This window comes from Uloborus diversus, chromosome 10, assembly GCF_026930045.1.
Source record: "Uloborus diversus isolate 005 chromosome 10, Udiv.v.3.1, whole genome shotgun sequence".
Taxonomy (NCBI): Eukaryota; Metazoa; Arthropoda; class Arachnida; order Araneae; family Uloboridae; genus Uloborus; species Uloborus diversus.
The window spans coordinates 41,594,293-41,666,381 of NC_072740.1; the positions used below are offsets into that span (position 1 = coordinate 41,594,293).

The 72,089-nt window shown below is 33.7% G+C and overlaps 1 protein-coding gene across 1 annotated transcript; it reads right to left on the bottom strand.

The window, feature by feature from the left end:
- Positions 1-40,169: 40,169 nt before the first annotated feature.
- LOC129231727 (uncharacterized) lies at positions 40,170-41,669 on the bottom strand. Its single transcript, XM_054866090.1, has 5 exons — positions 41,625-41,669; positions 41,509-41,541; positions 41,145-41,225; positions 40,987-41,052; positions 40,170-40,913 (listed from the first exon to the last, which is right to left on the bottom strand). Exons 1-5 carry the CDS (start codon positions 41,667-41,669, stop codon positions 40,170-40,172), a joined length of 969 nt encoding a protein of 322 aa, XP_054722065.1.
- Positions 41,670-72,089: the final 30,420 nt, after the last annotated feature.

Below are 72,089 nucleotides of genomic sequence, written 5' to 3' on the forward strand. Positions count from 1 at the left end.
GAAGTAAAAAAAAAAAGAAAATTGGCAAACTAAATATTGCACCATATATTAGTAGGCCTCAAAAAATATGTTTATTAAAAAAAAAAAGTAATCATTTTATAATAACAAAAATATTGCAGCAAAAACAAAATATTGCAGCATGAGTTTTGAAAATTTGCTTGTCTTATCATATGATTTTACACTCAGGGATAACATTTTTTCTGACTGGAACAGACAAAATGTGTTATAAAGTCGTTAAAAATTGCCAGGTAGTTGGCACTAAAACCAGAGTAAACATTTCGCCATATCTCTTTTTGCCCCGCTATTTCACTACATTATTTCTGTATCCCGAAACTTTGAATAGTAATTTTCTTCCCGCATAATCCTTCCTGTTTTTTCCTTAAAGAAGTGTTCACAAATGTAACGTAATTTCATAAAGAAGTTCATTCAAGAAAACGGTAGGCTCAAAGGGTTTCGTGCAAAAGGTCAAATACCCTTGGTCAAAGCTTTGCGGTTTCGTTTAAAAAACTACAGTATTTTTAAACTTTAATGTTTCTTTAATTATCTCCGTACATTTCCTTGCGTTATTTTTCTTGTGATCAAGTTCCTAGAAAGTTCAACGTTTCTTCATGGAGTGTACATCAATTTGATAAAGGACGTTAACTTGTTTTTATGATCAGTGATTCTACATAGATCATAAGATTTTAATTTTAACAACTAAACATTTATTTTTTTATGAAGGTTTTCTTAACCTTTTTCCCCTTCATTGACCATCCAACAGGCCTTCTTTTACTTATGTATGCAGGGCCGTCCAAAGAGCTGACGGCGCCCGGGGCGAAAGTTTCCTGCCTTCCCCCTATACACACAGAAAAATCAAGTTACAACATCAATGCATAATACATGCTTATTCTTTTACATATTAATGAACAACACTAATCAGAGGGTTATGCATAATACAAATTAAAACACAAACAATGAAAATGCTTCGAATATTTGCGAAACATTAATGCACTAAAAACTTTTCGAAAAATGGGAATGTTGAAAATCCAATTTTTTATCTAGTAAAATGTTATCCCACCAGGGAAAAAAAAGAAAACAATTAAAACTGAGTTGGTTATTCATATTGATAAAACTAAGAACTCGAAAAAATAGTTTGCTGATTATAAATAGAAAATGTATGTAACGAAGTAAATTACATTAAAATTTAATTTCGATCTGGACTCGTCCAATGACTCTTTTCAAGAGTTTTTTTGTTTTCCTTGTACCAACTTAATACCAGATTTCATATATGTTATAAACAAAGATGTTATTCCTTTGCATCAAATATTTGTAAGTTTTAGGTAGAAGCCTACAAATACTCAACAACATCGGAAATCGCTCAGAATGGCGTTTTTGGAGCTCCAATTTCGAAAAATCACTGGCCCTAAAATTACAAAATATGGCCTTACAAATTCCATTTTAAGACTTGAGTTTAAGAAAATATTTGTGCAAGGGTCCCCATGCCACCTTTGTTTAATATCACAAGCAACTGGTTTTTTAAACGAAACATTTAAGTTGAATAGCCCCTGAATGTAAAACATCGCTTAAATTTTTTGTACCATAATTTTGAACAATTATCCTGGAAGATCTTCCTATCCATAAAATCTTCAAAATTTTTCTGAAGTTGCGTTTTTGAAACTACAATTTTGAAAACTTGCAGGGTGCGAAGGATTTGATGTCAATCTATTAAAAAAAAAATGGATCGAAATCGGTCTCCGAGCTGCCTTCCTTACCGTAACGTCAACAAACAGGGCCTATAATCGCGCTAATTTAAGGCTAAAATTGCGTTTTTAAAACAAAAAGTTACAAAATTTTGCCTGGACAGCTTTTGACCTTTTTCCCTATCCGATCAAAAGGATTTTTTTTCTTTTTTTTTGAATGTGCTCCATTAAAACTTTTTTATGGTTACATCACTACACGGGCAGAATTCAAGCAAATTTGGTGAGAACTAGACAAAGGAGAAGTTCTTTTTGTTTGTTTTTAAACAGTTATATTCTCAGAAATTGTATCTGCTTCAATGAGGGGGCGCCGCAAGGTGCCCCTAATTTTATACAATCGAAGCGTTTTATACAATGAGGGGCGCCGCGGTGCCCCCTTTCAGGGGTGCCCATCCCCCCCTAAGCTCAATGGCGCAAATCCCCCCCCCCCCAAATTTTCTCGCTTTCGAATCAGGTTAAACATAATAGTTTTTAGAGTGTTAAATTTCTAGTCAAATTCACGGGAAGGGGGGGGGGAGCTCTAACAAATACCATTTGAACTGAAATATTGTCGGATTGTTGATCCGCTTTGTCTTCCCAAATTTTACAGCGTGGACCTTGAGTAAACAAGTTTTGAGTACCCCTGTATTTTGCTACACTTTTTTTTCCTTCGAACGTATGAATAATTACAGGGAGAGTGGATTCAACATGCTGGCTTAGAAGGAGTCATTACCAGATGTATGCAATATGAATCTTGAAAAGGAAATTTATCGTCTTTAGATAGGGGGTCCGGGGGTTTCTCCCCTGTAAAATTTTAGAAATTGTAATTTTAAAACCAGTTTTACACGAGCTCTGATGTTAGGGGATAAAAGGTTTGGTAGCCCCTTCCCGGTAATTTTTCAATATTGAAACTTTAAAAGCGCAATTGTAGATATTCTTACGTTGTGTTAAGGAGGGCTCTCCTTTGTTTTCAAAACTGTAGTTCTAAAAACGCAGTCTTAGACTATCTACAGTAATGTTAGAGAAAGAAGAGATCCTAGGGCACGCACCAGGAAAATTTTCTAAAAAGAATTAAAAAGAAGTTAAATTCTTAACTTCGGAATTGAAGTCTTAAAAATGCTATCTTTGGATGGGGGAAAAGCAGTTTTCTGAAACTGAAGCTCTAAAATCGCAACTGTAGCCGACCTTTGTGACGTTAAGAAAAAGGGTTTTCGGCAGCTCTCCTGAAATTTTCTCGAAATTGAAGCCCTGAAAATCAAATGTAAGACGATTTTTTAATAATATTGACAAGAGGGGTGGGGTCTCCACTTAAATTTTTCAAATTTTAGCTTTAAAAACGCAGTTTTGATAGATCTTTATACTGTTAGTGGAAGGTGAATTTCGGTGCCTTTAACCCGGCAGTTTTTTGAAATTGATACTCCAAAAACACAATTCTAGGCTTGTCTTTGATCATGTGAAGGAAAGAAGGGGGAATCAGGGGCTCTCTCCTATAAATTTTTCAAAATTGCAGTACTACAAACGCAGTTTTAGATGACTCTCATCACTGCCACACGTATTCATGCAGAATTGTGCTACTTCCAGAAAATGCATAAAAAACTGAAAAGAAGTCAAACCGTCTGTTCCAGCTTTGAAACGGACACCAACTCCATGTCGTCTGTGATGTGTTCCCTTCATTGAAAAAGAGACATGGTCATTAAATTTTGGAAAGGGAGTACCAGGGTCGTCGCTAGGTCAAACAACTTCTGGGTGGGGGTACGCTTTGGCAGGCCCTTAATTGTTTCAAACGCATATTTTAATGTGCAGAGAGAGAGAAGATTTGGCTTCTGGTTTAGCAGGGATAGTCATATTACTAGACCTTAGTACTAGCAATATAAGTTTAATCGTAAGGATAATATTCAGTCAGAATTAGGGGGTGTGGGAGGGCTACTTTCCTGCATTATTTCGAAATTGAAGACATAAAAATACAGTTTTAGACTTTATTTTAAGTTTGGGAGGAAAGGGAGATGACGTCCAGCATAGCATCTCCCGATATTTTTTCCAAATTTAAGTTTCCAACACAATCGTACGTTATATTTAATTATGTTCAGAAGAGGGGATCTGGGGCATCTCCCCCGAATATTTTCAAGATTGTTATCTGAAAAACACAGTTTTAGACGATCTGTGGTGATGTTAAGGGAGGAAGAGACTCGGAGGTCATCGTTCTATAGTTTTTCAAAATGCAAACTCCAAGCACGCATTCCCAATTGTGAATTATTTCTTATTGTGACATGTGTAAGGGGGGGGAGGGGGGTCCGGGGGACTATTGTCCCCCGGGAAAAATTTGAAAATTGTAGTTCGAAAAATGCAGTTTTAGATGATCTATGGAGATATTAAGAAAAAGAGATGCGCCCTCACCCCCCAAATATTTTAAAATTTTGAAGCCTTAAAAACGCGATTGTAGACTTTTTTTTTGTTGAAAATTTAGTGCACCGGCAGTTTCTTGAAATTAAAGTTCCGAAAACGTAATTTAATCCAACCTTCGATGAAAAGGGGAAGGGGGGAGTTTTTAAGGTGCTCGTGACCAGAAATGTTTCATAATTGAAGCACTAAAAGCGAGATTTAAGACATTTTTCGATGATGTTGGCGAGAGAGAGAAAGGAAGGGGGGGGGGAGCATTCTCTCGAAAAAATTTCGATCTGTTGAAACCGCAGTTTTAGAAGAGTTTTGGTAATGAGATTGGGAGTCTTCCCCTGGCAAATTTTTAAAATTGAAATTCAGTTAACGCAAACATAGACGATTTTAAGTAATGTTAGAGGAGTAGAAGGTTTTGGATATCTCCCCCGAAACATTTTATGAACATGTTTCGGACATGTTATGAACATGTATATTCATGCCTTTTACAATGAAATTTTGGAAGATCTTCGGTAATATTTGGAGAACGACAGTTTCGGGAAACGGGACAAATGGACAGTGAGTTTGTTTTTTTTTAAATTAAAGTAGAAAAGACGAAATTTATTTCACCTTGAATGATGATGAATGATTAATTTAGAGGGCGTTTCTCGGAGGTTACGTTTGGAGCACTCTCACTGTTTTTCGGAATTGCAGTCCTAAGTTCTCAGGTGTATTCCATCTTTAATGACGTTAAAGTAAGGGATGGGGTTTGAGAACGTTTTCCCGGGAGTTTTACAAAACCTAAGTTTTAAAAAGTCACTCACAGGCCAGCTTTAGGGACGTAAAAAGAAGGGCTTGGAGTTCCCCGCTCTTCTTTTCAGTTTGGCTACATCTCTCCTATCTTCATTGTAAATTTTAATTATTGGTAAACATATTGTGTTAATATTTTCTTCCAATTTTCCTTTGCCAAACACGATTATCTGGTAGGATTTTCCATAGTAAAGTTTTAAATTTCTCGCTTAATATTTTTGTTTTCTTGCAATACAAGCGTTTGTGGCCTTAGGAAAAGGACTTTTAACATTTTGAACGGATGTGGTAATTTTCTGAGATACCTTAGGTCTCTATTCCACTTCATTTTACTTTAAATATGCCACCTGCATCTCTTGATCAAGCTTTGATTTACTTACGATTTTTACATTCAAACATTTAGAACTTTTGTTTGAGTATTCACTATACAATACTTTGAATCTCTCTTTGCATTGGACTGTTTCTCTCTCTCTCTATTTCAAACTTATTTCGGCGACCCATACATTTTTCTCCACTTAGTAATGATTTTCAGGACAACATTTTTCATCAAAAAAAAAGAGAAATGTTTCGGCTACCCCTATCCTATGGGATATCCTAATGAAGCTGTTCTATTTATTTATGTATTTTTTTTAAACTGAAGAACCATGAAACATGGTTTTGTATAACCAGGGCCGCCGAGAGACAAGGCGTGCACCGTGTTAGTTTTGTCGCCGGTCCTCCCTCCCATTATGCTAATTTTACTCTATGCGCAATATTTTAATTTGAGCCGAGCCTATAGTTTTCGACTAGACAGACATACCCACTCTGCGGCCTAGTGAAAGAGTGCATTGTACTGAATACTTCTTTTTTCGTTGATAAAAATGTTTGAAGCGTACATTTCCGCGGCCCTTAGTTAGATATTTTTAATAAAAGAGAATCATGGATATTCCTAAATTGTATTTTAAAATTACATTTTCTATTCAAATTTCACAAAAAAAAAAAAAAAAAAAAAAAACACTTTTTGGCACTATTATTTCAATTGCTCATTTATGGTTACTGTTTTCATTTTTTAAAACAACGAAGTTTCCCTTTTTCTTTGTTAGTTGCATCTCTAAAATAAAATTGGCGGCTCCACTTCTGAAAAACTGCGGGGGGGGGGGGGGGGGAGACTGCTCCTAAGAGTACGTGAAAAAAACATTATTAATGCATCTATTTCTTGTTGAATGAGTTTAAATATTTTTATCTTTCCAAAATTGAAAAATTTCATGTTCGAAAGAAAAAACTTTCCAGAAAAAAAAATCCCCCCCCCCCCCAAAAAAAAATTTTTGATGGCGCAACTTGCGCCATAATCCTCCCAGTGGGCACCCCTGCCCCCTTTTGAAAATGTCGTTTTCGTGTGAATGTCATCGGGTTCCGTCAATCGCCCCGAGCTCGTCGAAATGAGGGGGCCTCATTTCGTCGAGATCGGGGCGATTGCCCCGCTCGCCTCCCCCCCCTCCCTGGAACGACCCTGATGTATGACAAACGATATTGATACCAAACAACACTCAATGTACCGTATTGTTGTAGTACAATAATTTTGTCTCATTATATATTTTGTGTAATTTTTCACAGGAAGTCATAGTTAAACATTGACTGATTTTACGTACACTCATCAAAAAAATGTAGCATAAGTAGAGTCGATGTTGACAAACTTCTTTAAAGCATGCTTCGTTCTAGAATTTTAGTATTCTTTTATTCAAAACGCTCCAACTATAGCGAGGTATTCAGTTACGGTTCCTTGCTTAGACATTGATTTTTTTTCAAAATTTATTTTCACTTTTTTGTTCATACGAATTAATTAAAACAGTTTTATGTATCACCATTCTGCATGTTTTCTGTTAGTTTTTTTTTTTTTTTTCATTTAAAAAAGCCCTTGATCAATTCTGCCTTCCGAAAAACACAAATTTCATTTCAAAGCGAACACAACCAAAAGTCACTAGAGCTAACAACAACCACGTGGACACAGGAATTTAAACCAAAGAGGGCCAACCAATAGGAATTCAGAACACAAGATCATAATTGTAGCACAAAGCTTATATGATAATTTTTCATTTAAATCTGATATGTTCATTTCTATATATTAAGTCTAGAAAATCATTTTGAAATAAAAAAAATTGCAAAAAAAAGGGAAAAATAAAACTCAACTTCTTTTTTTCCTTTTTTCCCCTTTTGCAATTTTCACCCTAATTTGCATTTGGGAAAATCACTTTAAAGGGAAAAATACCGAATCTTGACTAAGAGAAAGAATGAAAGTTTATTAAGTTACATTCAATTTAAGTAATAAGTGAATAATCATAACAGATTCAATAGGGATTTTTTTTTTCATTTTAGTTTCTGAAATGAGGGGTGACGGGAAAAAAAAACACAAATATAACCATACGATGTTAGGATAAGATTTTTCTTTCTTTTTCAGTTTTTAATGTTTAAAAAAAAAAAAAAATCTTTGCAGCTCAAATTTGAAAATTGCAGTCCATCTGAAATTCGATAAGACACAGATTTGGGGGAAATTATAAGACCGTTTGGACACTGAGGTGTTTCACATAGGAAGGTTCTAATAAAACAGATTCGACTAAATAAATAACTCGCGTTACATAAATTCTAGAACACTAGTGCTCTCCCCCCCCCCCTTTGAATCTTACCAAACAGCAGCTCGAAGCGAGTATGTGCACTTTTTCCCTATTTGTTCAAAACTAGGGGGTTTGAACGGAGAAGAATTTCCTCTATACAATTTCTTCTTTTTTTAAGTAGATTTATATATAAGATTATTTTAAAGGTGAGAGTTGCACCCTGCATCAAAGTATAATTATTTGATATTATTATTATTGCGATAAATTTTTAAAAAATGTTGAAAAGCTTTTTTATGAGAGTGGCGATATGGAGATACTTACGAGAGCACACCGGGATATGCCCCGGTGTCCTGGGGGGCCACTCCAAACCTGTGTTTTATATACAGGGAATTTCCGTTACAATGAGCTTCAAGAGACCCCAAAATTTCGTTCGCTGTAACGCTGAAACAGTTTGTTCGCTGAATTCAAGCAAAGCAATGGAAATTAAATCGGGACGAAAAACTTATTTCATTGAAACGGGTTTATCCTTGTATTGGTATTCGTTGTAACCGGTTTTTCACTGTATAGGCATATAAACTTCAAACAAGCAGATTTTGTCGGAATGCTAACCCTTAATTCATGGAACATCCCCAGTTTTTTAGGAGAAAGCAATGGGAGACAAAATAGACAGACATTCAATAAAGTCAAAACAGCCAAACGAGACCGCTGAAAATTTTCTAGACAGGATTAAAATATAAATAATACGTTGTCCCGACAGTAGCTTCCAACTTCTTTAAATAAACTTCAAGTCTTTGGTTTGAAAAAAAAAACATTCAGTTTATTTCATGTTAAGATTCTTGTTTCCTTGTAAGCATTTTTCTTTCCAGTAAACACAAAGTTTGGGCAGACAGATAGTTAAGTCAACAAGGAACTTTTTTCTGTGAAACTTGAAAGATTATTGACAGAACCTTAAGTCAAATCAAAATTTTTAGAATTATATTTTTCAGCAATTGCACATTCTGTCACAATAATTTTAACTCCGGTTTAATTTTCGCTAAATGCCAATCTCAGTACTTTACTTAGTAACGGAAAATTACGAATTACGGAAATTAATTTCGTTTCCCCTCCTTCACTCATTATAAATTTCCTAGACTTCTTATCTTCAAAAAAAGCATCCTTTTTTTTTGTTAATGTGTGTGTGTGTATGTGTATTTTGTTCTGTATGGCGCTGTCAAATATTTAAGTAGAGTATTAGTTCAAAAGCGAAGTTATGTTATTGGAAGCAGAAAATTGATTTTATTGGTATTGCTTATTATTTGAGGACAAATCTTGTACATGTTCAGCTTGAAGAAAACCATTTTTATACGAATTAATACGAAGATTTACAAAACAAAACGGATAATCAGGTATAAAAAATTTAATTTCAGAGAAATAATAGACATCTGATTGTCAAGAGAATGGTTATAGATCTTTTAGTAATAAAGTCAGATTCCAGCTTTCATCATCGTTCTGCAGGTATCTAAGAAGCATTTCTGCATTCCACGAAAACTTCAGAGAAAGAATGCCATGTGAGTTCGACCGTTAGTTTAGTCTGTTTAAGTTTAGTTTCTTGCTTGTGATAGCAAACACTGCAGTATTATTATTATTATTATTATTATTATTATTATTATTATTATTATTTGGCGTCGTATTCGTGTGACTATTATTTGCGTTCAATCCTTGGTAGAGCAATTTAACCGAGAAAGCACGTTGAAACTTCCCAGTCACCAATATTAGTTTTTCTATGATTGTAACTTGAAAATCGTGCTCATTTCTGTGAAGTTAGAATGCTAATAATCTCTTTGTAACGGAGGTATTTTGTACAACTTAAGCTAATATTGTTAAGCAAATGCAAAATGGTCACCAATGAATTATGGTGCCAAGGGGAAAAGATTTAAACAATTGTCTAATGCTTGCTTTTTAAAAATACATACATGATGTTCGCTGCAACTATAATACATGTAATGTACGAAAATTGTTGCCTAATTTTTCATTTGTAATCCCAATATTAGTTAATATAAACTTTTACCAGCAGCATCATGAAATTTTACTCTATACTGTAAAAAAACGAGCTGATGTGTGCATCACATGACTTCCTTTTACACCAATTTAATGCTATTTCCCTATTATTGCAATTTTAATGGGATTCTCTCTCTAACTCTTTAAATATCACTAGCAATGGCCACATTGAAAGCAGATTTAAAAAAAAAAAAAAAAAAAAAAAATCGCCAAATTTTTCGCCAAGTTGGCGACAAAACTTCGCAACCAAAAGACTGGCGATATATCGCCAAGTGACCGCCAAATTATAACACCACTTGAGTTTGCATCGAAATTAACAATGATTTCCCCCCAAAAAGGTGCAAAAGACCCCTTTAGAAACACCCGAATGCAACCAAAATAGGAGGTGCACAACTAGACCCCACTACGAGTCTATGTACCAAATTTCAACTTTCTAGGACATACCATTTTTGAGTTATGCGAGATACATACGCACATACGCACATACGCACATACGCACATACACACATACGCACATACATACAGACGTCACGAGAAAAGTCGTTGTAATTACCTCGGTGATGGTCAAAATGGATATTTCGCGTGTCTATACATTCTTAGGCACTTTTCCGCATGTGGTCGAATCGAAAAAAAAACTCAACATTCATTTGGGGGTGAGCAAAATGGAAATTAAGGGCGATTTTTGAGTGAAAATTTTTTCGCGAATACAATACTTCCTTTTTTGTAAAAGGAAGTAAAAATCGGCCCTACACTTTTTATTGCCAGTCAGCTGCAGCAAAGTTAATTAAATAGTCCGTCCGTCTAGGATCGCATAAGGCGCCTTCGGAGAATTATTAATCTGAGGATAGCAAATCAATAAAGTAGCGGTCTATTTATGATTTATCCATGACATATGCTTACAGCCCCGCAACCTACCGAGCATAAATTTCTTTAATTTGCTTTCGCAATTTTATCAATTGAAATTTAAAGGTGTTGGAAATATATCATCATCTTTCAAGAATTAGCTTGCGGTCATAAACTATTACTTTCTGCTTTATACCCAGATCCAGTGGTTGGAAAAACTACATTTTATTTGTAGCGAACTACAACTACAACTACTTTATTACAAATGTAGTTAACTACAACTACAACTACTTTTTCCAAAATGTAGCAACTACAAACTACTTTTGAAAAGTAGTCGCTACTTCGCTACTTTTTAGCTACTTTAAAAAAAATGAATAAATAAAAAGCATACACCGTTTGAGGATTGAACGAAAATTCAAAAAATGATTTAGAATAATAAACTGAATCATTTGAACATAGAATATTACCAAGAATTATTTATTCTTTCCGTCGTTTGTTGAGCCAATTTGTCATTCCAAATATTTTTAACGATTTTTACGAATATTTGCTGCAAGAAAGGATTTAAAAGTTGAAGGAAATCAACCTTAAAAATTTTAATCCTTTCCTGACAGTGAATATTTCATTCAAGACAAGAAGTGCAACTCGGCTACTTGAAAGTGTAAATAGATGCAGTCAGGGGCGTGCACGGGGAAGGAGAGGAGAAGGGACAACTTTTGTGTGTGGCCCGGGCCCGAGTCTGAAAGGGGCCCAATATTTTTAAAACTAGGGGTTTAAATAAATCTAGGGGTAAATATAGGGGTGAACAATATGGACGGACCCCAAAATTTCTGTGCACGCCCCTGGATGCAGTCCATAATTTGTTTTAAATTTTATATAGTCATACATATATATATATATATAAATGATTTAGATCATGAAAAACATATTTTAAACAAAAGAGAAAAACTTTAATTTTCATTATATCAGTTAATTTTATAGGAACTTTTTCTTTTTTTTTTTTTTTGAAGGAACTAATTAATTGATCTTGAGCTTCAAGCTAGAGGTCCGGACTAAAACAACATCTCCTTTTTTACGCCACTCATAAATGAAATAAGAGCATTTTTTCAATTTCACCGAATAACCTCAAAAACTTAAATATTTAATAATCGACTTTTATCATGTTAATATATCAACATTCAATCATTAAAAAAGAAAAAATAAAGAAATGGGAAAATATCCCAAACGGTACTCGTATTTATAATCAAATATTAATAAATATCTGAAACATGAAGCATAAATAAGAATGCTTACTTTACTTCAATGTGTAATTTTAAACTACAGTGAACTCTCGCAACAGCGGGATTCGATTTACACGAAATGCCTTTATAGCGATCTTTTCTCGAGTAATGAATTTAGAGCTAACGCGAATTCCTCACCCCGTAACACGAAAAATTTCGGATGGGAATCGCAGGGCCTAAGTATCACCTTCTTTACTGGCTACTGAATATTAGTTTCGTGAATGGACTTTTCCTTTAGCATCACTGAAAGCGGAAGTTCTCCAACCGTACTAGTCGGAACATCGCTTTGTTAATTTACAAATCGCCACTCTGCATGTTTTTCATTCTAAATATGAGTTTTATGAAACATAAGTTCACATAAGCAGCTGTTTATCTAAAGTTTGAAAATGGAAGGAAAAATACTAATCTTTGACAACTAAAGATTTTCGATATGCTTGAACAACTAAAAAGTGTGTAGAATATAATTACGGTATCTATTGTAGTACTATTGTAGTGTGGCATTTTTTTATTGCTACATACTATACGTACCGTTTCATTTTATGCCATTATCTCCCTCTGATTTTGTGCATCCTAACAGTATTTTTATTCAATAACACAGCTTTTTTAAAAAAACAGTGAAATTTCACTTCTCTATTCTCTATGTTTAAATTCGGTAATAGGAAGTTAAGAAATGGGTTAAAACAGTTTGAGGGACGTTTTTAAATGTCTCAAAATGATTGGTATACTCATAAAAAATCGTATAGATACCCTTTTCCACGACGCGAAATTTCAACCTACGCTAATAGGAGCCTTGGAACGCATCCCTCGCGTTGAAATTCGACAGTAATATGCAGGTGACATTGATACCGTAAGCTTTTTGAAAAAGGAGCAAATTTGCAAGAAACGAAAAATTCCCGTGACCATATATTTCTATAATACTGTAACATTTGTTAGCCGGCCAAGAAAAAGGCAGTTCAATATCATCGTCTTCCATAACATTTACAGTAGTTTCCATATTAGGTGGATATTTTGGCACAATAGTCTCATTGAAATCTAAAATGTTCATCCACGGGACATTCTCAGCTGCCAGAAAACACAAACGCGGCATGGGCGCCCATATACAAAGTTTTAATGGGGGGGGGGAGGGGGTCAGATATTTTTCTTATGGTTTAGTAAGATATTTTCACATGGAAACCGATTTCATTACAGATTAGAATTATCAAAAAAATTTACATTTTTAATAATTTATTCATTAATGGCTGGAGAAGAAATGTTTTTACATTTTTGCGAAGAAAAAAGTACTAAAAGAAAGAGGTAAATTCTAAAGCAGACGGGGGGGGGGGGCTTGAGCCAAAACGTGCCTTCCATATGGGCGCCCATGAAACGCGGTACTACATTAGCAGTTATCTCTTATTCTTTTCTTTCTAAGCCATAAGGTGAATATTGGGGAAATGTGAAAATTTCGATGCTAAACAAACTAATGGCGTCAAACAGATAGAACGTATGGCGTCAATCTGAGGTCAGCTCGTAATTTTCAGAGTCTTCCGAATCTGATTGGTGTAAATTTTACTCGCGTAAAATTTGCACAAGTCAGATTCGTTTAAAACCTCCGTTCCTTTCTTCTTCTCTTTTTTTTTTTTTTTTTTGAAACTATATTTAAAAGTAGTTTTCAGAAATCGCTACAAACTACTTTTTTTTGTATCGAACTACTCGCTACACTACTTTTTTTAAAAAGTAGTGCGCTACACTACAAACTACTAAAAAATGTAGCTACTACAGTAGCGTCGCTACTTGTAGCGCACTGCTTCCAACCACTGCCCAGATCTCGTTACGTTTAGCGCACTCACTATATATCTCAGGCATTATTCTTACTCTTACACAACGTTTAGGAATTTATTTTGTCAATAAAGATGACGGTGTGCTATTTAAGTCATATCACACAGTCTTAACATCTGCTAAAAGACTGTGAGAATAATATTTCACTTGAAATGAATCCAATGTCTTTGAAAAATGCTTCATTCCTCCCCCCTCCCCCCTTATTATACGAAAATTTCAGGCTAGAGTCATAAACTAAACTGTCCCATTTGGCCCCGGTTATTAGCTGCATGTTATGTGACAGAAATACAAACAGTGTGTCCTGAAAGGTCAACATTGTCTCTTGTGCAGCAGAGGGCTTAGCCACAGGGTGTAACAAAGACGAGAGAGTTTCAACTTTCTATTGCACACACTACCGGTTCAAGATAACAATACTTTGTAGTAACATAGAAGAGCTCTGGCGCATAACAATGTTTCGAGCTGAATAAACAATACTTCCACAAATTAAGATTAAAACTCTTCTCCGATATGTAAGTTGTACTAATTAAATATCCTTCCTCGCTACAAGGAAAATGAATAGCATGGTTCTTGACTACATGCTATGGTATCTTCATTTTGTTCCATTAAGTCGTCAAGGTTCTGTTTTGACTTAGCTTTTGACCTCTCCTTAAATACACAAATATATCACCACGAAGTTACATGATTTGACTACAAACTTCCTATTTTCTCTTCCGCTCATTATAAGTCTGGGTTTTTTTTTCTTCTTCTTAATGTTATTTTGTCATTGCAGTAATAAGAATTGCACGTCCATATTCGGGAAACTGGCCCGTATATTTATGCATGATAAAGTGTATTTTAACATAATGTTGATGACTCACTTTAGCTAATTAGAGCGAAAAAACACATTTAAATACGTGACGCATTTTACATACATTTTAGTTTTAAAAAAAAGAGAGAGATTTTTAACTTATTTTACTTTTTAATACAGGTATTTTTTGAATCCCGCAATGACTGATGCCAGCAGTCAGCAGTTAACTTCTAGCAATGTAGAAGATTTCCATATCCTTAAGTAATCTAAATTTAGTTTGTCTAAAAATTCATTGAAATATAGAAGGGAGTACAGGGGCTTAGATCCCGTGAGCTCCAACTCAAGTTGAGTCCCGCTTACAACGCATTTTCCATTTCATTTAATGTAATGGGGTATTTAGTTGTAATTCAAATCATTCAAACAATGTACCAAATTTCAGTAACATTTTTATCTCGAGGAATTCGTTAGTCAAACTGCTTTAGTTTGAACTACAACCGAAACAATTATATTATTATTAAGAAATTTTGTTTAATGTCAATATACATAAATAGTTAAAAGTAGAAAAAAAAGGGAAGGTTTTAATCAAACAAGCATATTCTATTCAGCCTTAACAAATTTCCTTAATTTCGGAAAGCAGGCGAAAAGTCTTTCAGAAATTACTACCTACTACTACCTGGGGGGGGGGGGCTTCCCCCTATTTACTACCTACTACTACCTGGGGGGGCTTCCACCCCATTTTCTAATTAGTTAGAAAAATGAATCTAATAAAAAAACAGTTATTATTCTATTTTGTTTTCATTTCCTTTAATCAATAGTCCATTCTTTCACATAATTCCAACGGACATCAAATTCTTTTTTAAAGAGAATTTCGCTGGTCAGATTGAACCTCTGGAAAGAAAAAATATTGTCTAAGAAGGAAAAAGGAGGGCAGAGTAAAATAGATGTATTTTTTTTTCAATGTGAACAAATTGTAAATGTATTTTGAAAATTACAGTTCATAAAAAAAAACACTGCACTGTGTGATAAAACTTGCATTAAAACATTATTTTTCATTTTTTGCTGTAAATTTGTACCTACAAAAGAGTTCACTTTTCTTTTCATAAGCCAAAGTAAAAATATTTTTGTTTATCAAAAATATTTTTTATCGAATGAATGAGTAAATAAAAGAATAAATGAATGAATAAATTAATAAATAAAAAAAGAGATAAATAAATAAATGTATGTAAAAATATTAATAAGCGAATAAAAGAGTGAATAAATAAGAATAGAAGTGAATGAATAAATATTCATTCACTTCTATTCCTTTTTATTCACTCTTTTATTCGCGTATTATTATTTTTACATTTTATTTATTTATCTCTTACAAATATGTGAATTAATAAAGTATGGAACATAAATGAATTAATTAATCAATGAAAACATATGTGATTTTGCAAATGAGTTTAAAAATAAGAAAATAAAATGAACTATTTCACATTGTTCCATTCAATCACTTTATCCCGCGTTTTCCTGATAAATTGTATAAAATATTTAAAATCAAAACAACCTAATGATACTCAAAATATTAGTTACCAAAACTGTATCATTTTACCGTAACGAAAATTATTTTAATATATATCTTGAACTTCAGAGCTATTTTATTTTTTTTACTTACATTATTTATCTGTTCAAATATTTTATCGTTTCGCTTGCCCCGCTATTTCACTTGGCTCCTCATCACCCAACTTTATTTGACAAATAGCATAAACCTACAAATACACTGAAATTGATAACCTAATATTGTATAAAGGTCCTCATTTTTTCAATCGCACTCGATGTGGCAATTCTAAAATTCACAATGAAAAGTAACGTATTCGGTTGGTTAATGTTAGAGTTATTCAAAATAAAAATACACCAGTACAGAATTTATCAACTCAAAAGTATATCTCAACCCTGAATTTAACACACTATTGCGAAATGGTAATCACCCCTTTTCCAAAACAACGCAATATAACTGTTTGACAGGAAAATTCCAATAATTTCAATTATGTTCCTCCAAACATTGCATCCCAATTTATTTAAACAGAAAAATACATGTAATCTTATCCATGTAACATAAAGTTTGTTAAGCATTATACCTGGGATAAATTCCCTGTGATAATGTGTAATGTGACACTGAGCAAAACATTGATGACAATTATATAAGTCAGGGAGTGAAAAGTAGCAAAATCTTAAACCAAAGAGGTTTTTTTCTCTGCAAGACCTACAGAAGACGAAAATGTCATGAATCAAACGAAGCAAAGCAAACAGAAACAGATGGGAAAATATGATTGTGTCTAAGCATTAGCTTTAATTGGGGACGTCTTCGGATTAAAGACGATGTTAGACCAATCTCATGTAGAGCAAAAAATCTTTTTGGGTAGAAGTGTTACAAATCTTAAGTAACGGAAATAATAACACAATTTATCACCTCGTGCGTGCGAGAGTTTAAAGGGGGGCGTTACGACTTCTCGTGGGGGGATGGGTAGGGCATCGACCTTGGGAAAACTCTTCAATCAGAAGTGGAGTGATGGAGTACAGGCGATCCACGGTACTCTCAGACCTACCAAAAAAGCCAACAGCAGCAACTCTTTTAACACTGCCCGCGGTGTGGATTTTGAAAAGGAAACCTGCTGCTTTTGGGAGGCGAAAAAGAAGACTTGAGAAAGCTTCCGTGACGGAGCAGGATCTGGATCTGTTCGAGAGCAGGGTGATGAATGGGTGATATGAGAACCAGGGAACCAGTTGAAGTCGTGGAATTGTTACTTTTTTCAGAGGCGGAGAGGTGTTGATTTTTTTTTTTTTTTTTTATTGTTACTTATTTTTTGGAGGCTTCTTCTAGACTCTTTAGCAAAAAATAGGTGTTCTTGTTTACACCTACGAGATGTCAATAAGAGGTCGAATATTGTTTTCCCGGAAATATATGTAGGCTTTACTATCGGTAATTTTTAAGTGTTAAGAAAAAGCTTTTGAAGATCATCTTTATTTTTTTAAATAACGATTTTTTTTTATCAGTTGGTTTAGTTGGTCGACGCCAAGTGCATAGAAGGAATGTTTTTTAGTTGGTTAACTAATGAGGGAAACTGAGTTATCTTAAAATAATGAGAACGACATTTTTAATTGGTTAGTTTTAAGAAATGAGAGAATATCATTTTTTTTTGGTTAACTTGAAGTGCTCTTCCGTTCTTTTTCTTTTCTTTTTTTTTTTTTTGAGTTGGTAAGTAGTTTTCTGATATTTTTGCATGATCTTCGACTATTAAATATTGCGAATAGAAAAGTTTTTTTGTATTAACATTTTCCGGGTGATACTTATCAAAAACCTTTCATTAAATTAAGGGGAAAAAGGGGGTTATTTATTTATTAAAGAACCCCTCCCCCTTCCTCTCCAAAAAATACTCATACTACATTACAGTTTATAAAATTTCAAGTTGATCTAGAAAAGCTGCTTAAAAGTTTATAAAGCTAATTTCAAAAAATGTCATTTATTACCTGTTTTGAATTTATTTTTGAATTAAAAAACTATTTGGTAAAAATTTGCTACTTTCAATGAAAAATAAAACCCATCTGATATTTGGGAAAATATGGTTAATGGTTAATTTTTTCCCTGCAGATATAAATTTTTCATTGACTACTAATTATTGGGTCAACTTCTAGTATTTTCTTCAAACTTGGTACATATAACGTTTTCTAACTTTTCATGCTTATTAATCCCAGTGTAACATTTTTCGTGGAAACTCTTTGCTCAAACATGAAGTTATCAGCATTTTTATTCTCATTTTTCGTCTTCTTTTCAATTTCAACACCATTTTGGCAGTGTAGTATAACTGATTAAGGATCTTGTGTCAATAAAACTCTATAAAACCAATTGAATTCAATCTAAAAAATTGTGCAATTCTTTTGTTGAATTTAGTACATTACTTGGCAAACACTTTTAGATTTATTGTGTTTTTCATTAATAATTTTGATCGATATGAGCATTATAAAATACTGATAAAAGCCATGGCTGTCTAATAATAGCTAAACTGGATGTAGCACTTTATGATAAATAGTTAAAGAAAAGCTCAAAATGTTGCTCCCCTGTGCTCGAGCACAAAACAGACTTTCTTGTGTATACTAAGACAAAAATTTTGAAATGTAAGGAGCCAGAAAACACTTTTAGGTGCTGGACAAATATATTTCTCAGAATATATTAGAAAATTCAGCATAACACGGCTATTGAAAAATCTTTGTTCTGAAAGAACTAGTGCCAAAGTATGTGTTTTCGCCTAGGTGGCCTGGCACCCGGAATTATCGGAACTGATGTATGTATTTATGCATATATATTGAAAAAAAGACAAATAATAGAAAATTCAAAATGCAAGAATACAAAAACCACACTAAATTAGGAGAAAAAATGAAAAACGTGAACAAGGGATTTATAAGTATTGGGGGAGGCCTACCTTTTAATTCACAAGGCCCTTTCTATTTAGCACGAGGTAAGGTCCCAAAAACATGCTACCTTCCCTGAGAGCCTTAAAGAATAAATTGAACAATTCTTTCAATTTTATTTGAATTTGTATTTGAAATGCGTTTCATGTTTTATATATATATATATATATATATATATATATATATATATATATATATATATATATTATATACCCTCGCACGTAGCATATCTGAAACTCTCTCACGATCATCAGACTATTTTCTTGCTATTTTAATTGTATCAATCAACTTAAAACCTCTTCACGATGATTCAATTTCATCACATGCTTTCCGGGTATAGTATTGATAGAGTCTTTGAACTTTGATATCTTCCTTTAAGAGTGATTTTATTGATCTTCATCCGGAAAGTACTTTCCGAAATAAATGAAATTTATTTTCTACGTGACACCACAAACCCTCCAAATAGCAAGTTTACAGCTTCGATCTAGTTTTTCTTTGCCAGCATCCAGATAATTGTGTTGTAACAAGAGCAGTAGTAAAGAGTCACAAATCATTAATATACTTCGATTCTTCGATAAAAAAAACTTCCACCATTTTTTAATGGTGGTCCTTTAAGTCTTCTAGAATTAACCGTAAGGCTTCGGAATTTTCTTCGCCGCAGGTTTTCAACTTCCGCTATAAATTCTACAGATGTTCTGTGTTGAAAAATTTATAGGTTTTTCACCCGGGATGGAAATAATGCTGAAAAGTCATAAATTGAAAAATCCAAGTGGTGCAACTGTATTAGGAAATGGTTTCGGAAATATATGAGCTTTATTTAATGTCCAGTAATGTGACTCAAGATCACGAACTAAATTAACAATGAACTTGATCGTCCTATTGTATTTTAAAAATATCCCCCTCCCTCAAATCTCAAAAAATAAGTAAATGAAATAAATAAGTAAAATCTCAATGAATAATTAAAATGCAGTTTAATATAATTTTAAAAAGTAAAAAAGTCGTATCAACTAAATGCGATTTTACTTTAATATTTCAAGTAAAGTAAGAAATAAATGTAAAAGAGGATAAAATAAAACCTCTATGTTATGTTTCGTGTCACTGTGTAAAAAGATGCGCGTTTTTTTTTTTTTTTTTTTTTTTTAATTATTATTTATTTATTTTATTTTTTATTTTTTAAGAAATTCTTCTGTACCAAAGTTGAAATGTACCGTGCCATGGAATCTAGCGTTTTTAACATTTATAAAAGAAAATCTCTTTATGGATTTTTTTTTACCTCTCAAATGCGTACAACTATCTTTAATACTTGATCTTCTTCAGAATAAATCTTAAATTTTAAGGATTTAAAGACCTGTTACAGATGATAGGCATTTTCCTAGGTCCTTAACCTTTGTTTAATAAAAAGTAAAATAAAGTTTTTGCTTTAAGGATTATCCTACAGAGTAACAAGAAGATGCCCCTGCATTTGGTAGAGTTAAAAGCATGAAAGAAATTTATTGTGCTTGCATGACTATAGGGTGAGTACAAATGATGGACCCAATTTCAAAACGTAATTTTTAAAACTACTACACATAATGTGCACACAATAAGTGATAAATGAATTTAAAGAGAAATATACCATTTTTTTTCAGTTACAAATGTTTCATGTTTCAGTTACAAGTATTCGCGATCAAATGCCTTTTATTACACGACAAACGTCTAATCTGTAATCTAGATAGTTCCACACACCGTGCGATTTCTTTTTACGGAGTTAGAACACTGATTTTGAACTCCCGAAGCCAAAAACACAATAAAAACTTTAGGAACAAATTTGTGCAACATTACGAACCACTGATATTGCAATACTCTAACATGTGCGGGGAAACTGGCACTACTGGATAACAGATTAGATGTTGTATTGTAAGAAAACCAATGAGCATTTGTTATTGAATATTTTGCCTCAATAGGCTAGAATATTGCGTGCAAATGTGGGCAACCAAACTTTATTGTAAAAAAAAATGGTATATTTATTTTTAAATTCATGTAACACTTCATGTAATATGTGCAACAGTTTTGAAAAAAAGGTTTTTCGAAATTGATTACGTAATTTGTGCTCACCCTGTATATTGTGTTCGTGATTAAACGTCTACATGATTCACATTATGTTTTAAATGGAAAAGAAGAACACTCTATTGTATCTCTCTCTCTCTCTCTCTGTCTACCATTGTGGTTTTCTACGGTATCTTCCACAGATAAATGCATGTTCCGCTTCAAAAAGCCTTAATGATTCAATATTTCTTGATCAAACCAAAAAAAAAAAAGTTACGTCTGTTGAGGGATAAATAAAAGAATGGAAAAAATTAAATGCAACTCTAATAGATATGTATTAAGGTAAGATTATAGGAATAACACTAGCCCGAAGGTTTTGACGAGCAAAAGTTACTCGCCGTCTAAAAATGATCTGTTGACCTGATTCATTTCAACTATTTACGAAACTGTTGAATCGATACTGATCTAATTTTGCACTCTTTCCTCATTTGGTGGCACCTTCTTTAACTTATGTTTCCGTCTTTTGCCCCATTTACGTGGTTGCTTCTGGATGTCACCAGTTTATTAATGTCACAAGGCATATGCAAAAGTCTACGTGTGACCTCATGAACGAAAGTTAACGCTAGATTACTAAACTAACTAGAATGTCGACGAGAACTAGTTAATTCGTTGAAAGTACTCTTTTTAACATTTACGAAAAACCGTAAACGATAATTTTTACTATTTCTCTGATTTTCAACACTAAATATGCCACTAACTGGTCAAAAGACCGGTTATGAAATTTCGCATTGAAAACGCGCATATCAACTTACGGCTTTTACACATCTGACTTCATGACTCATTCTATTAGATACGTACAGTTCATTATTGTATTATTTTTTTAGTGGTATTTTATTTATTTTGAGTCATATTCGTCATCTATTTTTATCTAACGCAACCGTTCATTTGACCAGCTATAATAGAAATAGGTATGTATTAACTTCCTAAGAACTGGTGTCATCATACGAAGCACTAAACAACACTTTCAAGAAAGGTAAATAGAATGTGTCAATGCTGCATTCTATTAGTTAAAATTAAGTGTCTCTTTACTTTTCTCTAAAAATACTTATTAAACTAGTTTCCTTTTTTTTTTTAATTTGAAAATTTTCACTACACGGTTACGTACAAAAGAATTATCTGTTCTCAATTTATTTTTACTTTCTTCTGTTCTGCATTATTAAGAATATTGTGACTTTTTGCGGTTTTCTGGAGTATATCCAACTTCTGGTTTTGAAAGAGGAAGTAAGTCTCAATATTAAAATATGGCTGCACCGGAAAAGGACGTGGATTCATAAATTCAAATGGGGTTCTGGGGCACCTTCTCGGCAATTTATAGAAATTGAAGCCGCCAAACGCAGTTTAATGTTATTTTTGTCGCTTTTAGAATGTGTCATGACTTCCTGATCACTTCGCGATTGACCGTGTGGGTAAAGCTTGGATTTATCAGTTTTTTATCTACAGTTCCTAAAATAAATTTTGAATTTCTCTTCCAACATTTACAACATTTTTTTCAATTAAAAGTATGTATCCTTTACCAGTGTTTGCGAAAGTACAGATGGGGTAAGAAATTCTCTTTACTCCATGCATGGGTAGATAATGATTGATGACTTGCCTGAACTCCTTCTGCAAAAAAGGAAGAAAACAAAGTGAAGGGGAAAAAAATCAAATATAAAAAAAAATGAGTTTCGGGCTAAAGCCATGTGATCTTCTTTATTTGAACTTTTATTTCACAATTTCACAAGGTATTGCTCCCTGATGTTACTTCATATAATATTTTGAACTAAAGAAATGCCACAAAACACCCTTTCCTCATTCTCCAGTTTTCAAAAATTCAATTAACATTTTCTCGATTCATCAGTCTAGGGTCAGCAAGGGGTTATTCAATGCAAATGCCGATCATTAGTACTCTGAGTTCCATCCACTTGAAACATTTATCATCACTTGATAACGATAGAGCCCATGCAGAAATATATGGAAAAGGTTGAAGAACCTACGGAGTGATACCAGTCGTCAAGTAGAATAATGAATTGTCTTCTTAATCAGATGTCTTCAGATCTTTTCTAATGATGTTAGAAGATCCTAAACTTGACCTCTACTTGAAACTTGTCTTTGTTCCGGCCGACAGCTTTACTGTTTGTCTGAAGCGAAAGAATTTGAAGCAGTTCCTTTTTTTTTTTATTTGCAAAAAATGTCAGCGCGCACCGGGTAAAGTGTAAGTCAAACGCGGAATTAAAACGGAAAGTAGATAAATAATGCTTCACGATGTGAAGAAAAGACAAATGATAAAGTGTTATTATAAGGAAGGAAGTGTTGAGCTTCCTGTATACTTAATACGTTCGCGAAAAATAAGAGTTTTAGCTTTACAAAAATGATTTATTGTTAAAAATAATCATAATATCCAATTTCTTGTAAATTACTTTCCATGAGAGTGCTCAGGACGCCAGTTAGCGTTATAAATAGTTAAAAGCTTGATACCAAGATTTGAGTGTTACGACGATTCTTGTTTGAGTGTTACGACGCTCATGTCGTTTTACATCAGAATTAAACGGTGACTTTATTTGGATTCAAATCGAGAGTAACTGCTACAAAAGTGCAGAAATTTTTCACTTCGGACCTCTACACAAGCAGGGAGAGTAAGCGACAAGACTTGTATTGGGTTACTGAGGTCACTGACGCAAGGCTGCTCTTCAGTGGGGAAGAAAAACGATCTCGCTTGAAAATGGGCTTTTTCTTTAAACGAAAGCAATGTTCATCAGTGAAGTGATTGACACTTCAACAACCAATAGAACGAGCGGTGGCCGATGAAAGTGTGGATCATGTGACCTGTCACATTTTGCAGGGGGACAGACCGGACGCTCCCCTGCTGTGCAGAGTAGTCGAAGGAGGTAATAGCTGACGGCGAAATGAAACCGCAGCTTTTTACAGACCCTTCCAAGGAAATTCTAGTTCTTTCCCTCTTGAGTCTTGACTACATAGGTAAAAGAAAAATTACTCAGTGTAAAAGGCGCGGCATTTTGCAATCCCGCTTGTGATATTAATTTATTTGCATTCGCACTAAAATTAATTTTTGAAACGAAGATTTTTTTCCCCATTAATACGGTTCCTGATCTCATCTAGGAAAAATTAACGAATGAATGAATATTTGCAATAAATAAATTTATAAATTCGTTTTATTTTTAGAAAAATGTTCGTTATTGAAAATTGATAATATCAAAAAAGGAAGGAAAAAAAAAGATAGCCTACATGACCACACTGAATTTTAACGAAATGAACTCCAAATTCTAACAAAAAAATATTCTTTAAAAATGGATGATCCTACTTAATAAATCTGAAAAATCGAGTGCCGAATAAAAGTGGGGACTAACTAGTTATCGGTTGGCGAAATTCTTTCACTTCCTCTGCCTGTTTGCCACTCTCCCCAACCCCATCCGAGTTAGCAGAAAACATTCTTAAAAATGAAACTAGATCCTCTTTGCATAGTTAATACTTGATTGTACAATAAACATTAATGCCACTAATTACTTACATTAACCTTTATTTGAACTGATAATATTTATATTTTAGTGCTAAATTAAATACTACTTTGTTGGTTAGTTACCTGTTTTACAAATGTAGTGGCGACTAGAAAAAAATGTGGCTACTATAAATGCCTTTTCTCTTTCCACTGGTGACCAGAAAATTCCCCTAATCTTTATCTTTGAATCCTTTTCTTTTTGAAAAAATATTTATTTATTTATCTAAGTACTATATGCAGATGAGAAGGCTACGATAGCATTTCTCAAGGGGTTGTTATGGTGAAAGTTCTTTCAAATTGAGCATAACAACGGCAAAGTCGCGGACGGCTACGGATAAGGATTTCCTGAATTTGAAAAATTAAAGATTTTTCTCTGATCTTTGTATGCAAGGGTGCTCACCCTGCTCCAAGCTCAAAGGCAAAAATCACTCCTTCCCCCACTCTCAATGTTTGTGAACTATCTTGCGTTGAAATTTTGCAATAAAACTAAACCTAGCACTTTTAGAATCTCAGATTCCCAGTTACTAAATTCGGCAAAATACATGAGGTATTACATGCATTATATGACCAAAAGTATTGGGACACTTTCAAAAATTCACAATTTTACGGATTTCTCAAAAAATAAAAGACCAATTGCTCTCTGCTCTGTAATTTTTTTCTCATGAAAAGTATACTCCAGACGTCAAATCCAATAACAATTAAGTCTGATATTCATTTAGGGGACCAGCAACAAATAATCTGTTCTTATCATGAATCACTCTATAACGATGGCAGGAAAGTGTTGCCAGTTTGCTAACAATTCCTTACCATTCGTCGCCTATCCTAGAATTATAGAAATTCGGCTCATTAGATTGCTGATAACTTTTTAAAATTTAAAGAAATTGCGGTGGAATTTTTTTCATGGATTGTAGGATGTATCTGAGCTTTGAATTATGAACGTTATAAATTGCTATCTTTCGTGTCTGCGCAGTGAAAAATTAATAGCTTTAACTGTTCATATTTCAACAAATTTTCAATATTTTAACTTCAAATTTTATTATTATGTTTCTCTAAAATGCTGTCAAATATTTTTAAAGTTTAGTAACGTTTGACGAAATACTCTGCGTAATATAAGGCAAAAACCTTCAAAAAAATTTTGCATTTTTGAAAGAAATGCTTATATTTCCATGGGTATAAGAGATACTTTCACAAAAATATAAAAATAAGTTTTTGATAGATTTTTAACTCATTTCTGAAAATTATAGCTTATTCCCAGCAATTTGCAATGAAAAATGATCAAAAAACTTTTTTACTCAATTTGTTGTCGGTCCCCTAAATGAATAACAGACTTAATTTTTATTGGAAAATGACAACTAGAGTATACATTTTATGCGAAACAAATTATAGAGCAATTGGTCTATTATTTCTCGAGAAATCCCTAAACATGTGAATTTTTGAAAGTGTCCCAATGCTTTTGGTCATATAGGGTATATAGTGCTTCTACTTCAACACATTGAGTTTTTATTAAAATTTTCTAATGAGTCTTGTTGGTGTCTGATCCTCGTTAGTTGTCATAATAAATATTAAGGGTTGTCCTTTTTCTCAGAAGGCACGAAAATATTACCTACATGTATATCTGCCTGAAAAAAAAAAAAAAAAATCTCGAAATACTTAGATGAAAAAAATCTCAACGCCTCGCTCTGCCAGATTTTAAAGTTTTTATCGCTCTGCCTCGTTTTCATGCATCTTGCATTTAATGAATCAATAATAAAAAATAAAAAAAAGGGCAAGAAACAGATTTGCAGGAAATACATAAAGTTGAAACAAAAATGAAAATGAACAGCTTACATTTAGGAAAGCAATTATAGGTACAAGTAAGGGTTCACAATTAGAAAAAAAAAAAAAAAACAAGACAAACTTTTTCTTTTAAGTTCTGTGTTACGCACTTCTGTGCCGAAAAATTATCGTATCCTGTCTTCAGTCACAGAATAAAATGAATGTTCTAATCCAATGATTATCAAGTAATTTTCATTCGTATAGAACAAAAATCTTTTTTGAGATCCCACATTTTCTATTCTATTGACTCCTAGTAATATGTAAATACAGCGAGAGAAAGGATTTAGCTTCTTGTTTAGGAGAGGGAACCATTTCTATATTTAATTAACATGATCTTTATCGTAAGCATACTATTTACTCAGAAATACTCCCTATTTTCCCAAGCACTCTGTTTGGGGGCTATGCCTTTTAATTTTCTCGAAATTAAAAATTTTCAAAATGCACTTTTAGACGATCTCTGGTAGTATTTGGAAGTAAGTAAGAGGTCCTGTGATCTTCCACCAGCAAATTTTTGAACTTGAAACGCCAAAAACACAATTTCAGGTTCTTCAATTCTGTTAGGAAACGGGGAGTTCGGAAGCTTTCCCCGGAATTTTTCGAAATAGTCTAAAAACGCAGTCTTAGTGTGATGTTGGGGGGGAGGCAAAATTTTTAAAGTGTTATAAACATGATTGTAGGCCATCTTTATTAACGTTGGGGACATGCAGGTTTTTGAAATCCAAAAATGCAATTTTAGACGACTTTTTTTTTTTTTTTTTTTTTTTTTTTTTTTTATGGTCAAAGAAGGACTTTTCACAAACTCCCTTCCCGAAATTTTTTGAAATTAAAGCCATAAAAACGAAATTTAAGACGATCTTTAATGATGTTTTTTTAAGGGGGGGGGGGTGCTTATGTGACCTGAAAACCTTTATGCCTGTAATTAATTTTTTCTACATTGTATTAAAATGTTGATCTAGCTTCTGAGAATGAAAATAGAAAACAGTGAAAACTTGTAACCCCCATTCTATATTGTTCACATTTTAGTTAGCTTTGTCGGCAACATAAGGCTGAAAACGTCATTAAAACTAATACATACAATGCTTAGTAATTCTACCACGGTGTGTTTTTTACATTAACTGAATCATATTAAATTGCTAATATATTTTTCATGATTTTCTATGTATTTAATGAGTATGTTGGTGTACGGAATGTTTTCCGCTATTGAATTTTCCACCTCCCAAACCTTCTAAAGAAATTTGACGAGTCTGGCTCTTAAAGACACAAATAATTTTCAAAAATGTTTGTTGAGCTGTTTAAAGCACTTTATGTGTGTACCATTTGTAGTAACATAAAACACATGTAAAACGATGCAAAATACCCAGTATCTGGAATACGATTTAATCTATATATAAAAATATTTTTCTACTGGAAGGGAAAAATGTCAACTTTTCGCATTCGACAGCATTGTAACAATGTTCATTATATTGTAAATAAACAATTTGACTCAGAAATATTCCTTTCAAATCTATTTCTTTTCAAACCACAAATTTGAAAAAAAGCAGATGTTGCGAATTTAACAGCTAATAGCACGCATCTACATGGATTCACTTTCAAAAGCACTTGATTCTTCACGAAAGCCTTAGGAAAAGAGGAAAGAAGAAAGGACGTCCAGCGGAGGTCATTGAGGGGAACTAATGAGAGGGTAATAAATCTTACACCCCATTAGCTTTTACCCCTCAAAAAGGGGAGGTAACTATTCTAGGGCGGGGCAAATGCAAAAAGTGAACGTATTTTGAAATTTTTTTCAATAGTTAGAACATGATATTTGTTTAAAAAATGGTCGCATTATTTCAAACAAGATCTCAAAAGAGAGCTGGAAATATTTTGCGTGTCAGGGCGTTCTTAAAATTTCGATAGCACGAGTTGCAGATGTTTTACAGAGCGAAATGTCCAACAGTACCTCGTTTTCGAAGAAATTCATTTTTTCTCGAATTTTAAAAAATCGGAGAATGGACACATCAAAAAAGTAAAAACTAAAAGAAACAGACATGGTCTTGAAAAATACTCAGAAAAAAAAACGGATCCGAGAACTTTACAGGAATTTGTAAAACAAGCTCCAACTTTCCCCGTAGGTTAACATTAGATCCGAATCTTTCAGACTCTCAGTGAAGAGCACCCTTAAGTCTGGATCCAGCTACGTTTGGTAGTAACATCGACGTAAGTAGTAAGTAGGCCACTATAGGGGCAGAAGGAGGAAAACAACTCAACATTCCTGAGGGGGCGTGGTCCTCCGCCATCTTGGATTTTTTCTTGTAGTCTTGTACGGGGGTATTTTTAGGATGATGTCACTGATTTTCTTGAAGTCTGTTACGAGGTTATTTTTCGGATGACGTGATTAATTTCTTGAAGTCTTTTACGAGGCTATTTTTCGGATGACGTCACTGTTTTTCTTGAAGCCTTTTACGAGGGTATGATGACGTCATATATGACGTCACGCTTCAACGACGCCATCTTGTAGTACGTCATAGAACATGTTGTTTCCTGTCTTAATTTTAATTACGTAATTAAAGTAAATACTAACTTATGCAAATTCTTATTTTTAATTAACTCAATTAATTTATTTATTTATTTATTGAATTTATTCTGAAATAGGGGTAATATTCTAAAATGCTCTCCCTGGGATTTGAACCGGGGACCTTTCGCTCCGAACGCGGATATGCTAACCACCAGACCAGAGTAAGCAGTTAATAGGGGAGGATAATAAAGCTTTAAACGCATAACATTCAGTAGTGGCGCCATCTATTGGAGGCTAGGGCCATGACAGAAAGCTTATGTGAAAGTGTGAATTAAATTCAGTAGATTTGCTGGTGGCGCCATCTAGTGATAATGAATGATAAAAGTGCTTAATTGCGAATCTATTTTTTTAAGAGTTGTTTTGGAAATGTATGTGGAAAAAAAAATGTATGTGGAAAATATTATGGAAAATAAAATGCTGGCGCCATCTATCGGACTTTTTTATGACCTTATATTTTCATTTTACTTTATTTATTTATTTATTTATTTTGGTAGAAAAAAAAAAGGTTTCTGGTGGGATTTGAACCTGGGACATAAAGTTTCCACAGTCGGCGGTTTTGCTGACGCGCAAGACCGCTCGACTGTGGAACCTTACGAAGAACAAACGATTTAAAGTTTATATACAAGCACAGTTGACACCCAAGGATTATATTTGCATAAATGATGAAAGTTAAGAATAAATCAATTAATTTTAAAGTAACAAAGCACAGATAACGTTGTGAGTTTCTAGCATGGCTATAAAACAGTCGTATAAAAAGAGGTGCCCAAACATTTTTACCTCATTGTATCGATATGAACTTTAACGTACGGATTGATCATAATCGTTGCTGTGATGGCCAAGGTTCTGACTCCTCTGTATCGGGATCCTCAAGTTCCAGGAAGTTTTGGAGGTTTGAATGCTTTACATCGTGCTTTAAAAGGACGCGTGAAGACAAAGGAAATCAAAACATGGTTGCAGAGCAAGGACTCGTACACTTTGCACAAGCCTATCAGACACAAGTTCCAGAGAAATCGAGTCATCGTAGGCAACATAAACGAGCAGTTTCAATCTGATCTGGTCGACATGCAGTCCCTAGCAGATACAAATGACGGCTATAAATATTTACTTACGTGCTTGGATATTCTGTCAAAATATGCATGGGTTGTACCTCTAAAAAGTAAGAAAAGTGATGAAATCGTATCTGCTTTCAACATTATATTTTCGGAATGAACACCGGAAATATTGCAGACAGATGCGGGTAAAGAATTTACAAATAATCAAGTGCAAAAACTTCTGAAAAAGAAAAATGTACATTTTTTTACGACAAACAATTCAACAAAAGCATCGGTCGTTGAACGTTTTAATCGCACACTTAAGACAAAAATGTGGAAGTATTTTACAGAAATGAATACAAAACGCTACATCGATGTGCTTGATAAACTGGTGTATAGTTACAATAATACATGGCATCGAAGCATAAAAATGAAGCCTTCTTCCGTGACAGTAAATAATCAAAATGAGGCTTGGAAAAATCTTTACGGGGATCTTGAAACCACGCCAAGGCTTCAAAGCTCACTTAAAGTAGGAGATACCGTCAGAATAAGTAAAGAAAAATTGCGATTTGAGAAAGGATATGAGCAGAATTGGACGAGAGAAATATTTACGATCCATAAAGTATTGCCCAGAAATCCCGTAGTGTATAAACTAAAAGATCTCACTGCCGAAGTGTTAGAGGGGACGTTTTACTCACAAGAGCTTCAGAAAATAACAGATTCTGGATATTATCCCATTGAGAAGGTCTTAAAAACAAGACGGCGATTAGGAAAGACGGAATATTTTGTTAAGTTTCAAGGCTATCCTGAAAAATTCAATGCATGGGTGAATGATGTGAAAGGGATATAAAACAGTGCTGTACTTACTTCTTTCATTCAGTCGCAAACATGTCATTCTATGTGACGCTTATCAGTGACAGCTCTAGTCGCTTCTTCCCTGAGAATAAAACTTCTCATTTTATTACACAGCTTCCCTCAAGTATTCATTTGAGCCATCATGAATGGGAAGTAGGTTTAACAGATATTATATATCCTCATTCGTGGTATAACATCAGGTCGGACAATAATTTATTTGGATTTGATTTAGGCGATGGAGTGGTACAAGGGCGGCGAATACCTCCTGGTTGTTATGAAACAGTCCCAGATCTCTTGAAAGCTATGATTTTAACGACATTCAAAAATAAATTAGAATTTCACTATCATCCTGTAACAAAACGAGTGACAATCAAAACAAAAGAAGGTGGTAAAGTCATTCTTCACACAGGCATAGCAGAACTTTTAGGTTTTCATGCCGGAGAATATAATGGAACGACACAGAGTCCCTTTATAGCCGATCCAGCAGCTTCCTTTCCCGTCATGTATGTGTATTGCGATCTCGTAGAGCCACAAATCGTGGGTGATGTCAAAGCTCCTCTGTTAAAAATTATCAAAGTAGAAGGAAGAGATGGTGAAATGGTTAATGTTCATTATACGAGACCTCACTACTTACCCGTCATACGACAACATTTTCAAACGATTGAAATAGATTTACGTCTACACTCTGGCGAATTCGTTCCTTTTGAACGAGGCATGGCATACATCGTGCTGCATTTTCGCATGAAACAAATTGTATAAATACTGCATGACATTGACGTGCATCGTCATTTGTGTAAAAAACGTGAATCATGCTTGTTCCTTACACTTGCTGTCCGAAAAAATTTGAAGACTATTATGTCGGACAAACCGGAAGCGGTATGCCCTTTTATCAAGGACTGTCTCTGCAAAAAGGACACGGCCTTGGTGGTTTCTTCGCAAAACTTTTCCGCACTGCACTGCCTTTCCTGAGAAGTGGAGTTAAAACAATCGGAAAAGAAGCTTTACGAACTGGAGCCATGATTGCTAACGATGTATTAGCTGGTGAGAAATTAGAAAACTCAGCTAAAACAAGAGGCAAAGAAGTTGGAAAATTGTTAGCTAAGAAAGCTCTTAAAAAGGCGGATGAGATGATTGGCCATGGAAGGTTTAAAAGGAAGCGCAAAGCCTACAAACCAGTCATTCGAGCCAAAGTCAAGAAAGTTAAAGGACGTGATATTTTTGACTCTTAGTCAGAATGGCTTATTTGTTAAAAGATTCTCCTGAATGTGCTAAATCTGAACTTAATTTATTTACTTTACCACCCACCCAAACAGTTATCGAAAGAGGGCAGTGGATAGAATTTCACCCTGTTGCGAATGCGTCTGATGGTAGTCCAATAGAATTTAACATTTCTGGGACTGGTGACGATTATTTGGACTTGTCACAGAATCTCCTATATGTTAAAGTTAAAATTGTGAACGGAAATGGAACTCTATTAACTAAAGAAAATGTGGGTCCAGTCAATTTATTTTTACATGCCTTGTTTTCCCAGGTGGATGTTAGCTTGAATGAAAGATTAATCTCTTCGAGCAACAACACTTATCCATACAGAGCAATTATTGAAAAATTATTAAACCACGGATATGAAGCGAAAACGTCACAGTTGTCTTCTGAATTGTTTTTCAAGGATACTGCAGGTCAAATGAATAACTATGATTTAACTGACGCAAAGAAGACCCCTAACGAAGGATTTATTAAAAGAGCAAATATGTTTAAACTGAGTACTACAGTGGATATGATAGGGCGTCTGCATGTTGACATATTTCATCAAGATCGACTCATGCTTAATATGGTGGATATGAAAATCAAGCTTATACGAAGCAAACCAGAGTTTTGCTTATTAGGAGATGGTAACTTTAAAGTAGTCCTCGAGCAAGCATCGATGTTTGTTCGCAAAGTTCGAGTCAGCCCTGGCGTAGTGTTGGGGCATGCTAAAAGCTTGGAGAAGACAACAGCCAAGTATCCTATTAACAGAGTTCTGTGTAAAGTATATTCCATTCCTGGAGGAAACATGAGTTTTGTGCAAGACAACATCTTTACTGGACAAATGCCAAAGCGCTTGGTCGTAGCCTGTGTGGACAACGATGCTTTTAACGGAAGCTATAAAAAGTCACCATTTGAATTCAAACACTATGATATTATTTTCATTGGAGTTTACATCGACGGACAACCGATGCCTCATAATCCATTGCAGCCTGATTTTACCAATAAAAACTATATTCGTGCATTTAACAATTTATTTTGCACTTCAGAAGATCGAGGACTTTATTTGTCAAGAGAAGAATTTCCCGACGGATACTGCTTATTTCATTTTGATCTGTCCCCTGACCTCTGCGATGGAGCTCATTTAAATCTCGTTCGACACAGTAATTTAAGACTGGAACTAAAATTTAAAGTGCCTCTACCTCAAACCATTTCCTTATTGGTGTATGCCGAATTCGAAAATTTGATTGAAATCAACAAAGCTAGAAACATCTTGTACGATTTCGGTAACTGATGAATTCTTTGGATATTCGCAGAGTATTGCTTCGGCATCGCTATGCGTCGAGATATTTTGTAGGAGTTTTTCCTTGTGATAAGATTCCTTGCATTACATCGTTTCCTGCTGCAATAGTTGTTAATACTGATAAGCATACTGAACCAGGAACTCACTGGATTGCCATGTTTATAGAAAACCCTCAAACTGTTGAATTTTTTGACTCTTATGGTTTGTCTCCTCAAGCTTATGGTCATCATATTACAAGATTTGTGAAGAAATATGAACATGTAAAATGGAATCAAGTACCTCTACAAAGTTTGACTTCAAATGTATGTGGACAATATTGTATTTACTATCTAACAAAGAGATGTCAAGGTTTATGTATGGATATCATTGTGAAAAATTTATTTCAGAAAATCAGTGATTTTCAATTGTATCAATATGTTAAAAAGAATTTCGGTGTAAATATGATTTTTAAGAAATAATAAAATGTTCTTTTTTATTTTTAATTCTGAGTTCGTTTTACTGTCTGTATAATTTTTTGTCATCACACAATATTTTTTTTTCTTGCAAAGCAATAACATATCTGGATTTTTTTTTCCTCTTTCTGTAAATAAATGTTTATTCTATTTAATTTTTTTTATTGCGAGTATTTTTTTTCCCTTGTAGTCTTTCTTTTTCCTTTTTTTGCTATTAAACTTTTTTTTTTTAATTCTTTGCATTTGACTTAAGGTAAATTTAATTTTTTCACTTTTATTTTGAAAAATGATTATAAAAAATAGTAACACAATCCACACAAAGTTTTAATTTTCAACTCATATTTATTTAACACAAAATAAAAAAGTTACAAATAATTTTTCCAGGCATATGGTTTTGCATACATTTTCTTCTGTCGATTAACATTGGGCTCGGTTACAGGTGATTTGGCATACATAGTTTTCTGTCTTTTAACAATGGGCTTGGGAACACTTTTTTTCAAATACTTGTTCTGAATAAACTCGGAAGGAAAATTTACATCTTCTAATACATTCAAAAATGCTTCATGTCCAATGGGTCTCGCTTTCCTAGAACGCAGTAAAAAAGTGACCAAATCTGTAATATTTGAATTTGGTATAGTTTCACCTTGTACCAGAAGCTCATTTTTATCATTCCAGGAAACAGTTGATTGGTTGTTCTTGAGAAACTCTAAAATCTTCAGCGCGTGTTTTTTCCCTTTTTCTGGTGCTGTTTCCAGAATATCTTTCAGAATATCAGGAGGACCTCTTTCTTCGACCATTTCGGATTCCAAGGGTTTTGTAGAAGGAAATTTTACAAATTTTTGCAAAATTTGCAAGTACAACACGCGTTTTTCTTCGTCACCCAGGTCGCGGCGAAGTAAAATGTCATTCATATCCTTGTCCAGTGTAGATAAATGATCCGTAGCAAAGTGTTGCGTTTGATCCTCGGGTAACAACACGTATTTCTTTGCATTATCCATGAATGAGAGACGTTAAAACAGATAGTGCTGCAGGTATTAAAATACTTAGGAAACCGTCTCCTTTTTGAACGAGGATGCGTCGTTTCTTGAACAAGGGAACTTTCTGCTGCGCTAACACTCGCAGAGTCCTTTTATATGGTCTCAGTCTTTTCAAACGTTGTTTACTGAATGGGATGTTGCCGCATAATAAATTCTTACAGCACTCACATAGTGCTTTTATAACACTATTGGGAGCTTTTCTCAACAGCGCAGTACGAAGTTTGCTGTTTTTTAAAAGCCGGAGCTGCTCTAAATTTTGTTGCGCAAAAGATGACATTCTGCTTTCAAATGACGTATTTGGTGGTGTGTACTGTTTATTTATAGAAAATTGGCATATGCAGCCGCTTTTGCCAAAGCACAGTGCTTAAAGTAAGGGGGATGCACAGGACAAGAAACATAACTGCTTTCTAATTCATGAAATTTAGGGCAACCAACATCATTTAAATCCAATACTTTTTTTCCAGATAACTTTTCAAAAAATTTACATTTCTCCAAACCTTTAACGTATATGTCAGTAAAAGAAATGAACAACATAGTCAAAATGTGTCGTAGAGCTTTGTAAGGTAACTCGCCGCTTTCCCAAGACAATCCATGTAAATTTCGGATTATCCAAGAATAACTTTTCTGTTTCCTATACGATAATTCTTCCCAAGGTCGAGGAGGTAAGAAGGACCAACGGCCATGATATTTGTGATTCACAGAGTAAAATGCAAGCTCCTTAATAACATAGCTATGTGGGGCTAATTGAAAGCCCTCAAAATCAACTACAACAGCAGACATGTTTCCTCTTCCTGTTTCTACACACTAAATGGTTAACGAGGCTCGTAAGCGTAATTTATATCTCCTGGAAAAATTCCTGTGCGCATGCGTAAACGGTCATGAGTTTCGGGTCTAAAGTCTAGAAAAAGGTATCCGTACGCAGGACTTGTGGCATCGTTGAATATTTCTAGAAAAGCCTTAACTTTGCCTGGAAACATTTGGCGAGCAAGGTGAGTAATTTGACTTTTATCTCTAGGGTTTTTGTACAGCACTAAATAATGGGAGTTTAAATTAATTGTTCGCATTTCCGTACTTTTATAAAAAATATTTTGAACTATGAATATGCAACTAATATTTCTATGGTGACTTCCTTTCGTAAAAAGTTTGGTCAACCGCGAATCGTTTCCTAGTTCTGACATTAAATCATCAATCACAATAAGACACTCTCGTACCGTATTCAAATGAGCGGGTAATCCTTCTACGAACTCAATATTTTTCATTTTATTAAACAAGGGCTGATAGGCTCCGTAGCAGTAAATAATCTTTTGAGGCTGAGGCCTAAACATGTTTTCTTCGATTAGACGCTTTACCAGGTTTTGCCAGAGCCAGTGGGACCCGAAATCATGCAAGTGGAAGGATGTTTCAAGTACGGGAACTCCATTTTGAATGATTGTCTCACACGTATACAAAGCTTTTTATACCTTTAATAAAAGAGAAAAATATACCACCTTTAATAGGAATCCAGTTGTCCTGAAAAAATAAAAGTTTGCCCAGAAAGGGTCTTCTTTTCTGTGTGGCCCTGAAAAGGGCCTTTGTTTTATCGTGGCTCTGAAAAGAACCTTTTTTTTTATATAGTCTCATAAAAGACTTTTTGCTATATAAGCATTCCAATTCATGTTAATTTGGGTGGCCCTGAAAAGGGCCGTTTTTTTTTTTTTTTCTCTTGCTTCTGGGAGTTAGAATCCGCTCTATTTTTCTAGAAGCCGTAGGGGAGTGTCAAAAAGTTCTCTTTTATAACTCTTTTGTCGTACACAATTCTGTACAATTTACTCTCCGGCTTGTTTATCACTCTCCTTCTTTTTGGATCTCTTGTGATTTTTCTCTCGTCATAAGTTTCAATTTTTGAAGTGTAATCTAGCTCACTGATAATCGCTTTTAAGCTATGAAAATTTAAAATCAAAGAATTTTTAAAATTAAGAGTAAAACCTCTTATTTTGCAATATGTATTTCCAGAAGCCGTCTCATATGCGTAATTCTTGGGTCCTCCTGAAAGATAGCAAAGAATATTTAATTAGGAAAAAATAGTCTTTAAAAATGGAGCAATTACGAAAAAAGAGTCATAAGATAAAGAATAAAATAAATACCTGAGACGAAGGTTTTAATTTTGTCCCCATTCAATTCATCAGTGAAGTCACCGAGAAAATTCCCCAATGGGGGGTCATTTAAGCCATTACTCGCATAAATTATGGAGTCTGTGTCATGGTACAACACAGACTCCCCCAACTTATCCATTTCTTCATAAAGTTTGAGTCTGGCCCAAGCTGTTGTAAAAATAGCTATAAAAATGTTGGTGGAAATGTCTTCCGTTACGAATTCTTCCACCATTTTATACTGTATCGCCGCAATTTCTGGTGCAGGAAAATAGACGTCTTGTACCTGTAACAAACAGAAAAATGAGGTATTCATTAACTCACGTTAAGAACAATCAATAAAGAAAAATTTAAAGAGAAGGGAAAAAAGATCAACTCTTACGTCTTTTGTGGAATCCAAAAAAAGTTTGTTGAAATGTTCCACTGTATGGACGTACTCTAATTTCGGTTTATTCATATTCATTCCCCACCTGTAAAGAAAAGAGCATTGCATTAAAATCTATGTTCATTTAGATGTGTGCTTATTACAATTGAAAAAAAAAAATATTGCTTACCTCCCCCAAAAGCTGTTCAATGCTAATTTTGCTACTTGTCGTCGACCAGGGTTTATCATCACAGACGAAATATCTAAATGTACTCCTTCTTTCTCTGCATACTGGCGAATATATTGTTCTTTCTCTTTATCAGTCACGCACTCTACAGGCCAGCCACTGCTTTCCTGTTTTATCTTGAGAAAGAGATCAATATATGATTTAAATAAGGAGTCTGTCGAAGATTCAAAGTGATAAACTTCGTAAATCTAAAGTGGAAAAAAAAGAAACATGTTAGCCTATTTGCTCGAAACAGTACTCTTGCTATTTTTTCTTTATTAAAAAACCAACAAACATAAAAACACAAACTTACGTCCATGACTTTGTATCCTTTTTTTATTGCCAGCTTCAGTTCTTCTGTACACCAGGTACCTATCAATGCTCGGTCTTCGCCTTGATGAGTACAGTTTTCTTGGCTCATGTGTTCAGTACAGGATCGGCACAAGGGAAACATTAATTTATCCTTGCATCTGTACGGAAGTATTGGCAAAAACAATCCTCTTGGTGCTAAAACTTTGCATTTTATTATTCCAAAGTATTTGCAAGGATCGTCAAAGTTTTCCGTTATAATAATAGGATGACCCACTGGGTAACGACAGTACTTATTCACCTGAAAAGTTTAAAAAACAATGATTAGAAAGAAGTGGAGGGAGAAAAATATATAAGTTAACAGCTTAAGAAACTTACCCATGGATAGAGAGAAGTAAAATCTACGTATTTTACTATCCCTTCGTAATACAATCGAATAGCATTCGTACGGCCTCCAAAAAAAGCATCACGAGGTTTTAAGCGATCTTGCACATTGTGGCATTTGATAAAAGACTGTAATTCTTCATTTATCTTCACTTCGTTTTTAAATTCATGTTCCCACTTTTCCACTACTTTGAATCCCATGGATTTTAGTTTGGCTGTAGTTCTTTGAGTTTTCTCATACAAACTGCTCATAGAAACTCCAGAGAGTGGATTTGTCACACTGGTGTCATAACAAGATGGGCACCCATGGAAAAAACAGCCCTAGAAAGAGAAATTATATATGAGGGAAAAACGGATGTGAAAATAAAAATTACTATATATTTTTTTAATACATAATTTTCTGAAAAAAAAAAAAAAAAGAAAAACTTACATGATATTGGTAGACTGTCTTCAAACTTTCGCAGTAACCATCTACTGAAATACCGCTCAATTTCTTCTCTCCCAATCCGTTTAGAGCATGAGCTATCCAAATGCCTTCCATGGTTGCCACATAGTCTAACCATCTAATTGCATCAGCACTATAATTGGTAGAATTTATGTAGCCTCGTAATGGAACCATGGCTATAGCATTGGGCTTGATGTGTGATGATCGATACACTGCCATGCATGCCGATGCAATAGTAATGTAGCTAAAGAAAAAATGTATCAAAGTTAAAAAACTAAAAACAAATCTCGAAAATTAAAAAGTGTAAATATATTTAGAAAAACAAAACATACGTACCAAAACGGATCCACCTTTGCAACCTCCAAAAACTGCTTTCGGAACTCTAAACAACAGCGACGTAGTATATTTACATCAGAACTAAAAACATAATAAAAATAGTATTAGACAAAAGAAAATACAATAAAAAGGGGAAATATTTAATTATATTTTAAAGATTGCTTACCGACAGTAGGCCAGGATCTCTTCTTGAAAATTAAACTCTTCTTCTGCATGCTCACTGTACCAGGAAAGAAACGACTCCCGGACAGAAGTTGACATAGTATCGGGGCTGTAAAATTTTTGCTCGGGCATTCTTCCTACGTAATTTTGATATTCACGCACGTTGAAAAGATGCGGAAAGAACCCCTTCTTCTGCTCTGTCATTCCGAAGCACGACGGAAGCTTCGATAGAGCCATTGGTAAAAAGTTGAACGAGTCAATGACCCGCAAGTTGAGACACTTGAGAGTAATGGACATCACTTTTGATCCACATGGAATTACATCTGGTGTCAAACCTTGTTCTAATAGCCAGCTTAACACAAACTGCCCATCGAATCTAAAAAATAAAAAAAAATAATTAATTTACCGATGTGGAAAAATAAGAAAGAGAAACATTTACTTGTGAAAGATTATACTTACCCTTTCATGTTATGAGCAATAGCTGTATACCCCTTATGCTCTGGTGAATATAACCATGCACAAAAATCTTGACAGGCACTGTAACCTTTAAATATCATTTCTTCACCACCTGCGTACTGAGCGACAGCAAAGTTGACTTTATGCTCCCCCGAAGACTGGTCTGTCTCAAAATCAAAGAAAATGAGCTTTTCGGAGGAAGGCTTTGGTTCTATGGTGCGTAAGTAACACCGGTGTTCACTAGCTATGACGTAGTTATCACAACTAGGACATTTGGTGGTTCCGCATACATGCTTATCCTTTGCACATTCTCGCCGCAAAATAACCTTACAGCATTTTCTACACTGATACATCTAAAAAGAATAAATAAATAAATCAAAATAAACACTGTTGGGCCTTCAAAATATGGTAACTGAAACTAGGTACGAAAAAAAGTCTTTAGAGGGACTTACCACATCACACAAGGATAGCTCTTGATTTCCACTAGTAGCCTTATGAGCCTCGAAACAAGCTGTAGAGCGACATAACCGCTCGCAGTCCAGACACCTTATGGGTTCCCCAAGCGTGCACTGCTTCCTTAAGCAAATGTGGCAACTATCTGGGCAACGATGAGCATGAGCATTTTGATAAGGCTTATCGCAGGACTCGCAATAGAAGTGGGAGCCATAAAATCCTCTTAGATTTTTGATGACGTTAAAATGCTCCTTATGTAGATACAAGTTTATTCGCTTGCCCCGATTTGGACCTTTGTACGAAACCTAAAAAAAGGAAATATATGAAAATAAATAGCACTAATAAAATAGATATCAATACGGAAATGTCAGCATGAATGAATAAAAATATACCTTGTTCATTTCTTCTGTTGATATCACTGCAATTTGTACCCCTAAATGTTTCTCAAACTCTGCTATTTCCGCGTACGTACAGGGACCTAAAGGTACACCGGATGCAGCATGTAACTCCTTAGCCCGGTTCAACAGAGTCAGGCGATTTCGTTTTTTAAACGATTCGATAGCCGTGCGGTCATTGTCCAGGTGAGCTAATGCACAGACAATGGCCATTGCACAACAGAGTCCTTCACTGTCAGTCGGGATTGTAATGACGGACCTTTTATTAAGACAATCCACGTCCGGGTTTAACATTCTCCGTCGACCTGCTCCCACGTCTCGACGAATAGTGACCACGTCAGCTGAAAAACCGGAATCCAAAGCAATCTCGTCCTTCGATTGCAACACTTTGAGAATTGCAGCCATGACTGTTTCCAATGTGAGATCTGATACAGGCATCAGTCGTGTTGAAATGGGCTTGTCTAAACCGTCAGCTTGAATATAAATACGAATCAGATCCGTCGGCCTCAAATCTTCACTAGCACGACGAATTATCATTCTGAATAGTTCTCGAACGGAACTAATTGCTGCGACCAACGGCTTACCGCGAAGTTCCTCGGGCAACTTCTCCAGATCTACCTTAGCTCTGAAAGTTTTCTGACTCGCCTTATATTTTTCGATCCAACGCCCTTGAATCAATTCCATTTGCAATGCAGCTTCCATCTATATAAAAAAGAAAAACGTGTTACTCAAATTGTCAAAATTCCACAATTAATTTTGTTAATAGTTTACTTACATCTTGAGCGTCATCTATTTCTCTTTCATCAAATTCGGGTTCAGCATGAGAAGGACCTCGGGTATTCTATAAGGATTGAAAAAAAGAGAGTCATAAAAAACGCGGATTGCTCAATACAGTAAAACTAACTTCATAATAATCATAAAAAAAAGAGTTACCTCAAAACCCGAGCCATTTTGGTTATTCACCTTAAACACTTCTGATGCTTCAGCAAAAGACTGGGTGTCTTCTCCAATAACCTAAAATAAAAATATCGTAACATTCATGAAATCCGCTATGTGTTAAAAATAATAATAATAAAGTTTAAATAAGTATAACTCCTTACATCGTTGTCATCAATTTCGTAAAATTCTTGAGTCGGCTCTCCTATCAACTGTAAAAATAGAAAAGAGTTTTAAAATAAACAAACTCTACGAAAAAGACAAGTACATATGGAAATTAACTCAAAAGTAAATTCTAAAGCTAAAGCTATTTATAAAAAGAAATGCATAGACAATTAGAAGAAAATTTTAAAATACTTACGTCGTCGTCAGAATCCCTTAGTTCTTCAGCATACTGTAAAAGAGAAAATAAAAATTAATGAACTCGCCTGAATATCTTTAAAGCTAAAATAAAATGAATAAGACAAATTTACTTACATTGCTAGAAGCTTCATCCAGTGTTCTCTTATTTCCAATAGGCATGTTGAATACTCGACAGAGGGCAAGAAAAAATGCCAACAAACTGTTGCTCAAAAATTCTGAAACTGAGATAACCAACTGAAGGAATTGGTATTTATGTGGTCTAACCTATGACGTATGTGATGTCGTCAACATGGAACTCGCCAATCCCATTAACGGGAACGACATGACGTCAGCAAGAAACAAACAGTTGTAGCGCCCTCTAACAGTCATAGTGCACATGGATTTAAATCCTGTTCACTCTTGTCTGGACTCATTGCCTGCGTGTTCATGACATGAACAACTTTGGGCAACCTTAGACGAAGGGGAAATATGTTGAGTCATTTGCTTTACATGTTTGTGCAAATCTTGGAGCCACTTGAAATAGAGCAATATCATTGCATTAGTTTTTCACTCTCATAAATACTTTAAATATGTTCGAAAAAGAACGAAACAAAAAAATTAGAGTTACTTTTTTTTTTAAACACATTTATACCTTTTTTTTTTTTATGAATTGTAATACTAATGTTTTAGATTGTTTTTTTTTTCCTTTCACAAACATTGTTCGAATTGAAGTACTTGAACTTAGACTTTTTTTTCCTCTAAAAGTATATATATATTGTTTAAATATCCATTATATGCTTTTGTAAAAATATTGTAAGGCAATGAAAACACAAACTTATTCTGAGCAATGACATTTTATTTGGAAACTAAATATTTACATACAATCATTTTCTGTACATAAATACAAATTACAGTTGAAGCAATTATTCAAAAAATTCGAATGCATCCGCTGGGCACAGTTTCTCTCGGGCTAATCTTAATATTTTATTTAATTGAGCTTGTTTTAAAAACAGTTCGGTAAGGTACATTGCAGGCTTCATGTTCAGGAAGGGCTGTTCTTCCCATAGCTTCTCTCGAAATGATTCTGCGATATCCTCTATTTCAATTGTAAAGGCTACCGAATTGAAATCCTCAATACGATTTCCCCACAATTCCTCAGCCAATATTTTGGGCTGCTTGAGACCTTTTTCTTTCATGATGCTGCATATGATGAATTCCAACACGTTGAAAAGGTACTGGGTACCTAAACCGCTATCTAGAGATTCAGGTAGAAGGTTCTTGGCTAAAGGTGTGTCCGCGATCGAACTATAAGCCGAAAAGAAGTCCATTGCTGCAAACTGGTGGTCTAGAAGAATATTGGAGATAGGATTGTATTGGCGGATCATTTCATCCCACTGCTCTGCAGACAGTGTTAGGGATCGGGTGTTCGATTTCTCTGTTTGTGCTAAACGGGTGAACTTAAAATTCGCAAAATCAGAGCTCTCGATGGTCAGTTCATGTTCAAATAATGTTTGCAGTTCCCTGTTTGTTTGAGGCAAAGTTTTCCTTCCAAGAAGGTACGGAATCCACCAGGCGCGTAGAGTTATGCCTTCGGTCGTAGGGTAAAACTTCTCCCCGTATTTTTGAAACTTCCTTACATGAAGACTAACAGTTGACTTGTAAGTAGCTGCATACACGAAAACATCCTCTCCAATGGGAAACATCCCTTTCGGTATGTTTTTCTCCATAAAAGGTATCCCAGTTTCTTCATTTTTTGAAGATTTAGCTATTCTTTGCGGTTCTTCACTTTTTCGTTTCAGACTGTTAGAGTTCATCGTGAAATAAAATTGTAGATCTTAGTTCAAGCGCTGTGCGAAGGAAACTGATGTCTGGTGTGAGTTGGAGATCTTATATGCTTGCTGAAATGATCTCTGATTGGTCAAGTTTTCTGTGACGTAATTGATGACGTATGTAACCATTGCTTAAGCATGTAGCAAAATCTTTTGTTCGACATAAAACATGTTAGAACGTGTAGGAACGACACCAGACGTCATTAAACTCTTGTTTGACAGAAAAAACATTCAAGTCTTTCATAAATAACGTACACCTACCGAAGTCGCCATGGCATGGTTGGTAAAGCGTGCGCCAAATCATCTGTGGTTCCTTTATGCATTAGGGTCTCAGGTTCGAATCGCACCAGAAACATTTAATTTTTTTTTCAACCAAAATAAATAACTAAAGTAAAATGAAAATATATATACATATTTACAAAAATGTCATAAATAATCCGATAGATGGCGCCACCATCGTTCAACCATTTAAATTAGTTTCCATTACCTCCAAAATAATCCAATAGATGGCGCCACTAATTTTTTTTCTAGCAAGCAATATTTCTCACATCTCAAAAAATATTTCTTTATTGCTCCCAGCTTTCGACAGATGGCGCCACTACTGAGAGTTGTCCATGTAAAGCTTTATTATCCTTCCCTACTAACTGCTTAGTCCGGTCTAGTGGTTAGCTCATCCTCGTTCGGAGCTAAAGGTCACGGGTTCAAATCCCAGGGAGAGCATTTTAGAATATTACCCTCGTAAATATTTCAGAATAATTTCAATAAAATAAATTAATTAAAAAAACAAATTAATTAAATTAAACCATTCAAGCTCAGACATGAATAAACATGATAAATGACGTAATACAAGATGGCGGATGATTCAAGATGGCGTCGTTCATGACGTCATAGATGACGTCATCACACCCTCGTAAAAGACGACAAGAAATCAGTGACGTCATCCTAAAAATACCCTCGTAGAAGACTACGAGAAATCAGTGACGTCATCCTAAAAATACCCTCGTAGAAGACTACGAGAAAAATCCAAGATGGCGGACGACCACGCCCCCTTCAGGACTGTTGAGTTGTTTTCCTCCTTCTGCCCCTATAGTGGCCTACTTACTACTGACGTATAGATATAACTTACCCAGTGGTGCCCATTCCCCTCTCCCCCCAAGTTCAATGGTGCGAATCCCCCCCCCTGCTAATTTATCTCAACCCTCTTTTCCTTTTTCATTTTTTATTTTTTTTTTACTTTCTTATTTAATTTATGTTCAAACATTTTTTATTTATTTATTTATTTTTAATTATTATTACTATTTTATTTGAAATGTTATGTGCTACGCCAATGACATACACACACACACACACACACTAAATAAATCAATGAAATAAAATATAAACAGAATAAAATAAAATAAAAAAATTTTAATTTCAAATAAATCAGTAAATTCATATAAATAAATTTAAAAAAATTGAAAAATACCCCCCCTCCCCCCCCCCCCAAAAAAAAAAACCTAATGGCGCAACTTGCGCCATAATCTTCCTCTGTGGGCACCCCTGAACCTACCCTAATTATGGATATCAAACACTCTCGATTTTCTATCCTAGAAAACTGAGCACTCATTTGACAGTCTACCGACAATTAATAAGCTATGTAGAAACCGCAATCTAACATATGCTAAGATTGAAAATGTAGTGGTTTTGCTTACTTTCTACTTCTAATTGTAAATAATAGACTAAACTACGAATATACATTTTCATTATAGGTAATATTTTTTGATGGAATAGAAAAAATAAGGTAATAAACAAATATAAAATGCTCAAATTTTGCAGTTAAAAAAGACTGAAATGTAAAAAGTTTCACAGTTTACTTCTTTAGGTTCATCTCAGATATTGCATTGATAATGACTGCACAAAAGTACTGAATGTATGGTTTTGAATATTAGGAATTTTACTAGAAATACTTCCTTTAAAATGTTAACTATACTCAGGCCCAAATTTTGAAAACTATACACATTCCCCTGAAAAAATGATAGCTAATCTGTAACATAAAATTACTTGTTTAAAATTTTTTGGTAAAATATATTATCAACATCCAAGTTGTGAAAAGTAAGCAAATTTTACTTCGTGCACAAAACTGAAGATACATACAAACTGGTAAAAAAGTATGCACAACAAGGCCATATTAAAACGCATAGGCACAGTCTCAGGGCACCAAAATTTCGGGGACACCAAATTTGAAGTTAAAGTTTCAAAAATCTGAAGTACTTTCATATTGCACGAAAGCAAGGTGTGAAAATTAAATGTTGAAAAATATATATATCTCCTTAAAATTTTAAATGTAGAGAGGAGGAGGGTGACACGAAAAAATTGTGCCCAAGTGTGGTCAAAAATCATAGTCCGGGCCCTGATGTACAACACGCAAACCTTTACGTAATTAAACTGAATCATGTAATGACTGAGAAGCAAATCCTATATCATTCATTAAATAATTTTAATGTTCATTAAATGATAATTTATTTAAAAAGGAAAGGAAAACATAATTATTTTGGACCAACGTAAAGCACGAAGTAAAACTTACTTTTGTGCAGAAGCAGCGTATAAAAAGGGCTACCGTTATTGATGCATACTGCCGTGGGAAGGTAAAGCTGCAGAAATGAGTTTTTGAGATATTTGAAGAAATGCGTTTCGAATTCAATACTAACAAGAGTGAAATTTTCCTCCTTTGACTTCGATTTCGCATTATATTTTCAGCGGCAACCAAATATAAGCAATCTTCTTTATCTTCTTAAGTAATAATAAAGCTGAAAGTCTAGATCTTTGTCTGGATGTCTAGATGTCTGTTACGCGCATAGCGCCTAGACCGTTAGGCCGATTTTCATGAAATTTCACACAAAATCAGTTCGTAGGGTAAGAATGAGTACCTTGAAGCAATTATTCAAAAATTCGATTTTTTTTTCTTTTTCTATTCCAATTTTAAGAACATTTTACCGAGCAAATTATCATAACGTGGACGAGCAATTTATCATATCGTGGGCGAGCAAATTATCATAACGTGGACGAGCAAATTAACATAGCAAAGCGGCGAGAAATTCATCATATATTATTTGTAAATATACAGGCGAACCAAATGACCTTTTAATTCTCTACTACGGGCAAAACCGTGCGGGTACCACTAGTGTCCAATAAAGCTCAAGTACAATAAATAGCAAACATTCATATAAATGAAAAAAAAAATGTATATACTGCGCTTTACCTTCAAACGACAACACATGCTCAGCATCTGGAATCTTAAAACATTTTTGCAATGTAAAAGTTGTTCTCTGTATCCCTGAATCCGAAATACACATATAAAAAATATTTACTACAATTTTCCTCTTATTTATATTTTATTTTGCATAAAAGCAGTTTTTTATGAAAATATTTCTAAACGCAAGAAATGTTATCCCAAAACTGATGATGTATGGTTCTTTTGATTAACATCAAAATAAAAATTACTCCCTGTTATTTAACATTCATAGTTTTACATTAGCCCTAATTTATTGTTTTTTTTTAACCTTTTTATTTTATTATTATTTTTTTTAATTTATTAATTAATTTCATTACTAATTTTTATATTTTTATTCATTTATATGTTTTTATATCTATATTTGTTTTGTTCTAATTAATTTAGGGTCATTCCATAGAAATGTCAACCACAACCTCAGAAATTTTTTTTCCACAAAGCCTTAATTGTGACCTATCATTTCATTCAGCATACTTTCTAGTACATAAATCCAGTAGCAGTTTGCAAAAATTTCATTCGGTGTTTTTCTTCTGGCTCTAAACGTGCGAGGTTGTAGAAAAGGCTTAGCATGTGCAAAAAACATTCGTCTACGTTTTCTTGTGTAATGTAAAATTTTTAAAATTTTTTAAAAGAACAATGTTTATTCTAAATGATTAGATGTTGGCCCAATAAAATTGACTGTTCTTTTTGCATACATTATAAGATAAGTATTTTAATTAGTTTGGTTATTTCACTGAAAATATTTACGTTACGTTAGTCACGAAAATGTACTATTTTCTGCTTAAAAACTAAACCAGTTGATTGAACCAAACAGCAATTTCTATTTTCTTACATCTGTGTCATATCTACTTAAAAAATGCAAAATATTTATTTCAGTATCAGTAGATATAAAATAATTAGTGTGACTAACGTAACATTTGAGCTGTGACTAACGTAACAGTTTGCATGTGACTAACATTACGTTTTAAAAATGACTGCTAATATTTAAAACTTATTTAATTTAATGTACATTTTCATGAACAGTTTTGAATATGTAGGCATTCTATATTGATTAAAAAAATAAAGGTTGAAAAATACTATTAAAATTACATTGGATAGACCTTTTGTTTACTCAGAAAAATACTTTTTAAAAGGTCTTTATAAAGATACTTTCAATTTAAAGAATTATTAAAAAAGAAAAAAGGTGAGCAAAGTGAAATGAGTACTCTGCTGAATGTGTATTCAACACAAGGATCCAAGCTTAAGAATTAAGATAATAGAAAAACAGTCTTAACAAAGAAGATCGTCTCTATTTTTTAGAAAATACATCTCCACCTATTATTAAAATGAAGTAATGGCTGATCGTTGGAAAACATTTGAAGATGTTACATGATACAGTGACAATAAGCGCTGCTACCATACGTTTCAGAAAATGCAAGAATGATCATTTAGAAATTCAAACATTTGCGGTGATATCTGGAATTAAAATGCATTCTGAAAAAACGTTCGAATATTTTTTTTTAAATATTACATTTTAATTCAAAGGCATGCACAACAATGTGTGTCGTTCGATGAATCAGTAAACCTTAAAAAATAATATGCCATTAAGTACTACGGAGTTTCTTATGACGATAACTAGTATATCGGCAGACTACTAGAATTCGATGGAACTATCAATTTGCATAAAGTTAATTTTTTAAAAGACAGATATATAGGATTTAATTAGCCCAAGAATGATGTTATTCAGTTGTAAAAGCAGTTTTTTTTTTAATTTGTTTATTTTTTTTTCGCACATTCAAATTGAGTTAATTGAACTGAATCCTTCCATTCAATTTCTTACACTAATATAGAAAAAAAGTAAAGAAAGAACCAAAATGCAACACAAAGAAGGTTCCTAAAAAAATAAAAGTAATATAAGAGCAAGAAGTTAATTATAAAAAGTTTTTTATGTGCATTCATTGCTTGTTATTCGATGGTTACGTTAGTCACGTTACGTTAGTTACACACAGTTTTTCGTAAAAGTACCATTAAGGGCCAAAAAAGATTCCTCTGTAACAAATCTGTAGTACATTTTTAAAAATAGATTGTTTACTTCTTACAAATATATCGGCCAATTTTAAATGCCTGCGTAAGTTTCAGAAAAATTTGCCTCGTAACATAAGCATTGTTTCTCAGGGTTGCAAAAATGTTACGTTAGTCACGAAGCCTATTTGGTGAAAAAACACCTGCCAGCGCTTAATTTGCTTCAAATTCTTGGTAGAAATGAAAAATAGTCACCTTGTATATTTTAAATCTGCATATTAAACCAAAACACATTTTTTTGACTCTTGGTGTAAGTAAAAAGAGTTTGAAAATCAGCTGCGAATGTTACGTTAGTCACTATGGAATGACCATTTACTATTATTTTATCTATTTTTTGTCATTCAAGATAAAGCATTTTTAGTTTTAAGTCGTTTTAATGTAATCCGTTTTTTAAATTAAATAACAGTCATTATCGTACCGCAGGTAGACTCATAGCATTTTTTATTTTTTCGATTGCGTTGATCAGAAATCACTTAAGATAAAAAAAGAAAATAATATTATCAATGGACTACAACTAGTTCATTGACATTCAGGCATTAAACAACGGTTTTCTTGATACAAGTTTGAAAACAAGAAGAAACGAAAAGAAATTTTCGTCATTCTTTTGTATAAGATTTTAATAGGCAACTATCATCATTCATCAGAATAAGGTCAAGACCTCTTTGCAATAAATTCGTCCATTGTATACGAAAGCTAAACAGTAACAATTATCCCCCAAAGTAATGAAACACTCGATGCATCAGAGCGACAATGGTTACTTCCCCCATTAGCGATTTTAGTCGCTTAGACGTTTGTAAAGAAACTATATTTTACTTACTAAAATGACCGCTTCTTTTGCTTTTTAACCTCAAATATTCGCGCGTTGTGTTTGAGTAATGGTGAAAAGAACTTAGGGTCAATCTTTTGAATGCAGGTTTTCGATGGTCGCCAGATAGCTCCTTCTAGCCCAAGGCATCTTAAGAAAAAGCGCCAGCTTTAAAGCAAGGTTAACGTCCATGCAGTCCGCTTAAGAACTACTTTTTACGAACTATCTTTGAAATCTAATAGTATATTGTAACCTGGCCATCTACTAACATAACAGAAAGATTTTTTTTTTTTTTTTTTTCTGAACTGGAGGAGTGGTGTTCTAGGAGGAGTGCATATTAAAATATATCTACGACATCAGTGATATACTTTGCAATTTGAAGGCAGACTTCAGGAAATAAACTTTATTTTCCTTCCTTAATCTAGAAAAGTATTCGTTGATTTTTGAGGTGTTTGAAGATCGAGAAGATTCTATAGCTTATAATCTGCGGCATTTTTCTGGTTTTGTATTTTTAAGAATCAGAACTGGAAACTGACAAATTAAACTCGGCTATTGCTGTCCACTTCGTGATGTGTACTGCTATTATTTGGGATGAAATTTCCGCATTTCTGAAGGATCTGTGCCACATATGCATGAATAGACAATTCTTTTTTTAATGAATTAACAGAAGTATTTTCAAATTCGTGCGTCATAATTTTATTCTTTCTCTAGAATTGTATTCAGAATTATTTCTTTCTAACTTTTCAAACTTCTTTAACCTGGTCGCAACGTAATTACAATCGTTTAGGTTACAGTTTTAATAAAGAAATTTTTTTATGGTGAACAGTTTTGTCAGCTTCAGTAAATCCTAGAACTAATACTGAAGCTTGCAAGGCATTTAAAAGACGCTTGTTTATTTTTATGAACGATAACATTTCAGCAAGTTGCCCGACTAATATTTCAATTAAATAGGTTGATTTTATCAGTTAATACAATACGAAAGAGGTTTTAAAAAATTCCTTTCTTAATATTACTTTACTATTCACTGTAAAAACGATTCAGAAACATTCCTGGAAAATAATAGGCAGCTGAGGTGCCCATTTTCTTCCAGTAACTTATCTTGGAAAAATCAAGAACGCTTTCCGCTAAAAGTCAGTAACCTTTCCGAAATTAATCTTGAAACATTGTATAGACGTGCGAAATCTGCCCTGTTAAAGCCAGTCATGTCTCTAGAACCTGTTAGAAAAGTTAAGTAGGTTTAGTGTAATTGATTAGAACCTTCCTAATTTTAGCAAGAAGTCTCCATAAAAATTTAGAGCGACCACGGCCAAAGCTATGCAAGAAGGAACCAAGCATATCTCTTGCCTGCGATTCCTGCCTTGCAAAGCTGTAGCTATCCATTGACATTTTCGCTCTCATTGGGAGCTTAGTCAAGCTGGACAGGCCGTAAGCAACCGTATGCCGATACACTTGATAAACACACTCATTCAATCTTTAAACTGGTTGCTAAAAATATTTTCCACAAGAGTAAAAAGTCTGCACGCGTGCAACTTGTAGCGATTCAGGAAACCTTTTTTGTGATGATACTTGTTTTTACGGGGAAATAGGTGAAAACGTGTGAAATCCCGAGACGTTCCACGGAAATAACCAGTAACGTTTCGGAATTTTTTTACAGTGTTTAAATAAGCATTTCCAAATGATTTTCTCCATTATGGAAATGTAATAAATAAAAAATCAAGGCAAAAAATAAAAATAATTAAAATAATTATCTTTGAGTTCTTAGTGCAACTATTTATGAAAAGAAAGCTGAAAATTTCTATTAGTTTATGGTTTAAAGTAAGTTTTATTCTGTGCAGCTAGTGTTTTTTTTTTAATGCTGGATTTTCCGTATATATGTCATCATTTAGTTTTCGTTTCACCATTGGTTTGTTATCAACAGGCAAAAGTAAGGCATCAGTAGCTAAAAAGTAGTCTTTCGAAATTGCCTGATCTTATTTTACAGAAAATATTGTTTTTTCATGGTTCACTGTAGTTCTTCACTAGTATGAAAAAAAACTAATTGTTCTAGAAAGCCAATTTATGTAGTTGCTGAATTTAAAACGGTTCGTTGTGTATCGTCATTTTAACCTGTAGGGGTTAAAATGACGTAGCCCATGCCCCAAAATTCAATAATAAAAATCCACCCCCCCCCCCAAAAAAAATATCGCTATTTAATTTTTAATCTCGCTATAGAGTCTCTAATTTCCAGTTGAACTCACATGCTCTGAATCTTGCATCTATTGAATCAATTAAAAATTAAAAAAAAATAAATAAATCAAGAAATAAATTTGCATGAGAAAAAGTGAAATGAGTTATAAGCTGAAAAAATGAACAGCTCACATTTACAGCAACTTATACAAGTACAAAGATGTTTTTTTTTTTTTTTACAATTAAAAAAAATAACAAATAAATAAAACCACGGTTTGTTTTTTTTTTTTTTTTAATTTCTTTTTAAAAGTTCTGTGGTATGTCAAAAGAAAGTTATCCTATCAGTCTTATAATTAGACATTGAAAGAACAATCTGAATAACTTAATGTAATAATGAAACATATGTAGCTTAACCACGGAGAGATGGTGAATGAAGTGGAAGGGGAAACAGGACACTTCATTTTGTAATAGTCAGACGTAACGACAAAGCGCAAGCAGTGAAGTTTTTACTGCTCGCTTGGTCTTATTTATCCTACCTATTACAAAATGAAGTGGTCCGTTTCCGCTTCCAGTTCATTCCCCATTTCTCCGTGGCCAAGGTATAGTTTTTATTCATACTGAACGAAAATCTGTTTTGATATAAAAATTCCGATTGAATCAACGAAAAAGTTATTATTTCACAATTTATAATGGGGCAGAAAGTAATGAAACTAATCAATAAAATATCTTACATGTAATCGTAAGTACTAAAATTTGCCACTAGCCAGGACTTACAAATTTGAGTGCTACAGCTACCAGATTCGTTCGATTATTTTTTGTTTCAACGGGATTTTTAATTTATGTAAAAACCCCATCTTAAAGAAGATGACATTAAAATTCTCCAAGTCGAAAAAAACTAGGAAGGGTTGGGAGTTTAGTCAAGGGTCTCCAACCTACGGCCCGCGAATGAATTTTGTTCAACCCTTGAAGTTTATAAACATTTTTTATTTGATATTTTCTCTTAAAAAATACTAAATACAATCTTAAATACTGAAGCGGAGCACTTAATTAAATAATAAGTTAAAAAAGTCGTAGGCGTACAGAGAAGAGTGCTAACTAAACCATCTGAGTAGAGATACTCTTGGATTGTTGGCCCGTCTCGCCTTTCGCTTGGAGACTCCTGAGTTTTGCGCCACCTCATATTTTTTTCCAGACGTATGAATAAATATGGAAAAAATAGGTTCAAATTCTGGTTTAGGAGGGAATCATTACTAGATCCAAGCAAAAAGAACCTTGTCGGACGTAAAATATGTTCCTCCCCCCGAAAATTTTCTAAATTGTAGTTCTAAAAACAGTTTTAGATGATCTTTGATAATGTTCGGGGAAGGAGAGGTCGTTTTTCGAAATTGAGACTTAAAAAACGCAATTGTAAATAGTCTTTGATTATGTTACGGAAAGGGGGTGGGTTCGCTGGCTCTCCTCCAAAACACTTTCAAAATTTTAATTCTAAAAATGCAGTTACAGAACATCTTTGGTGATGTTAGGAAGAGAAGAGATTTGGGAGCTTACAACAGGAAAATTTTTGAAGTTGAAGTCTTGAAAACGTGTATGTTGACCATCTTTCAAAACGATTGAGGTCAGGCAGTTATCCGAAATTGAAATTCCAAAATCGCAAGTGGAACTGCACGTCGATGACGTTTGGGAAGTTGTTTTCGGAAGTTCTCTTCCGGAATGTTTTCGAAGTTGAAGCCCTGAAAACCAAATTTAAGACACAGCATTAATTATGTCTGTAAGAGTGGGGGAATGGGGACTCTCCCTCGGGAAATGTTTCAAACTTTCAGATTTGAAAGCGCAGTTAGGTAGATCTTTGGTGACGTTATAGGGAGAAGAGGTTTGGTGACCCTCCCCCGACAATTTTTCGAATTTGAAGCTCCAAAAACGCAGTTGTAGATTGTCTTCGATCATGTTAGGGAAAAAGGGTATTCAGGGGCTCTTCCCCGTAAATTTTTCTAAATTGTAGTTCTAAAACGCAGTTTCAGCTGACTCTTAATGATTGGGAAGGGGCGTTTAACGGGGTTTACGGTCGGGCCTCTCTTCTGGAAACTTTTCGAAATTGAAGTCGCACAGCCGCAAAACAATGGATCACACATAAAAACATAGAGACGGGTATTTTCCAGAAATAGTAATAAATTATTTTCAAATAAAAAAAGAACCGACTTCAAAAAACAAAGAGGAACTGAAAAGTAAAAAATAATTGGTCAGACTTACATACGATTTACTACCCAAACGTATAAATCTAAAAAATTTTTACAATTCCAGCACAAAAATCTAAACTAAACACCTAATTATAAAATAAACACTGATTTTAATTAGTAAACGATGAATTATTTTAATACCTAACTAATTATATACGAGCTCTTAATTTTTAATAACCATTTGAAGTCGGGGCCTCCTATAAACTACCTAACGCAACTGAGTAGGTTTAGTTTTAAAGACTAATTTTCCGTTTTTTAAATTAGTGTTTAACTCAGGATTTCGTGGGTTATCAGTTACGTTAGGTAGTAGTTTATGCACAAGTATATGTGTGTATTCACGAATATATATGTGTCATATAAACATGAATAAACACGTTCATATGAGTAGATACATGTATACATGAGATGCATGCATGCACCTGCTTACTCAAGTATAAACGTGTATACAGAAGTATATAAGCATGTATACGTGATTAGCTACAGGAGTGTATACGTGTCTACATGATTATATTACATGCGTGTCAAGTGTATATACGTGTCACGTGTATATACGCATATATTAGTGTACATATACGAGTATACAAGAGTCAATTCGTGGATACATCCAGTGCGTGTTTGTACGTATCTTCATATATATGAGTAAGAGTTTTTGAGACATGTAAGGAAGCTTCCTTCGCAGTTAATCTGTTCATAATTCTAACAAACAAAATTTCCCAAAGAAGTTAAAAGAGGTGTTTTGACTTTAAAATTTTTCATCTTCACACAAAATATTTTATTTACCAAACAAATTTTTGCCAGTTGTAAAATTTTGTATTCAAAATTTAGTTTCTAACTGTCCTACTCTAAAATAAAATTTTTACATTCATTCGAGCATTTCTTCCCACGCTTAGTCATTTATTTGACGTATGACCACTTTTCCCCACCAGACCCTATTGTTCAAGATAAGATTCCTCCGTCGAAAAAATGCACCGTTCTGCAAAACCACGTGTCACGCAGCTGACTAAAGCTGGTCTACGTAGCCACAACGCGTATGAAATTTAAAGTTTCTTAGATTTCTCCGGGACCCCTCATCAAATATGGACAAAATTATCATGGGACCATCTGGAAAGTATACCCTTCCAAACAATTTTTTTTTTTTTTTTCAAATCGGTCCAGTATTCTTGGAGAAATACGAAAACGAACATAAAAAGCCGCAAGACGAATTCATAACTTCCTTTTTTGAAGTCGGTTAAAAATGGATTCAACTATTCAGCAAACATTGAAATTCAACATTTGAGAATTTTCGCGAATCTAATATTTTCTCTTGTGCACATCAGATGTAGCAGAAAGTAAGAATGATTTTAAAAAAATAGTTTAAATACCATAAGAACAGACTGCACTTCTTAAATCAGTGGAATCCAACATCATTCAAAGTTTGATAAAAATCATCTAATGATTACCCTTAATTAAAAAATGGTAGGCAAGATGGGTGTGAGGTAAAATAAAAAATCCTACGCAAACCTAAGCTAGCTTAGGAAGAAAATACATTAATTGCCCAATGAAGGACTAAAAAATATGTTATTCGCAACTTCAAAACTAGCTCTTCACGATTTTCTCGGTGCAAATGAATCCATGCAATGCTGGAGCGTAGTTGTCAAAGTTCTTACAAACAATAAATGAAAGAGATAAACAATAAAAATCTTTTTTAGCGATTTTTGACCCCCTCCCTCTCAACGCTGTCATAAGTATTCATCAGATAGAATTGTGCTACTTCCAAAGTCTTTTGAATGTGAATGTTGATAATCACGAACTAATGCAGTCATTTATCAGCTTTTACGGCTTTCAAAGTAACACAAATATATACATACATTATTTGTCTAAATCATTTTTGAATTTCCTAAATAAGCTAAAATCACTGATTGGTGATTTTTCACAGTAAGTACAGTTATTGATTAATTTAAGAGAAGTTTTACATCTAATATTCAAAATTTCTAAGCATCATACTAATTCATTATCATTTTTCTAGTTGTGCTCCAGTTCTGAACCTGTAATTACTTAATTATTTATAAATTACAAAATCAGATGCAAAAGGGACCGTTTTAACAACTAAGGTACTATTCTTAGCAAATAATGTGCCGCGCATGATCAGTCACAGCTGAGTAATTCTGAGATCAGTTCATAGCTATCAGCTCTAGATTTTAATGATCAAATGATGAATCACTTGCATTAAACTGCCCAGTTTTAATGACAATACAATCTGTTTTAGAAGAGGCAGGTAATAATTACAATAGCTTGGTGATCCCTCTATGAGGACAATCGGTGCAGGATACTGTAGTAGGAAAAGTTCAAATTTCTCAATTTTTGCGTATATCATCAATTATTTTTAAAAGCATAATTACACAGAACTATTTTTAAACTTTTCATAACTACCTCAGGTAATATTGCAAAAAAACTTTTTCAAAGGAAATTTCTATAAAACTCCACCGAAGTTCCCGCTGTAAATTACGTTTATAACCCTATGATGGAATCAAAAACACTAAAAAGTAAAACACATTAAAAAATTAAGTTAAGGTCACGATTCTCGGAACAGCTGGTGGGGCCTAAACAGGTAGCTTGCCTTAAGCGACTAACAACTTTTAGGTTAGGCAAGCTGGGCTTGTTGTCCTTCTGGTAAGATTATCCCGGGCAGGGTATCTTCTAGCTTAGATGATTTTTTCACCTGCTTTTGATTTAATCGTCGTTTGGGGTAGAGATTTATGTGAACGACCAGCTCATAACAAAACCATCATTAAAAAAAGTCCATTTTCTAACTTTTGGGACAGGCTGGATTAAAAACGACCCTTCTGATCTCAGAAACAAAACTTAGTGTGGAAGAAACAAAGAGTGGTCGAATCTAAAAGATTCTTTTCACAGCCTGCCCCATAAGAGTTCAATTCTTTTTCCAGCTATTGATGATCTTTGTTGTCTTGAATGTTATATGCGCGTGCGTTGAGGATTAATAGTTGAAGAGAAAAAATATGGCTCGCTGAGTAAGTTTGTCATTGAAGCAGTTTTGGGCCGCTGTGTCATACATTGGTCATTGTCTGGAGGCTGTTGAATGGCAAAAATGGTTACGTTTTTGAAGCTAAGGTTACTTGTAGCCACGAAGGTCATCGTGTTAGTAATATTTTATGGGTAATAACTCTGCATGGTATCTTTATGTGAATATAAATGAGATGATACAAATGATGTTTATGGCTTGGGATGCATAAAAATGTCATATTTCTTTAAGTTAGCAGCATATAATCATATATTTTTATTCTAGTGTGAAGATCATACTGGTTAATCTGCAAAAATTATTTTTAAGTTTCAATACACATACTGTTCGTCAACAAAGGAAGTGTTTTCTTTAAGAAAATGTTTTGCAATAGTAGACTTTCGTTACGTGAAATATTTTGTGCAATAAAGGATTGGTTATAAAATAAGTCTAGTAAAGTTATTCAAAACTTATTTTCGTACAAAAGAATACAAGGCTAATTTATTCACTTTTACTTCTTAATTTATTTTTCCCAAAATTTTAATTCCAAGTTGAAAGAGATGAGTTATTTGAGATAAGGGATATTATTTTAGAAGCAATTTATGGACCCATCCTCACAATCATTTAGATGAGATATGGGTGTGATACGTGAGCACGCATAAATATTATGAAGACATTTTGAAACACAGTAGAGTTGCAAGAACTCGGCACAGGAGCTATTACCAGGTCGCAGGATTTGTTTACCTTACAACGACGACTACGGCAACTTTCCCGTGCTGCCTGGTTTTTCATTTGAAACGGAATGTTTTAACCCGACTTCTTAGAACTATTCTTACATCGATTCGATTTTATTACCTTCATTATTAGTAATTTTTGCAAAATCAATACCATTTTTCTGAGCTTTATTATTATAGACTTTGATGATTTCCTAGACGATTATAAATTTCCATGTATTCTTCCGAATTTAACTTAAGACATTGTATTTTTTGCTTGTTCTGCTCCACTTAAATAGATTATTTTCCTCGAGTGGTCCGGACATTTACTTAGGACTTCTAGCTGAATAACTACAACTTTTCCCCTTTGTCAATGGTATTCAAAGTAATGTTGAGTACTTTTCTTGTAGTCCTTCGAGTTTTTTGCATTATTTATTGGACATTTTTATTTAATTTAAGACTTTTCACTTAGTCATTGGGACTTCAGTAAGTTTTAAGATTTATTCTTCATCAAAAACAAAATTTCTTAACTTCGTACTCAAATTTCAACCTTAGGATTTAAATAGAATAACATTAAAAATCATCCTATAAGCATAGAGATTTTTTGCTTTAGTGTTTATTATTTTTCATTTAATTAGATTTATAAATTTTTCTGACTGTTATTACTTTTACTTACTTTCTTATTTTGTTTGTATGTGTTTTTGCGTTTACTTTACGCTTCTAGTGCATTGCGTCTATGATTGAGGTGGGTTATTCCCTAAAAACATTAGTGAGGAAGACATTATGACTTAGAACAAACCCTTATCAGGTAATTCTAATTTATTATACCATTTAGAAGCTGCTGTCCTGTTTGTAAAGTTAACGTGTTTTTGCATTCCTGATTTAGTCTTACTGGTTAAATTTAGGATTCAAATTAAATTCCTAAATTGCAATTTTTCTTTTCAGTACACTATGTTTTCAAAACTTGAAATTATTATCCATTTAAGCACATTTTACTCTCGATGTCGATCGATATATTACTTTGATTACATTCAAAGACGATCAGAAATAGTGCTTTTTATGAATGCTCTTTAACTTTTACTCATCTCAGGGAAAGTGAAAGATTATAAATAACTTTAATAAAGTCGTTAAGATGAATAGTTCTTCGGTCATCAAAGTGAAATCTTCAGTCAACCTTTTTCGTGATACAGTGGCCGCCGCTTATAAGAATCACGTTTGTTCTTAACAGTTTTGATTCCATAAAGCGGCTAATTCAATGAAGCTGGATTTTGTTTTGCTTTTCACAATTTGATTCATTAAAGCGGTTGACTAAAAAAAACACTGATTCAATGAACCGGCGTCCCCTGTATTCGAAACTTAATTTGTTTAGTACACTTGGCATTTATTTGACTTTGAAAAACGCTCGCGAACCCATATCTGCGCTTAGATGAATGTCAGTAGCACTTGGAAATGCTGTCTTTTGTAAACGGTCGTATATTTCAAGTAAAGCCTTGACAAGACTAAAACAGATTTCCGTGCCATTGTAATCCTATGAAAGGGCAATTCTTCATCCGTAAAATACAGCAGTTTCACATTCTCCTTCACCGACACAAGACACGTAACCTGCAGAAAGTGAAACTGCCCTGTACAAAATAAGGATTCAAAGCAAAGGTAAGCTATCATAGTTTTTTCTGTTGACACCGGTATCTTAATTCATTTCAAAAATGAATTCTTTACGACGAAGCATTCACTTGTTATCTAGAGTACAATAATTTAGGCACGACTTGCTCAGAATATCTTTTAGCCCGTCAGCGATGTTTATCACTCCATGAACTTTCGCACAAAAACTTGTTAATTTGTTTTAGAAAGAAAATGTTTGACGCTATCTAGGTCGTGGAAAATGACTAAAGCTCATTCATTTTATGATGGTATGTAGACATACTAATGCCCTAAAAATAAAATTCTAATTTGTTTTGCATAATATTGATAATTTGCGCTTTCTTACTGCGCGTTTCACATGTGGCTCCCAAAAGAGTTATTGTTTACTGCAGTATAAACGTGCTTTCCTTCTAAATGAAGCCTTAGTTTTATTAGTCAGTAACATCATACTTTATGTTATGAAAGGGATTTCAAGCTAATTTCATGTTGATTGTAATGCATTTGCGTGCGCCTTCTGACTGATGTCCAAATATTTTAGTTTTGCATTTATCCTTTCTACTCAAGTTGAAAAGCTGCTTTAAACGGAAATCATGCTGACTGTAATTGTATATATGTGCGTTCTAACTGAAGACCCCCCCCCCCCTCCGTTATATTCATATTTTCCCTTTAGTGAAAGTTTCAACAGTGCCTTCAAATTCAAGTTTATGCTTATTTTAATGTAGTGAAGCACCTTTTATACGTTTTTATCAATTATACGTTTTTCAATTTGGTCCCTGTACAGTTTAATACCGAATAACGTATATCTGTTATACGTTTTTTTCCTTCTTAGGCTTTTTTAGTCCCTTCGGAAACATATAAACGGTGCTTCACTGTATTTATTAGTGCCTTCCAAATAAAGACCACAATTTTTGGTTTTATATTTTCCCCTTCTGTGCCTTATCAGTGCAAGTTTCAAAAGTGGCTTTTAACTAAAGTCAGGCGTTTTTTAATGCATTTTTGTGACTCATCTTTCCAGAGAAAAGTGAAAAAGTATTCAAAGCTGAATATAGAGTAAATTGTTACTGATACACTCTTTGGACGCATTTTTATGGTGCTAAAAATACTATGAGTGCATGGCGTGCATGTTAGTATGCATGTTTTCGTGATGTTACTGATTTAATGGCTAAAGTTATTTATCTCCGAAAAAATAAGCATTTTTACCAATGTAGACTTAAAAAAAAAACTCATCACACATTGCAGCAAACAATGTATGTTACGAACTAACAGGTACTTCAAATATTAAAAATAGAGAAAGATTGCCCCATCTACTAAATTTCAGCATTTCTTGATTTCAATGAACATTGAAAACTAGATTTTTCTACGTTTTTATTCCTAAATTATTTAATATTGGAAAATAGTTTGTTTTAATAAACTTCTGTGTCCATTTAAAAATATTTGTTTGTGCATATAGGAAAATTACTTACTAATGACGCCTGAAAACAAATCATATTTTATGTGTACCCAAAACAAATATTGTATACTTCAATGACTGCTAGTGCATTCCATTTGTGACACTTGATAAGTCGTAGCAGGAGCGGAAATGCGTCTGTCCAATCGTTTGCAATTCCCACGACAACCAAAAAGATTTATTTTTTCAGGCAATTCATAATGTGCGGGGATACTTGCGGAAATGTCCCCAAAACACTGCGCCCTTGACTGATCGCAATTTGGAACATCTTTGCCTAATTCCGACGACAACTATCAGACATCAGAATCAGAAGATTCCCCCCAATTTTGGTGCTTGGATTCGAGTTCGAGGTCGAAAGGGCACGTTTAAATCTCCAACATTTGTGAAATGTCGAGACGTGCAAGACAGCACATGAGATTTTTCAAATCCATGCCTCAGTGCGTACGCTCTTGTATCAGCAACATCAACAGATTCGTTGTTATTGACCAACTTGAGCAGGATGGGGGAGTTGGGAACTTTTTTCAGAGGATGTATGTGGATTGCGCGTAATAGCTTTCGTATCGGCTGTTTGCTTTCCCTTTCGAAATTGACGAAGTGATTTTTTTCCTCCATCCTCCTCGGAGCATTAAACTCAACAGCGGAACAAATTTTAGGCTATTTTGAGGAAAGTGAATTTTTTTTTTACTGGGACCTTTGCAAAGGTGAGGTGATTTTCTCACTCTCACTGTGCCTGCATTAAAATCTGAAATTTGCTTTCTATCTTTTTTAAAAATCTTTACATCGAAGCCGAGTGCAACTGTGAATGACCCTCGCTGGATGAAATTCATTATCTTCTGGAATTTTCCAAATGCGCATTCAGATGTTGACATATTTTCCACCGAGACCAATGCTCCAAGTAACTTTTACCGCATTCTAAACTTGTGATTTCTGTTCAAATATGCATTAAACTGCATTTGTGTAGTATATTATATGTCTAAACTAGCCATTGCGTATGTAAAGAGAAATAGCAGTTGGAAAATAGCACTTTGAAAATTAGATAATGTTATCTCGCCGTTAAATGTTCTCAAGTACCCAATAATATTAATCATTCAAAATTTCCCCCTTACCTGGTTGGATTTTTGAATAGTAAGAATCTTTCGTTTTGAAAATGTTTTTAAGATTGAAACGATTCACTTAATATTGGGATCTGGATTGAAAGCAGATATGGTGCTTTTCTTTAATTACTGTTAAAGGACTCTTTGCTGATCTATTAACAAAATGGGAAAATGATTAATATACGTACCCAATCGTAACCACAAATATTTAAAGCTCAAGATAGTTACTGATAGTTACTCTAGATAGTACTGATCTATAAGCTCAGTGTACGAAATACACTGAACTTACACATACTTTTTTGTATTTTTTTTCTAAGTGTTGAGTAGGAAAAATTATTTATTTTTACGATCAATTTTTAAAAGCAATTACTTTTATGGGTTATGAACCCTTTTTAAAACAGTATAATTGTTGTAACGTATTTTTAATTATTTGCAATCACCATAATTTTGCTCTCCATAGGAATACTTTTAAGAAGAGTAAAGCTGAAATTTTGTCAAACAAATGTATCTAATTATAATGCTCATATGTTTATACAAAACTGATATTATCATAAATGCTGTATATTAATGAGAAGCAACGCCAAAATATTGAAATTACTCAGAAAATTTCGTGTTCGTGTTTTAGAGCTACAAATTGTCCCTTCCTTAATGTGCGGAGATGGAAAGATAGTGGGGGGGGGGATTAATTTTATCGTTGCATAAATAAACTTATTTTACGCCACGAATCATATTGCAATGATTTTTCAAAAGGTTATACGTTAAAGACTAACGTATTTTGCTTATTTATATGCTTTCTAATTTTATGATACAATGCTCCAGTATAAAATATGAGAAGCAGAGAAATTATTGGAAACCTCTGTTTTGTGATTTTAGGAACTAGTGAACATGCTGATGAGAGACAAGATTTTTTTTTCATCAGATTTTAGTTCTGTATTTCATATACTGAGCTATCTGGACGCTTCTGTTTGAGGGATCTGTGTGAACTGTTATTTAAAATACGCGAAATATCTCGAAAAAAATTTAAAGCAATGATTTGTTTTTTAATTTTTCAGAAACCATAGCCAGCATATGATTTTGCTACAAATAGTTTCAATGAAAAAAATAGTTGGAGTTCAACTTCATTTCAGCATTGCCCACTATGGACGAAACGTGACATCATGCGAACTTGAATCCAAAACCAATGAATCATCAAGTGGGCAAGAACGCAGGGGTGCCCTCCTGGGGGGACGGGGGGTTTATGGAGAAGACTGCGCCACTGAAATGTATAGGGGGTGTTTTCAGGGGTATTTTTCATTTTTTGATGGGGGTTCTTGCTTTTGGGGGGGGGGGGGGGTCTTTGCGATTTGGGCGCAGGAGTGTGCCTTTGCTCTTTGGGGGAGGGGCACCCTTGCAAGAACGTGTTATTTCACGGAAAGCCAACTTCATTGTTAATGTACGACAGATTAACAGTTAATTATTTGGCTTAAATTTTACGCATCATGAAATTAAGCCAGCGAGATAAGTTGATTAAGAATTGAACGCAGTATTTTAATAATGTGCTTTGACTATTCTAAGCTACTAATTCTAAAAAGGTTCATTGAAATAATGATCAAACCATCCATTATCACCAATGCTAAATTTAAAAAAGGTATTTTTTAAATTTTTTAAAAAGAATAATAATTGAAATTAAATCACAATAATGTTTTTTGTTGTGGACAGGAAATTTCGTTGTTTATTCCACTTATACACTTCACAGTTTTATTGTTTTTCCCCAAGTTTCAATTTTTAATGAATATGAATGCTAACAATATCCTTCATAAAAATGATTGACCATGGATTAAAGCTGAATTTGTTAACAAAAAGTATTGAAAATCGTTGCGGAGAAGACACGAAAAATTTATAATTTCAAAACTTGTTTAGTATCAATACAGCTCTTCTTTGCAACGACTTATAGAAATGAATCTTTTTTGAAATTAAGAACAACTACGCTGCTTAAATGTTGTGAAAGAAATACACAAGAATAAGAAAATTTCATCATGGAAAAAAAAAACTTAATAAAACTAAACACTGCTTTTGAGGGTAATGTATAAATATAATTAATTTTCATAAATTACTTTTGCAATCATTAAAATGTTTCGACTTTTGCAAACTATTATAGATTACGATTATGATAAGCATATTTGTGTATTGAAACATTGGTTCAGTCAACAATAATTGTCTGAACAATAAATGTGTCTACATCTTTAATTATGTTGAATATAAAATAGATTTATAAAACAAAATTAGTGTTTGGAAGAAAAGTCCTAAGTGCTGCTTTAAAAAACGTGCTACCACCAAAGTTTGACTTTTCAAAAAAATTTAAAATATTTTCTTTTTAGGAAAATAAATTTATTTTTTATCAAGATTCCTATTAGGGCAAAACTAAGCTCATGAAAGAACAGAACATTTCATACAATTGGCAGTAAACCTTCGAATAGTGACATTTTCTTATCAAAGTATGAATACAGCAGCTACTAAAATTCATTAAATACTTTTACTGAAATTTGCAGGAGTGCGATAATATAACGACAATTCTGTACCACAGAATGAACTAACAGTGATGAACTTCACAAGCAAAATGATGCCTACTTCAATGATCAAAGTTTAATCACCAATGACCATTTCAAACGTTATACGCCAGATCTAACTACTACAAAAAGTTGTCCTTTCTAGAAATCATCAGCACTCATGCGTTCCTAATACGATGGACAAGAAAGAGGATTAGGTAAACTGGGTTGAGAACAAAGTGAAACTCATCAAAATACAATCATCTCTACAATTTGTGAAGCACTATTCCTTTCTTTAACAATCCATTTAAAACCAAAACACTTTTTCAATGCTGAAATCCTTTAATGAAAATAAGTGCTGAAATATAAGCGACCATTGAAGTCTGTAAAGTAGCTTTCAAATACCAGGATAAGCCATCAATCAAACTGATGTGGACGCAACTTTCATGTGTTTAAAATGCCAGCAATAAAGTTAATCAGATTACTCTAGTTGTAGTGATGGTTCGTTTTAAAAGCGAGATAAATGCACAAGATGAAATGATCATTATTTTGAAAGATTTCTATGTTTGATCTAAAAACCTTATTACTTTATATTTCTGCTTCAAAACCAAACATTTTTAAATGCTAAAGGCTGATATGGTTGTGATTCAGGAAAAGTATTCCAGAAAACTGTTAAAAAAGGTAAATTAACCGAAACCTTTTATAATAAGGATAACTTTTTAATGTGATTTATAAGTTGTTATCACAGGGAACAAGAGTGAATAGAGATGAAACCTTTGATAGTAATGCACGCACTTATACAGAGGAAAAAAAAAACAGAATTTTTACAAAATCAAAATCATTGTTGTTGAAACCTCAACCGCAATAACAATACAAAACACATTTTCGCCTTCTTCAATTTCCACGTTAAATAAAAAGACGGTCTCAGTTAAAGTACACTTTTGAGAAAAAAATTTTGAATCGCGTTCCTTCAATAGACTCGCCTTAAAGTGTGACGACACTGCTTCCGAGCTCCTATACTTGTGATTCTACAACGATTTTCCTGAAAAAAATTCTGAAGTATATGAACGAATCTAAAATTTATTCATTTGCAAAGGGTCAAAACCCGGAAAACAAAACTGGAAAAACCCAGAAATCCATAATATCCCCAAGACATACTCATACTCTGGTTACAGGTGGTAAAATTGAAGAAAAAAAAGGATTATTGGAAATCTTAAAATGAGTAAAAAGTCATATAACCTTTTTTTTTTTTTATAGCAATAAAACATTAAGCGTTCATTTTGAGGCATATCTTGTACTTCTTTAAAAGCTAGAAAAAATATTTAGTTGAGAGAAGATTAAATGAACCCTGCTGTTATGATGTCAGTTTGTAGCCTTTAGTCGCATATTACAAACGAACAACATGCCTTGGTCACTTTGAAAAATAACAGTCAACAACCATATTTGCTATTGGTGGAAGAGTCACTAACAGCAAATTACTGCTTTCAGTTTTTCAATGGTTATGGAGAAAGAAAAACAAAAATCAGAGGCTGTTAGAAATCACCAATTTTTTTTCTGTGTTCCAGAAGATGATTTTTGTCTGTTTCTGAACTATTCTTACTCAGACGAACTATCGTCTGCGAAAGTATATGTAGTATAGTCTAAGGTTCAAAATCCGACTTCATTATTCAGTCGGTGAGTCCAAGAAACAACACATGGTTGATGTGTATTATACTATATCGATATCCATTAAACATCCCACAAAGCATCTGCACTAAAATGTTGTGACGAACTAAGGAGTTTCGTTAGAGATAACTGAAGTTCAAATGGCGTATGTGATCTCTTATAAAAATATTGGAAAATGCAAGACCCTCCTCCAACAACGGATGCATCTCAGTTGCAGATAATGATGATTATATTTGTCAGGTAGGAGTACTTTTAAGGGAAAGTGATCATCGTGTTTTCTAATTTTCAACTCATGAATATTTTCATTTGATTTGCATGTGAAAAGATAGTAAAGCGTCGAGTGTAAAAATATCCTTGGATAAAAAAAAAGTAATCGATTAATCGAACCGATATTTGCACGCATTGTGGGATATAAGCAGTTATTAGTTTAATTGGAACTGCACGCAAACAAATCAAATCCTTTCAGTTGTTTCGAGAAGGAAACACTTTTCGTCATTTCTGTATACAAACTGCCCAACTGTAGATAGACGAGTGCATTGAAAATACAATAGATTTGAGTCGTGGAAACCTTCTTTCTTTCACTCTGTCGCTTTAAATTTCAGTTCTATTCAGCCTGATTCAAAACCCAATGTCACGCAAAGCGCTGGAGATGGAATTAGTACCTGAATGACGATTTTCCAGTCTAATATACAGCATCAAGTCCCCGTATCGATCGATTTTTTTATGGAAGGTGGGGGGACAGAGAACGATAAGACCGCCATTGAAGGATGTCCCCTCGTCTTTTATCTGCTCCTGGGAACAAAAACTTCATTGATTCGAAGCGTTTTCACTCAACTCATTAATGCGCGGCCTCGCTGAACGACATTCGCAATATTTTACATTGGGTTATTAGTTTTCTTATCAACACCCCCTACTAGAGGAACCGCAGTTTCCGACATCGGCCGATTAATTCTTTGCATGGGTGGACAAAAACAGCCGCAAAAGCCGCCTATTAATCGACTGGGGACTTTATCGACTTGTCGATATTGAAGTTGGGTTATTTTTATAGCGTTTTGAGAGGAATTAGGGTTATTCGCAAAAGAAAAAAGACAGAGACGTACATAGTGACTCATATATAGACCGTGATTCCCCCCAATTTCTCCAAAATTAACTTTTGTTAATTGCTGAAATTTTAGTTTTAAATGAACTTAAAAATTAACCTTGACAAAGCGTCTTTGGCAGGAAAAATTAAAACAAAGAATAACAAGTTTCATTACTCCCGAGTTACTGCTTTCAATCATAACTATTCCTTGTGGGAATAGTTATGATTGAAAGCAGTAACTCGGAATAACTACGTTAAGTTCAACTTACTTTGTATTCGACCATTTCGTATTTCTTGGACAAGAATTAACTGAACAAAATGAAGAAGAATGGAAAATTGGGCTGTGTATGGTCCACCCCAGCGAGTATGAGTTACAGTGAGGTTTAGTGCAAAATACCTGATAAATGAAACACTAGTCACAAATTAATCAATCGTCATCACTCACACAAAGCCTTTTCTTCTGTTTTAACTTTTATATCATTACGATCTTGAAATATGGGCGTATGTAAATATAGAAGTTTGATGAATTTTCTCATAAAAATTGTAAGAGAAAAAAAATCAATTTACCAATGATAAAGCTTTAACGGTAGCTATCTTACCCTTGTTTCAACTTTTCTTCAGTCTTGCTGGTAGGATTTATGTAATTTATTTATATTCTATTTCATGAGAATTGATAGTTGACGTGAACAAGTGGGTTTCTGTTTTGTCGCTAACGCTTGCCACATTTACGGCTTCCTCGCTGAATGGGCGATTCTGTTTGTATTGACTAAAGGTTAACTGACCGAGAGTCCCCCCCCCCCCCATCACTGATTGCCATTCAGCCAAAGCTTTCACGTACGAAAAATGTAAGCAAAAAGAAACATCACTTTTTCTTCCTTCAACAGAATCGTGTTTATTTCTTAAATACGATGATTTTTTAATATTATTTTAGTAATAAATCGCAAAATTCAAAAGGTCCAAAAGCCATTCCAGTGGGTGCTGTTTTTAATCATACCAGTGAAAAGCAGACGAATAACTTCGGGAGTTGTGCTGCTTTGTTTATCACCGAATCAGTTCTCGTAAAATAGGTACCAAAAAAAAAAAGAGAGAGAGAAATAACTTATTGATATAGCAAATACAAATACTACGACGATTTGACTCTTTATAATCTGGTTTTCATTTACCTTCAGTATATCATTTTAACGACAAAAAATATATATTTATCTCAACTATTTTTGCTATTCAGCTTTTGAGCATTTGCAGTGTTCATTTCCGTTTCTTACACATTATTCAGTAAAAGCGCTTTCGATTTAAACTCTTGCTTCTGACGTGTAATATCACTTACATCTTGCAAAAAAAAAACTTAAACGCTGAGGATTATTTAAGCACAAAAAGGGTATAGTCAAATGCTATAAACTATAACACAGCTGAAGAAAAGAAAATGTTATTTTACCACGGGTTCCCAACCCAACAAAAGCGATGGCGCTGATTCCAAACACTACAGACTCAACCCCCCCCCCCTCCCCCAAGGACGAGAACCCAATAAAAAGAAACCTCTAAGAGGAACCCCTTCTGAAAAGAAAAATATTTAATTGCACATTTTATGCCTTAAACTCCTCCCCCTCCCATCCCCTCCCCAGTCTGGTGGGCACCCCAAATTCAAATTTTTATAAACGAGCCATATAAACTTTTGAAAATCAAACTCAAAAGATTAACTTATTTCAAAATTCTTTGAGTTTCATTCAAATCAAAAAATGCATAATTGCAAACAAGATGCATTTGTTTTCCAATCATCTTCTGATTTATCAGTCTTAGAACGTATATTGCTCTTAAGTCACGAGAGCGTGCTAAACGTAATCACACGTTCACCCATTATGTTAAAGCAAGGACAACAATCCTTTATCTAGTTGGTCGAAATGTGATTTCAGTTTATTCGTCAGATTTATAGCTCTGTTTGCTTGAAGATATATTGAAAAAATAATTAGCGATTGATCGGTACTACTTCATGATGCTTTTCAGAAAGTTATTGTCGGCATAATTCCTATGACTTACAATAAATTGATTCCATTGACGTTATTTCAATCCAAATTTACCTTCATTACATAATGATTCGTGTGTTTGCTTGAACTTTTTAATATGAAATTCAATTGCATTTCCAAACCAAAGAAAAAAAAACATATGGCATTGACTTTAAAACTAAAATCCAGAGAGAAAAAACTTACGAATTTAACTTATTTCTATTCTCCTAATTGGCTAAATATACAGAACGAAAATATACGGAAACGCTAAACATACGGAACAGAAATAACAATTAAGGGACGACTTTTTTCTGCTTTCACTCAAAAAATGCACGGATTGAAATTTGTGAATTAAGTAAAATATTTTTGAGTCATTTAAAAATTCAGTTATTTTACTTTGATAGTTTTTTCTGCTAAACAAATAATATGGCAAAGCTTTCCGTAATGTGTTTCCACTCTGTGTCAAAAGTTTTTTTTTTCCCCTCTCTTTTTGAAACAGGGCGTGACAGAGGACAGCAAAAGATTTTTACAAACTAAAATTGACCATTTTTCCAACGAAAAATAGGGCATTATTCATCTGCGACATTTTCCTTGAAGACTAAATAAATTCACAGTATTGGAAAATTACTGAAGAATTCCTTTGATTGATAATTATTGTTTGAAAATTCTCTGAATACACATTCCGCGGCATTTGAAGAAATTCAATAGTTTGCCAAAACAAACGTGCTCAAGCACAAAAACCTTTTTTCAAGCAAATAAATTGCAGTTGATCTTAACACAAACAGCGTCATGGAATGGTACAGTTGCGTAATATTGCACATCATTGCACTCAATGTTTTGACAACATTCAAGCGTTGTAGAAATTTGTTTTTTAAAACAGAGGAATGACAGTGGAGAGAAAATTAATTATGTTTTTCATTTTACGGCATTTCAAAGAAGCTGTACTTGCAGCATCTAGCTTGTATAAAGCGAATGCGAGCGCATTTTCCAGCGGTTTACCTATCATTCGAGACAATTTTGTTTCAACTAAGTGCACTAAAATTTGGTGTGAAGTTTTTATACATCTTTCAGAAACTGCATTTTGATTCCAAAATAATTGATTTCGGTTTTATTTCCATATGCTGACCATGAGAACTAAAAAAAACGGCAGACTTATTTTTCTCCTAATTTTCTCACTATTTTTTTTTAATTTAATCAAAGTTAGTGACTGACTTGGTATAGTATTCAACATATCATTAAAGGAAATATTTTTTCATAGTGGCGAAGAATATCTTATTCCAGTTCTTTACTAACATTTTTTTTTTTACATTTAGTAACAAAGCATAAAAAATTTCAAATAGTTTTAAAACTTATTTAAAATTTTGAACAAACTCGGGTAACACGCGTATATTAGTCATTTGTTGAAGATCAAGTTCATGATTCCTCCTTCACCCCTACCCTATATCTAGAATGGTTGCTCTCTTGGATCGAAAGCCGAAAATTCAGCAGAAAACCAGGGGTTTGAACTAAAGTTTAAAAAAAATAAAAAATAAATAAAAGCATTCGTCTGAATTTAGAATTTTGTTTTGTACTCTATTTCTGGTGACTTACTTCCAAAATGATGGGGGAAAGAAAGGTTTTTATAACATAATTACGAGTCTTATATCGTAAGTGATCAAGAATTGTGTTTGGTAAAACGTGAAGGTGAATGAAATCTAGATGCAACATACGAGGTTATTTAATCAATGCAATTTGATGTGTTGTTCAAATGCATCAATATTTTATTGCTTAGTAGTTTGTTGCCTCGCAACCAGTTTTTTTTCCCTTTAATTTTTAAATCAGGATAACTTTTTTAGAGACTTCAGAAATGTAAGTAGTAATTTGCAAAAAAAAAAAAAAAAATATTTATTAAATCAGCTATAAAAAATTGAATAAATGAATAAATATAAAAAAATGCTTATAATTATTTGTATATAACTTACGTAATTAGAAGATTCAACATTGAATGCACCAATTTTGCATCCTTTTGTTTTCATGGTTAGCTCTCGCTTTTAATAGTAAGGGAATGTGGAGCAAAGTGAAATGGTCAAGATGACGGAGCTTTTTCAAAACGAACAATTTGGAAATTTGTTTTGAAAATTACAGTACATAAAGAAAGAACGTTGTATTTTGTAATAAAACTTTATTGAAATAGTATTTTTTATTTTTGGCAATAAGTTTTCGCTTTAAAAAAATGGAAAATTTTCACTTAGTTAAACACATGGTTAAGTTAGTTCACGTAGTTAAAATGTTACCAGATAGGTGGCACTAAAAGCAAAGTAAATATTTCACCATTTCACTTTGCCCCACATTTCCCTACTATAAGTTCCATACTAATTTTTGCAAAATCAATTCATCCTGACGCTAATTCGTCTCATGTTGACTCATAGTTATATCCAATGGTTCAGTACAAATTCATAGCAAAACATACCTGTAATTTTTCACCATATTATTGCGGCTGTGATTTTCATTTATTGCAGTAGAAATTCATCAAAAATAATAATGTTTTTGTTACTTTTATAATTTAAAATATTCTTAAATGAAATTAATCATATAATTTCATTTACTCCATCAACAGCTAACGTTATTTTTAATCGGTAACGATATTTTGAAAGACTGTAAAAGTATAAGACTACGTAAAATTAATTGATGGCGAATTAATACGCAAAGATCTAAGCAGATTTCTTATGTCCACATTTCAAAATGAACTGATTTGTGGTGAATTCTAGCGGTAACGGAAGCCCAGTTTTTATGAAAAAAAAACCGATGCAGTTCTGTCTGAGATCTCATCAAAATACATATCTTTCAAAAACTCATGTATAGACTTTTATACACATCATGGTAAGTTGCTAAAAAAGTCGAAACCGAGAATTTTTGTCTGTAACTTTTTTTTAAATCAAATTTTTAAAACGGTAACGGATTTTTTTTTGTAAAGACTTCTTCCGTTACCGCTGGAATTCACCTTTTACAACTTTTATTTAGTTATTTAATTTTTCGTAACTGATTTAATACTGTTTTTTTTCTTACAAATTACTACTCACATTTTTGAAGTCTCTTACAAAAA

What these genes read in the sequence shown, in the direction of transcription:
- LOC129231727 (XM_054866090.1), bottom strand. Translation starts at nt 41,669, where the DNA reads ATGCCTATTGGAAATAAGAGAACACTGGATGAAGCTTCTAGCAAT. An exon ending in TAAGGGATTCTGACGACGAC is followed by an intron (nt 41,226 to 41,508) that starts GTAAGTATTTTA and finishes TTTTTATTTTAG; the next exon opens with GTTATTGGAGAAGACACCCA. An exon ending in AAAATGGCTCGGGTTTTGAG is followed by an intron (nt 41,053 to 41,144) that starts GTAACTCTTTTT and finishes CAATCCTTATAG; the next exon opens with AATACCCGAGGTCCTTCTCA.